We start from the raw sequence: 61155 nt of genomic DNA, 5'->3' as shown, positions 1-61155 counted from the left end.
AAGCAAGCCAACGCTCTCGTGAAGAAATTTACCTCATGACCTTGACTTTACTGAAATTAAGACTATCAGGCTAGAAGCGTGGCAACCAATTCATTCCACCTAAACAATTACTGAACTGACAGGAACTGCCTGAAGTAACTATTTTGGACTCTGAACTCTAGTAGAAAACTTGAGGCATCCGGTAGAGATCTCGATGGAGAGGCTGGTATATGTTGCTGATTTTCAACCTTCCCCGGCGGTAGTGGCTGCCATCCTCCATTCCCGACGCTGTGGCAGGTGGCAGTGAGGGTGGCAGAATGTCTCCTGGTGCAGCTTGCTGCAAACAGGGTGGAAAATACAGACCTTGTCCTCCAAATATCAGAGCTGGGTATTCTGGAAGACCCAATACTATAAGGGAAAAGCATCAGGCAAAATCTTTATGAGATTGGATTTGGGAATGATTTCTTTTTACATGACACCAGAGCACAGGCAATAAAAGAAAAAGCAGATAAGTTGGGCTTTACCAATGTCAAAAATTTTGTGCATCAAATTTCACTATCAAAAGAGTGAAAAGACAACCCACAGAATGGGAAAAGATATTTGTAGATCATATATATATTGTATTTGATTGAGGAATTACTATCCATCCTATATAATAAAAGGCTAATATGCAAATCAACCCAATAATGGTGGAATGACCAGTTGCTATGATGCGCACTGACCATCAGGGGGCAGACACTCAACGCAGGCACTTCCCCAGGATGGTCAGTGCATTCCCATAGGGGGAGCGCCACTCATCCAGAAGCCCTGAGCTGGGCTCTAGGCTGGCAAGCACAACGATGGTGGTGGGAGCCTCTCCCACCTCCACGGCAGTGCTAAAGATGTTTGACTGGTGGCTTAGGACTGCTCCCCATGGGTAACAGGCCTAAGCCATCATTCAGACATCCCCAGATGGCTCCTGGGCTGTGAGAGGGTGCAGGATGGGCTGAGGGACCATCTCCCTCCCTCCCCACAGTGTACCAGTGTATAGATTTCATGCACGGGGCCTCTAGTAATATATAAAGAAGTTCAATTCAACAGCAACAGCAACAACAAAGCAAAGCACTGCAACAAAGCAACCCTGGTGCATTGCTGGTAGGAATGTAAAATGGCATAGCTACTGTGAAAAGCAGTTTGGTGGCTCCACAGAAAGTTAAACATAGAATTGCCATATGATCCAGCAATTCCCCTTCTAGGTATATGCCCTAAAGGACTGAAAACAGAGACTCAAAGAGATATTTGTGCAACATTGTTCATAGCTGCACTTATTCACAGTAACCAAAAAATAGAAGAAACTCAAGTGTCCATCAGACCCATAAATGGATAAATAACCTGTATGTATGTATATTTAAATATTATCCTATATAATAAATAGGTAATATGAAAATTGACCATCATGGCCTTGCATAAGATGGCTGCCCCATGTGGCCATAAGATGGCCACCACAAGATGGCTGGCAAGGAAGAGCAGTTGTGGGATATCAGGCCAGCAGGGGAGGGCAGTTAGGGGTGACTAGGCCAGCAGTGGGGGGGGCGGCAGTTGTGGGTGACCAGGCCTAAACCGGCAGTTGGAAATCCCCCCAAGGAGTCTTATATTGGAGAGGGTGCAGGTCGGGCTGAGAGACACCCCTCACCCCCGTGCACAAATTTCGTGTACCAGGCCTCTAGTCTGTAACTAATAAAAGCATAACATGCTAATTAGACCAGATGTCCTTCTGGATATCCTTCCGGACATCCTTCCAGACAACCTTCCAGATGAAGCCAGGGCTTCGAGGGAAGCTAGTGCCAGCAGCCAGGGGGAAGGAAGGCCTACCCATGCATCAGGCCTCTAATTTAGCCATAACAAAGAATTCTGCTACCTTCTACAACTTGTACAAACTTGAAAACAGTATGCTAAGTGAAAGAAACCAGACACACAAAAACAAATATTCTATGATTCCATTTATATGATGTACGTAGAATGGGAAAATTCATAGACAGAAAGAATAGAGGTCACCAGGGACTAGCTGGGGGGAGAGGCAGAGAGAGTGAGCATTCTTATTTAAAGGGTACAGAACTTCCATTTGGGATAATAAAATATTCTGAAATAAGTAATGGTGATAGTTATACAACATCGTGAAAATACTTAAAGCTATTGAATTGTACGCGTAAAAATTGAAAGAATGGTAAGTTTTATGCTGTGCATATTTTACACAATAAAAATAAAATACAACTCTTAACCATTCTTTTTATATCCTTTTTCTATGTTTTGGTTCTGGCTTTTGCTCTTTTGCTTAGTTATTGATGATAATGGTTGTTTTTAGCTAGTATTTTCTTCAGGATAAAAAAGTTTTTTTTTATAAAATAAAGAAAATCATCTCTTTTTTAAAAAAATTCGCAAGACAATTACTGAACTATTTCATTTCCTCCTAGTCATTCTCTGATGCAAGCATCATGTACTCACACCCACTCAATTCCATATAAGATGAACTTAGAGAACCCTTTGTTTTGAAATAGTTCCAAGAAAATTAGCTCAACAAATTCTATCATTTTAACCAGTAAACTGGTGATGGATACACAAATTTGTTTAGTTCAAGGAAACCTACTTTTTAATGGACAAATTTGTACAAATGGTATCAAGATAATTTTGACTCACTCAGAAACAGAAGATATGAGGCAGAGGAGTGAAAATTTAAAAACTTAAAAGATAGAACACTTTTCTAAACTGAATTTATTGGAGTGAAATTGGTCAACAAAACCATACAAGTTTCAAGTGTACAACTCAATAAAACATCATCCACACACTGCATCTTGCGCCCAGCACCCGCAGACCAATCTCTTTCCACCACCATTTATTCTCCCTTTGCCCATTCCCACCTCCTCCCCGCTTCTTTCTGGTTATCAATAACCATACTGTTGTCCATGTCTATGTGTCATACGTGTGTGTGTGTGTGTGTGTACTTTTTTGCTTAATACATTCATTTTTTTCACCCAGTCCCCAACATCTCTCACTTCTAATAGCTGTCAGTCTGTTCTATATGTCTATGCTTATGTTTCTATTTTGTTAATTATTTTGTTGCCAAAACTGGTTTGGCTCAGTGGTAGAGCGTCGGTCTGCAGACTGAAAAGTCCCAGGTTCAATTCCGGTCAAGGGCATGTACATTGGTTGCCGGCACATCCCCGATAGGGGGTGTGCAAGAGGCAGCTGATCGATGTTTCTCTCTCTTCGACGTTTCTAGCTCTCTATCTCTCTCCCTTCCTCCTCTCTGTAAAATATCAATAAAATATATATATTTTTTAATTATTTTGTCGGTTAGGTTCCACATATAAGTGAAATCATATGCTATTTGTTTTTCTCTAACTAGCTTATTTCACTTAGCATAATAATTTCCAGGTCCATTCATGCTTTTGCAAAAGGTAAGATTTTCTTCTTATTTTATGGCTACATAGTATTCCATCCTGTAAATGTCCCACAGCTGTTTTATCTATTCATCAAATGACAGACGCTTGGACTCTTTCCAGATCTTAGCTATTGTAAATAATGCTGCTATGAACATAAGGGTGTGTCGGGGCCAGCCTGACGCTTGAACCGGGCTGAGGTAGGGAGGTGGGAATTGAGAAAAGAAAGAAAGACAGGAAAGCGGGATCAGGAGGGTTGCGAGCCATTGACTGCAGCAGCTTTATTAACTGTGCAATGCCTTTTATACACAAACAATGAATAGGAGGTCTGTCAAGAGGAATGTACTCTTTGTTCCTCTTAATCTCTAAGGGAGAGATAGAGCAGAAAGGCAAATTCTCAGTACAGCAAAATCTCAGTAAATAGTTACAGACTTCTTGGTAAGCCAGACTTCAAGGTTGCTCTTATTCTACAAAGGTTGCTCTCATTCTACTGATAGTTGCCATCCAAACAAGTCTGTGAAAGCTGTGGCTCTCGAGAGGTGTTTGCCAACCACTGCCCTAGGAGATGTATCGGTGAAAATTCTGCTACATGTGATGTCTGACATTTTACTGCCTATGTTTTCTTCAAGGATTTTTATAGTTTTGTAACTTATATTTAACTAGTGGCCCAGTGCACGAAATTCATGCACGATGGAGGGCAGGGGGCGGGGGGGGGGGGCGGGTTGCAGTTCTCTCAGCCCGGCCTGCATTGTCTCCAATCTGAGACTCTTGTGAGATAGGGCCTAAACTGGCAACCCACTCACAATCTGAGACTGCTGGCTCCTAACCACTCTTCTGCCTGCCTGCTTGATCACCCCCAACTGCCTTCCCCTCCTGGCCTGATCACCCCTAACAACCTCTGCCTCAGCCCCTGGCCTGCTTGGACCTTGATGACGGTCTGGACCCTGCAGGTGGCATCAGGCACTGCCCTCCTGGCCTACATATGCAAATTTACCCTCCATATTTGTTGGCTTAAATTGCATATCACTCTGATTGGCTGTGGGCATAGGGAAGGGAAGGTCAATTAGCATTTTTTTCTTTTATTAGTGTAGATTATTTTATCCATGTTGAGTTTATTTTTGTGTATGATATAAGTTGGTGGTGCAGTTTAATGTTTTTGTACATACCTGTCCAATTTTCACAATACCACTTATTGAAGAGATTGTCCTTTCTCTAATGCATGCTCTTGCCTCCTTTGTCAAATATTAATTGATCATAGTGGTGTGGGTAGATTTCTGGGGTTTCTGTTCATTTATCTCTATGCCAGTTCTTGGGCCAATTCCAGGAGGCTTTGATTACAACGGCTTTTCAGTATAGTTTGATATCTAGTATTGTGATCCCTCGAATTTTTTGTTCTTTCTTAAAATTTTTGAGGCTACTGGGGGTATTTTTTGGTTCCATATAAATTTTTGGAATATTGGTACTATACCGTATTTTCCGGCATACAAGACGACTTTTGAAACTGAAAAAGTCAACCGAAAATGGCCAGAGTCAGAGAGGCGGCCTATTAAAAAAAGAACTGGTGTTGCCTCGGAAGTGGGGGGTAGTCTTATACAGCGAATATAGGCCTAAACCTATGTTTTCACTGTAAAATTAGGGGGTCGTCTTATACGCTGGAAAATACGGTACTTGTGAAATATCTGATGGTATTTTAATAGGGTTGCACAGAATCTATAGATTACTTTGAGTAGTATGAACATTTTATTGATGTTAATTCTTCCAGTCCATAAATATTGTATATGCTTCCACTTGTTTGTATTTTCCTCTATTTCTTCCTTTCTTTTTTAATGTCCTATAATTTTCTGAGTATAGGCCTTCTGCTGCTTTGGTTTAATTTATTCCTAGGTATGTTGTTTTTTGTTGCAATGCTAAATAGGATTTTTTTTATTTTATTTTTAGTTTCTGTTTCTAAGAGTTCATTATAGGTGTTCAAAAATGCCATCTATTTCTGGATACTATTTTATATCCCATTCCTTTGCCAAAATCACTTATTAAACCTAGTAGTTTTTGGTGGTGTCTTTAGAGTTTTCTACGTACAATATTGTGTCATCTGTGAATAATGACAATTTTATTCTTCCTTTCCCATTTCTATGCCTTTTATTTTTCCTTCTTGTCTGATCACTGTGGCTAGGACTTCCAGTACTATGTTGAATTAAAGTGGTGAAAGTGGACATTCTGGCTATATTTCTGTGGTATAACCTCTTTCATTTCCGATTTTATTTATTTGGGTCCTCTCCCATTCTTGATGAATCTCTCTAAAAGTTCATCAACTTTGTCTTTTTAAGGAACCTACTCTTGGTTTCATTGACCTTTTATATTGTTTTTTGTTTCTATTTCATTTATTTCTGCTCTTCATATTTCCTTCCTCCTACTTACTCTGGGCTTTTCTATTGTTCTCTTTCTAATTCTTTGAATTGTAGGTTTAAGTTAGTTGGTGGTTTTTTTTTTAGATTTTTCTTGTTTTTTGAGACAGGCCTGTAGTGCTATAAACTTCCCTCTCAGGACTGCTTTTACTGTGTCCCATATATTTAGGGTTGTTGTCTGTTTATTTCAATTTGTTTCCAAGAAGTATTTTATTTCTCCTTGATCTCATGGTAACACATTCATTTTTAATAATATGCTATTTAACCTCCATGTCTTTATTTTTTTTTTAATTTTATTATTATACTTGATTTCTAGTTTCATATTGTTGTGATCTGAGAAGATGCTTGACATGATTTCAATCTCTTTGAACTTGTAGAGAGTTTGTTTCCTTATATGTGGCCTATCTTTGAGAATATTCCATGTGCACTTGAGAAGAATGTATATTCTGCAGATTTGGGGTGAAATGTTCTCTAGATGTCAATTAAATCCTTCTGATCCTGTGTATTGTTTATGGTCACTGTTTTCTTGTTGATTTCCTTTGTCTGAAATTTCTATCCAGTTATCAGTGGGGTGTCAAAGTGCCCTAATATGACTGAATTGCTATCTATCTCTCCCTTAAAGTTCTCCAAGAGCTTTCTTATATATTGTATTTAGGTGCTCTTATATTGGGTGCATATATGATTACCAAGATTATATTTTCTTGTTGGATTGATCCATTTAGTATTATGTAGTGACATTATTTATCTCTTTTATGGCTTTTTTTTAAGTTTATTTTGTCAGATACAAGTATTGCTACTCCCACTTTTTTGTTGTTTGTTTCCATTTGCATGGAAAATTTTTTCCATCCCTTCACTTTCATCCTGTATGATTCTTTTGTTCTGGGGTTGGTCTCTTGTAGACAGCATATACATGGTACATGTTTTCTTATTCATTCAGCTATCTTATGTCTTTTGATTGGAGCACTTAATTATTTACATTTAAGTTATTATTTATAGTTACTTTTATATTTCTATCTTTATTCTTTGTGCCAGGAATGGGTAATATTCAGCCCACAAACTGTATAAGGCCCAAGAAATCATTTTGTCTGGCCCTGTCAAGGCATTAGGGGTGTGTTAATTAAATGTTTGACCAAATATAGCCAGCTAAATTTTAAGTTGTTAATTTTGAATGGCCCATGAATAATGTTATAAATATACACGTGGCCCTTGACAGAAAAAAGGTTCCCCACACCTTTATGCCTATGTTCCTCCCTTTCTCTCTCTCTCTCTCTCTCTCTCTCTCTCTCTCTCTCTCTCTCTCTCTCTCTCTTTCATTCCTCCTCCTCCTCCTCCTCCTCCTCCTCCTCCTCCTCCTCCTCCTCCTCCTTCTTCTTCTTCTTCTTCTTCTTCTTCTTCTTCTTCTTCTTCTTCTTCTTCTTCTTCTTCAACAGTCCCTATAGCATTTCTTTCAATGTTGGTTTGGTGAAAATGAAGTCCTTTAGCCTTTTGTTGGTGGTGTTCTGGGAAATTCTTTAATTCACCTTTAATTTTGAATGATAGCCTTGTTGAATAGAGTAGTCTTTCAAATGCTGTTCCTTACTTTGAATATCCCATGCCATTTCTCGTGGCCTGTTGTGTTTCTATTGAGAAAACAGCTGACAGCCTTATGAAAACTCCCTTATAGGTTACTGACTTTCTCTTGTTAATCTTAAAATTCTGTCTTTGTCTTTAACATTCACCACTTTATTGATATGTCTTAGTTAGTGTGTGTTTCTTTGTATTCATCTTGACTGGGACTCTCTGTGCTTCCTAAACTTATGTGGCTTTTTCCTTTACCAGGCTAGGGAAGTTTTCTGTTATTATTTATTCTAAAAGGTTCTATATTCCTTGCTCACTTTCTTCTCCCTCTGGTATACTGATGATGCAGATGTTGTGCTGTTTGTTGTCCCAAAGTTTCCTTAAACTCTCCTCATACTTTTTAAGTGTTTTCCTTTTTGCTGCTCTAATTGAGTGTTTTTTATCCTTTTCTGCCATATTACTAATTTGATCTTCTGCTTCACCCAGCCTATTTAATTCCTTTTGGTGTATTCTTGATGTCAGATAAGGTATTCTCCATTTCTGACTGGCTGGCTCCTATTCATAGTTTCTTTGGCCTTTTCATGCTGATGTAATTCCCACAAAGTTTCTTAAAGTTCCCATTAAGTTCTTTGTAGTTTTCCCTAAGTTCCTTTAGCATCTTTATAACCATTACTCTCAACTCTGTCAGTTTGTCTCCCATCAGGGTGCATACCTAGGTTGCAGGCTTGATCCCCAGTAGGGAATGTGCAAGAGGCAACTGATCAGTGATTCTCTCTCATCATTGATGTTTCTATTCTCTCCCTCTCCCTTCCTCTCTGAAATCAATATATATATATATATATATGTATATATATATATATATATATATATATATATATATACACCCTACCTATAACACTTAATTTCTTTAATTTCTTTTTCCCATCCCTTGTGTCATGCTCTCATTCATTATATATATATATATTTATATTTATATACACACACACACATATATATATATGTGTGTGTGTGTGTGTGTGTGTGTGTGTGTGTGTGTGTGTGTATCATAAGCAAATTATAATAAGGTCAATTAAAATAAGAAAAAGAAAATTTAACTTTATCATCATATTGATTTTCTAATACTCTTCTTTCTCCATTTAGATCCCTAATACTGGAGGGAACCCTTGTGACTAAGTCCCTCTACAGCTTTTAACTAAGGTTTATCAACACAGAGCCTCCAGCACTGGGCCAGTTGCAGCTCAGGTTTTCCTACCTGGGTGCTGGTTCCATGGACATTTCAGCTGGTGAGTCTCTGAGCTGAGAAGCTGTGATTCCCTGAATTCACCTGCCTGTTGCTCCAATCTGGGAGGTAGCAGTTTTCCCTGTGTCCTCCCTTCTCTTATGAATCTGAGAAGAGTTAATATTTTTCAGTCTGTTTAGCTTTCTACTTGTTATTAGGACATAGTGGCAACTTCTGATCTCCTTATACACAAACTGAAACCATATGTAGCCTAACCTACATCTAAAGCAATTTTGTAAATTTTACCAAGACTTTTTTTGTGGCTTACTTAATTATAAAAACCATATAAAAGGTACTAAAATGTATTGAATGAATATTTTTTTAAAAACAGAAAAACATACAGGACTATATGTAAAAGCTCTTATAAACAATTGTTTATAAATGTCTAGTGTTACAAAAACTACCAAGCACAGGTGCTTTGGTTTCAGTTCCTCAGGGCCACTGCACAAGAATGTGGCAGTTGTGCACTGCTCAGCCTGAAGGAGTGCCCTTCCCATAGGCCCCGCAGTCCTAGGTGGCAGTTCTGGTTAACATCATGGAGCAGCATGATTTAGAGCTCATGAATTAATCTCCTCATGAGGCACTAAAATACCTTTCTAATGCAAGTGCTTTTGGTTTTAGATATTTCTGTGTGTGCAGGTGTGCATGTTTCTGTGTGCCTCTATTTTTTATCCTCTTGATTCTGCTACTTGTGTGTTTCAATCAGATTACTAAAGAATTGGGAAGATGGTTGAGAGACAGCCAACCAGGAACTGAAAATTGAGTAAACATATTCTCCCATAATGAAAAAGGCATCACAACAAAAGATATGCTTAAACATATAGTTTTTTAACATGAAAAAGTCACCCTTTTGTAAAATGAAATAGCTTCAGCTATATATATTTAATATATTTTTCATTTGTTATTTACTACATCCTTCTCTGTAAGTAGCTATTTTAAGTGCTATGGCTTCTAAGTAGTAGATTATTCTTTTTGTAAATTTAATTCAATATATTTATGAAGAAGAAACATTAACAATAGATTTACTAAGTCCTGCTCCAAGTTCCCCTGCACAAGATAATTATTTGTTAAGCCACAGCACAGTGCCCAGCACATAGTAATTATTCAACAAATGATTTCCTTTCTCATGACTACATATAATTGTCATTCAGTGAAATGGGGCTCTAATAAGAAAAGCAAGACTGTTAACATTCACCCTTAATTTTAAAATTGATTTTTAAAAGAAAAAGGCACTACTAAAGTTATTAGAATTTTATAACAACATTACTTTACAATACTTGTCTGATCACAGATGAACTAACTTCGGGAAGAAGGCAGGGGAGGGGGATTGATTAGAGATCAACCAAAGGTCTTGTATGCATGCATATTAGCTTGACCAATGGACACAGACACTGGTGTGGTGGGGGCTTGCTCTCAGGGGTGGGAGTGGCCACGGGGAGGGAGGTTACTCAGGTAAAAAAAGAAATATGTAATACTTTAAACAATAAAAGTTGTTGGATTTTGTTAAAAAAAAAAAAAAGATGAACTTTTTAAAGTGTATTTTTTCTACAACCAACATTTTTTGAGCCTGACATTAAATTAAGGCATACTTTCCAACTGGGCTCCACATTTTGCCTAGAATAAAGTACCAGATAGCCTACTACCTAACCTGCCTTTTTTTTTTTTTTTTTTTTTTTTTGCATGTATACTTTTAGATAGCAGAAAAGTAAGTTTTATAAAAGGACACAAAAGTGATATGGGCCTTGGAATCAATAACCATTAAAAGCTATATAATTTTAATAGCATATATAATTTTAATAGCATAACTTTTAATCACACATTGTAGAACTATGAATGTTTCACTAACATAATTTGCTACAATTTCTATTATGTACCACAGACTTGAATATTATAAACATGTATATACTCTTAAAATAAAATATTAAATTTTCTTCTGATGTGCAATTTTTTATATGTGCCTTCATTATTTGTATAAATTGTTGTAACTTCCCAAAATATCAGGCACATCCACATTCAAACATGAGATACAAAATGTGTTCTAAATTCAAGTGAGTAAAACTTTTCAGTATATTTGAGCATTGTTCACACTACATATCCAATATAAATATAAGTATACATTTATGCAATATATTTTCATATTTAGGAATATTACAAATCAACTTTTTGATTTCAAGTTCTTAATATAGAGTTATAATTTAAAAGAAATTATTTGTATTAAAATATTTTAGAGTTAAGTATTATACCGTATTTTTCGGACCATAAGACGCTCCGGACCATAAGACACACCAGTTTTTAGAGAAGGGAAATGAAGAAAAAAAGATTCTGAAACAAATAGTGTCCTAAAATATTTTATGTGCATTAAAACCCAACAACACAGTCATAAACACATGTAATCAACCCTGTAAAGTAAACAGCAGCATTTAGAGCCGGGCAAGCACACAGAGACCACACAGAGCCGGGCAAGTAAAAAAACTTTTTTTTTTTAAAGTATATGTGTAGGCTATATTTGGACCATAAGACTCAGGGACTTTTCCCCCCCACTTCTGGGGGGGAAAAAGTGCGTCTTATGGTTCGAAAAATACGGGTAAGCTCCTGTTGGATTGATAGATGAAATGAGAGACAAAGATGCATTGGTAAACAAGATTCCCTCAGGCCTTCCCTTAAGGAATTTAAAAATTAATGGTAGCTCAGAAAAGTGAAAATACAGTGAAAGTCTTAAAGTGCTATAACTGGATTCTATGAGAACTCATAGGAGATACTCAAGTGCCTAATAAATACTCACATCAACTTTAATCTGTCTATTCAGAACATTTCTCACTTTGGAACATAATATTACTTGATTAAAAAAAATTACTTAAGGTATATTTAAGATTTTACATATTATTGTTCATAAGTGCATGGTTTAAATTATTATTTTTGAGGGTAAGCAGAGACACAGAAAAGAATGCAAAAGGAAAATTCAAACAATGCATTTAGCTACCTGTCTCTCTTTTATTTGGTATAATTAAAATACTTAGCATTTATTGAGTTACTATTATTTGCCAGACAATGTGATGAAAACATTCCTTCCCTCATTTAATCCTCTAAACCCTATTAAAGTATCTTTTCAAAAAGTTTTTTTTTTTTCATTTTATCCCTTCTTTCCCTCTATCACCCACTCCCATCCCCCTCCACCTCTGTCATTGCTCATCTTTTGGGGTGGAACCTAGGGCTTACAGTGGTCAAAGAACTTGCCCAAAGTCAAAGCCAGAAGCTAAGCTTTGAACAGCGGCCAACAGACCTGACAGTTGTGAGGGGAAACCAGAAAGCACAGAGAGTTGGGGACATTGGTGGAGAGTAGGGGGAAGCAGGCAAGGTCAGTTGTACACTTTTAAGCTATTTGTTCCCAAAGATCATTGAAGAGACTGGCTCTGTAAAACATTCTGCACACATAAGACTCTGACAAATCCTTCTAGCATCTGAAAATTCATGCAGAATGAAGAGCCCCTACTATGAATATTCAAGAGTGTACCAACATAGTGAAGGCAAATTGCATAATTATGTATCTAATTGTTAACAACAACTTATGCATTTTATATAATAACCACATAAAACACTAACAAGTGCATTTGTAAGTTGAATTTCCAAGTTTAAACAGGGCTTTTGTGTGATTGTTTTTATGATGGTATCAAATTCCACAAAACATTATTTTGCTTTGATATCTACATCTCGAATTTATGGCTCCCTATTATAAAATTTCATCTATGTATTGCTGATGTACCTTGATTTTACTATATTAAACTATTTTATGTTAGTACTTCAGTACTAATGAAAAAGCTAAGCCTTAAATTGAGTCAAACATCTGTTAAACAGAATTGCTTTTTCTGCTGAAATCAATTAATTATAATTAATCACATAAAATTCACTTACCAAAGTGGGATGAAGAACATTATTCTATGTTTGAAGGAGACCCTAAAACTACAATTCAGATTTTTAAAAAGTATAACCTAAAAGTTATTCAATAACTCCAGGTATATTTTCTAGAAATTAATTTTAATTATTTAATTCCTATAATGATATTTAATATAATATGATTAATTTAATTAAGTAAGAAAAATCTTACTCTTGAATTTAGTGGGGAAACATGTTCTCATTTGTTTTACAGGCTTTATTAAAGAGCATTTTAAGAAAGTACACAAAAATAATGAAAATTAATTACTATTTTCTTGAGATGCAGGGGTCAACTTATAAGGACATAAATTTACTTAAATTTAGCACCATTTATACACATTTTAAAAAACTGATGGTACCATTTTTAAAAAAATAGCTTATTTTTTACAATCTAGTTTCATTTCTTTATATAATGCAAAAACATATACCACAGAAAAGAATAAGATTACAAATGTATACACATGCATTATAAAGAGGTTTAATTATATTACATTTTTCCTTTTAAAATGAAGACAATTCAAAGGAGGAGAAAATCCTGTATTTGGTTAAGTAATTGAAGTAAACGTAAGAGAGAGTCACCAGTACATTTTTACAAAGGCCCAATACGGGTGTGATAGTTCCCAGGTCAATGATTAAGCTAAATCTGACAAAAATAAAGGGTAAATCCTGGAGCAGGATGCCCAGGGAATTTAGAAGAGGGTTCTGGGGAGTGAATATAATTCGAAGGAGAGAAATGAAACTGAACAGGTAGACTGGGTAGACCCAGGCTGACTTGTACACAGCTTGGTGGCCGGCCACACGCACCATTTCGATGGTGTCAGACCACAACAGAAAGCTCCACAGGAAAATCTCCGCACGAGTGTCCCGCTGGGACATGGCTCTCAGGACTTTGGACTGAAATTCGGGCTCCTCGGGTCGGGCCTGCACAGGGGCGGGGCTCCATGTTGTGGCTGCTGATGCTGTGGTCCTTGGGGCTGGCTGGGGAGGCGCAGGGTTTCCTTCGTTTTGCCTCTCTTGATCCGTCACAGTTTTTATGCGTTGCAAAGTGGTGGCGGAGATGTGCGTATCTTCATTACCTGCAACATGTTTATATTACTTAGAAGAGGCCCGGTGCACAAAATTTGTTCATGGGGGTGTGTGTCCCTCAGCCCAGCCTGAACCCTCTCCAATCTGGGACCCTTCAGGGGATGTCCTACTGTGGTTTAGACCCAATCCCTCAGAAAATGGGTCTAAACTGGCAGTAAGACATCCCACTCACAATCCAGGACTTCTGGTTCCCAACTGCTCACCTGCCTGCCTGCCTGATTGCCCCTAACCATTTTTGCCTGCCAGCCTGATAACCCCCTAACCGCTCCCTTGCCGGCCTGATTAACATCTAACTGCTCCCCTGCTGACCTGATTGCCCCCAACTGCCCTCCCCTGCCACCTGATGGCCCCCAAATGCCCTCCTCTATAGGCCTGGTCCCCCCCAACTACCCTCCCCTACCAGCCTGGTTGCCCCAACTGCCTCTCCTGCTGGCCTGATCTCACGCCCAATTGCCCTCCCCTGCAGGTCTGGTCTTTCCCTCAATTGCCCTCCTCTGCCAGTCAATTTGGTTCTGATTGGTCAGTTTTTATGCCAGTCAGTGTCAAAAGCTCCACCTCCTATGCAGCAATTGGTTCCTCACAGTTGACCCAGATTTGGTTCTAATTGGTCAGTTTCTATGCCAGTTAGCATCAAAAGCTCTACCTCCTAGGCAGCCATTGGCTCCTCACACTTCACCCAGATTTGGTTCTTATTGGTTGGTTGGTTTCTATGCCAGTCAACATCTCTGGGCCTATCAACAGGGTCTGATCAGAAAGGTGGCACTGATCAGCAGCCCAGATGGAGGCCTGGAGAGAAACGGAGGCATAGCTGCTTGCCCGGCGGAGAGAAAGAGGCAAGTGCTGATCAACAGCTGCTGTAGAGGCTATGGATCAGACCATGCTTCTCTCTACAGGTCTCTCTCTGGGCCTGATTTGCATCCATCTCCACAGTCAGTCAGTACCTGCTGCCACAGCAATCAGCAACCCAGCACTGACTGCAGGACTGACTTCCAGTTGGTCGAGCCTCTAGTCATGGCAGACTAAGGGTTTTTATATATTAGGACTAGAGTCCCAGTGCATGAAATTTGTACATGGGGGGGAGAGGGGTCCCTCAGCCCAGCCTGCACTCTCTTCAATCTGTGACCCCCTCAGGGGATGTCTAGCTGCCTATTCAGACAGGGATTGGGCCTAAACCAGCAGCTGGACATCCCTCTCACAATTAGGGATGGCTGGCTCCTAACTGCTCACCTGCCTGCCTGCCTGATTGGCCCTCACCCCTCTGTCTGCTTGACTAATTGCCCCTAATTTGTCCCCCTGTTGGCCTGATCACCCCCACCTTGCCCCCCTGCCAGCCTGATTGACCCTAACTTGTTCCTCTGCCAGCCTGATCAACCGTAACTGCCTCTGCATTGGCCTTCCCAGCCTAAGCTGCAGTCTAGCCTCTCTGGGGGAGGCAATCTGGTGGATCAGGGGAAGATGCTGCTCCAATTACCCCACTGCTTCTGCCACTGCTGCCCTGAAACTGGGCCCTTCTCAACTGCCCACGGCTGCCTGAGCCTGGGTCTGGCCCTTGCAGTGGCTTTGTTCAGAAGGATGTCCAGATGGTCATCCAGAAGATATCCACTCTAATTAGCATATTACCCTTTTATTAGTATAGATTTTAAATTTTAAAGTTCATATAACTTGAAACATTTTTATTTTTAAAATTGAAAATAAAATGGTAAGTATTCTCTTATTTCAGGTCTGTTTTACACATCGAATGTCAAGATAGCACTGGGTCGCATATGGAAAAAACAGGCAAAATCCGTGTCCTTGGATCCTGGCTGTGGATCCTAAGTCATGTTTACCATTTCACAGTAAGAGCCATTATTGATTCCTAAGCTAAGCATTTTCACATATTCTCTCATTAAATCCTCAGAGAAATTGAGAGACAGAGGTCACTATCCCATTTTATAAACATGGAAGGGTGTGGGGGCAAAAGGTAGAATAACACTTAAATTCAATTACACAGTTAGTACTGAATGAGCAGAGCTGGAATCCACACCCAGACTTGTCTTACTCCAATCTAGAAACTCTTAACTTTATGGCTGCTATTATCTACCTACAGGCAACATATCACGTGCTAACTATAAACACAAATATATCATAAAAGCAGGTGAATCTAGCTAACTGGTCCAATCAAAGTACAATGGTCCAATCTTGTCATTTTATAAGAGGCCCACAGAATTCTCCTCAACCAAGATCTTTGGGTTTGGAGTTTGGTGCTATTTAACCATGAGAAAGTGCTAGTGATGGGTGACATTCTCAATCCAAGATTTTTAAACCGATATTCTCTGTGCTGTACTTTACATCCCCGTAAATATTTTAAAACTAATACAAAATGATATTGAATGCAAACTGCAATTACCAAATAAACTTTTGATTTTAAACCTGTTTTTCCCCAAAGTTTTTGAACATTGGTTACAAACATCTTATTTGTGGCCATGGACTATGCCTGATCAACATACCAGTCATCTAAATGAGTAGGGTACTTTCTCATCAACCTTACGTTGTGTGTGTGCGCGCGTGCGCACCCGAGTTCCTGCACACCTCTCTGTGTTCACGTGGGTGTTGAGGTTAGGGGATTATGAAGAGATCCTCGAATCTCAAGACTTACTAACAATGTTGATGGTATGGGTTTTATGCATGAAAAAGCTATAGCACGTTACTTTTTTAAACATTTAACCACTTAAGCATCATTTTTGCTGCTAAGAATTTATCAGGCCTTAGCAGTTTACTTTGAATATGCTGAGCTTCTATATTACTTGGTAAGATAAAATTTAAAGGGAGTCATTAGATTGAATATCTATAAAAATTAAACAAAATCAATAAAAATTTGTTGAAATATATTGAGATAAAGTAAAAACATTTTGCATTATTGTGATTAAAGATTAATAAAATGTTTGATTACTATAAATAGGTATTTTTTAATGACAAATCTGTTTTCTTTTTATACTATTAACTAAAATTTTTAACTGTGAGTGAGTATATTTGTAAACTGAAAAGATAATCTAAATTATTGATGAAATATTACTTACTTTGGTATGAATCATTCATAAATTAAAAGGCAGGATCCATGACCCTTAGAAACTTCTTTACCAACCTTCAATGTCACCATAGCATGAATGAGTATCATTTTAATAAACAATACTCAATTAAGGGAGAAAATTATATACTAACTAGAGGCCCAGTGCACAAAATCTGTGCACTGGCAGGCAGGGGGGTGGTCCCTCAGCCTGGCCTGCATCCTCTCGAAGTCTGAATGCCTGCCTGCCAGCTTAGGCCCAGTACCTCCTAGGCCTAAGCCAGCATCAGACATCACTCTCATAGTCCGGGGTTCTTACAGTCTGAGACCCCTTGCTCCTTACCGCTAGCCTGCAGCAGAGGTGGAAGAGGCTCCCGCCACTGCTGCTGGGCTATCCAGCGGTGAGCAACACTGCCCCAAATAGAGTGCACTGACCACTAGGGGGCATCTTCTGAATTGAGCATCTGCCCCCTGGTAGTCAGTGCAAGTCATAGCACCGATCCTTCTGTCATTTGGTCAGTTTGCATATTAGGGTTTTATTATATAGGATTACTATTATTATTTTAATGTTCATAAAGTCATCCCTTTTTAAATGCAGATGCCCACTGGCATAAAGCTCTCATTTTACAAAAAAATATATATGTGAATATAAAAAATGTTTTTTAGTGGATGTCATGTCCTAGAGAACTCTCCTTTAGCTCTCTTAGAAGATAACATTGTTTAAGGAAGATCCAAATTCCTTTTTCAACATGTGGAACACTGTGTATAATTTGGGCTTTGGAAGATGATTGCCAGTTCAGCATTGTTTCAACACCAGGAAGTGGCAATCTAAGAAGTGACACATTAACACTTTTAAACAGTCTGTAAGAATGTTAAGATCTGTAGTTGTGAGCTGTTGGATGTACAATGAATTCTTAGCCAGAGTTAATTTTTCATGAAATGCTAAAGCCCCGATCCACCTATATTTGGTTAAAGCTGAGCCTGGAGCTTCCTATCGCTCCACAGCTCAATAGAGGCCAGTTTAGGTTTGGGGTTACAGGGACTCTGCTGTCCTCTTTCCAAGTGAGAAGCACTAGACTTATTAGCTGGAGAGCTTTCCTGGCCTAAGAGGCTATGATAAAGTTGAACAAATCAAGAAAGCATTTGGTCGTTAGAATGGACCAGCAAATTTATCCGCAGGCAATGTAAACTTCCTGTATTTAATACGATCCCCCTTGGCTCCATGATTAGTTTCCCTCTGAATTACTTTTTTCTTTAAATTTCCACTTACAGCTGAAATTAATTGTGCTATTATTGCTAGCTGTTAGTGTTCTGTTTGGGTAGGGCAAGGTTGCTTTGTGCAAAAATCCATAGAAGATATCAGCATGAAGGAAGAGATCCACTTGGTGGTTCACATTGCCCAATAAAAACTAAAAATAGCGGCCATTCTGTACAGTTCCCCACATCAGATGCCAGTCGCCAAAACAACTTTTTTGCCTTCACTGTGCAAGCTAAATAATTAAGGAAATGTAATTTTGATACAACAGATAAATATTTAAGTAGGAAACTCATACCTATTTTACTCTATTACTTCTTAAAATGATGTATTTCTCTCTAACTTGTTTCCCAGAAGTTTTAGATGGCTTACAAGGAAAACACAAGCACAACTTAACAAGTAAGTAGTGAGGAATTTTCTAGGGTATGTATTCCCTTTTTAAAAATAAAATAGGAGCCCGAGCTAGTTTCGCTCAGTGGTTAGAGCATCAGCCTGCAGACTGAAGGTTCAATTCCAGTCAAGGGCACACGCCTCGGTTGCAGGCTTGATCCCTAGCCCCAGTAGGGGCATGTGTAGGAATACAGGAAGCAACCAATCATGTGTCTCTCTCACATAGCTGTTTCTCTCTCAGTCTCTCTCACTCCCTTCCACTCTCTCTAAAAATCAATGGAAGGAATATTAACACACACACACACACACACACACACACACACAGGAATAAAAGTTATTTAAATAAAAAGAGAAGAATCACAAGGAAAAGTGCCTAAAATCAAGGCAGAAATGAAGCTAATACTAAAACAGCGGTAATTAGGCTCGCACCTGATATGAGCAGGCAGATTGCAGAGAGCTGTCCGGAGCTTAGGCTGGGCATAGATAATGATGCAGCAAGCAATACGGAAACAGCCCTGCCTCCACCACCTGTCTCCGGTGGTCACGCCGATGAACTCAGAATAAATTGTGGCAGGACTTTAAAGGAAGGTCAGTTCTGTGATGTGAACACTATCACATCGGGTCTGAATTAGGGTGAAAGAAGGCTCACCTGAGAAGTGACAGTCAAGCAGAGACATGAAGAGTAAGTAGGAATGAAATAGGTGAAGAATGGAGAAAGGAACTTCCAGGTAATAGGAAGAGCTTGTGTAAAATCTTTCACGTGGAATGATTGAGTGAGAGGAGCTGGAGCAGCACAGAGGAGCTAATATTTATTTAAGTTTTCTATATACCAACACTGCTCTAAGCCCTGTCTAGGCATTAATTCTCTTAATCTTTATGAGAACTCTATGATATAGATACGATGTTTTCCCATCTTAAAGATCAGTAAACTGAGGCACAAAGAGATGAACAATTGTTTTCAAGGACATACAACTGGCAAGGAGAGAGACCAGACTGTGAACCTCAAACATTTAACTACTAGACCACTCTGGCCGTGTCCGAGTCGGATTTTGTAGATCCTTACAGGCTCTGATAAAGTGTCTGTATTTTATTCTAAACTTCATGGAGAACGGATGAGGAGAACAGAAGTCAGAGGAGCCAGGGAAGTCATGGTGATCTCGGCAAAGAGGCTCCTGAGGCTGCAGAGGGAGCTGATAAGAAATTGTTACTCAGTTCATAACAACTAGAAGGTCAGATTATAGAATCACTCAGAAAAAACTCTGGCAAGTTTTTATTAAGACTGCCCAAAATCAATTTTTTTTAAAGGAAAATGTTCCAGAGAAAGTTAAATGCTAATGATTTAGACATAACCTTCTAGGGGGAAAAAATCTGGAAAAGTAGAAAATTAATAGTCTTATTAAATTTTTTTTTAAAACATGAAAGATCCAAAGTACTTTTAGTCGCAATACTCTTAGAGAATAAGAGAGAAAGTAATAAATTAAAATAGACACCAGGACAGATGATAAGCATTGTTATTTTGTCACTGTCCATTGATTGACGTCACTGCACCGCGGATAGCCTGTTCCCTCTGGCAGCACATCTGAGGCCTGAAGAACAAGAGACATCAGTGCCGAGGAACCCTGCAGAGCCCGGCACCCCCCTCTCAGGTGGCCATGACGAAGGAGACAGTCAGCATTTGGAAAGCATTTAAAATAGTGCCTGACAGAGACATGGCCATGTGTATGGTAAATAAATAACAAGTGGCAATCGCTAAACCATGTACAGCTCTAACTAAATTAGAATAGAATAGAAAATATAAGGATGCGATAAATAGCGAGAGTAATTACAGTTTGGTTATAGCTACACTGTTACCCAGGATCTCATATATCCGAGAGAACAAAAAGCTTGAGAAATAGTGTCCCACTATAGAGCCTAACCAAGGCCAGAGTTTAATTCTCCTATTTGCCTGTTCACATCGCAAAGAAAAGTGCTGTCCCACAGACGCACCCTGTGCAGGCAGAGACAGCTCACAGAAGTTGCCAAGAGCCTACTGAGGGCATCTCTGTCCAATTCCATGGTCTGTATCAGCACCATGAATAGCTTGAAATTGACCATGCTGAGACGACTCACACCAGAAAAAGGGGAAAACTCTACAAACCAGAGCTTTCTTTCTGTCTAGAGAGACAGTTGTTTAAATATTGACCAAACATTGCTGCTTGTGTGCAAAATTAGAGGCAAGTGTTCACCAAGTGTCCCACCATTCGACCGTTCAACCAGTCACTATGATGCACACTGCCCACCAGGAGGCAGACTCTCCCTCCGGAAGGTTAGCTTGCTGCTGGGATCTGGCCAATAAGGATGGGGCATGACAGGCCGGACACACCCTGGATATTAGGTATTCACAATATTGTAAAATTGATATTTACAATATCGGTCTCTCCCCTGATAGTGCACCAGTGGTGTCCCTTGGCCTGGCCTGTGACCTCTCACAACCCCTCAGGGGGATGTTATAGAGCCAGTTTTGTCCTGATCCTCACAGTCCAGGCTAAGGGACCCCATTGGTGCTTGAATCTATGCACTGGGCCTCTAGTGAATAATCCAATATAATAAACCCTAAGATGCAAATCAACTGAATGGCTGAACGACTGGTTGCTATGATGCACACTGACCAGCAGGGGGCAGACATTCAATGCAGGAGCTGCCCCCTGGTGGTCAGTGTGCTCCCATGGGAGCACCGCTCAACCAGAAGCCAGGCTGGCACGGTGGCAGGAGCCTCTCCCGCCTATCAGGCAGCGCTAAGGAGCAGCAAGCCCGGCTTCTGGCTGGTGAGCTCAGGGACCCCTCGGGGGTGTCTGCCTGCTGGCTTAGGCCCACTCCCACAGACACCTAAGCCTGAGACATCCCCCGAGGGTCCCAGACTGCAAGAGGGTGCAGGCCAGGCTGAGGGACACACACACACACACACACACACACACACACACACACACACACCCCGTCCCCCGTGCACAAATGTGCACTGGGCCTCTAGTAAATAATAATAATGATGAGTTCAAGACAAGTATTCAACCCATCATCCATCCTGGAAGAGCCCATAGGCATACATAGAGTTGTGGCAACTTTAAGGAAGGCATTCCATTGTTATCCAGTGAATTCACAAGGCCTAAGACCCACTTTCAGTTCCCTGTCCGGCACTTGCATCAATCTGACAATGAATAAACATATCATTTCTAGAGTCTAGGCAATGTGAAATTGTAGGCTCATCCAACCAGGGACAAGAATTGCTAAAAACTGATAGTGCTGTAGATTTTAAAATATTCCATTTTTGAAGATTGCCTGAGAAAATTTTCTAAACTAGAATTTTTAATCTTCAATTTTTCATGTGGGATATTCTGACATTCTCCTTAGTTGATATGTGTTTAGACTAGAGAATATGATTTGATTTACAATCTATAAATACAAAAAATTAGTTTTATATATAATATATAAAATTATTTTATATATTTTGTATTTTTATATATTCATATTAATATGTTGTAATAGATACCATAACTTATCATTGTGTTAATTATGCTAATTGAGATAATAATCATTAATTTGAAATATAATATGTATTTATATAAATATTTAGATGAAACATATACAGGTCAAGTGTTGAAAAGCATATATTTCCAAATATAAATAACTCTTGACTTTGAAATGGTTTGCAATGCCTCTGCTAGTTAAGTACTTAGATCAGGCATGTCAAATTCACAGCCCACAACGAATATTTTTGTGGCCCAGTCAATATAATGGGATGTAAGAAATTTTTTTAAAAAATTGTGTAACTTAATTTTTACAATATCCTGTTAACATAATTATTAATAATGAACTACAATGTTTGCTAATGACTGATTACTATAGTCATATCGTATTCATTTCCCTTACGCACCTACCTTATGCGCAGGCGCACATTTCTCTCCACTAATACTAGCAGTGAATCTGTTAGCAGCTGATTGCTATGTCCTGACTTGTTTGTTGTGCGCAATAGGAAATATTTCACTTTTGGAGAACAAGAAAAATAGGTTTATTTGCATTACGATTATTAATTTATGCAGGGGCCATGAACTTTTCTGGGTGAATAGTGATACAAAGAACACGGCTTGATGTTACAAAGTATGCATTCTACATTCCTGTTTCCCTGTTTCTATCAATCTCCCTTAAATATTTACTTTGCAACTCTCAAGAATCTGATACTATATACTAAAATTGTTCAGTTTTTTCCAAATGCCAAGTAGTTAAAAATCATGTAAAGCTGCCCCAATCAGAGGAAGCCCTAGTTCCTGATTTGACAACCCTGGATGTTCCATGTCTTTAGGGATCATTGTAATATAGTTTCTGGCCCAATCCACACTGACCTATCCTGACAGCTTATTTCACTGAAATGTGTAAATCAGAAGTTCTCCCTTGTATCACTCCATTCTGGGAAGTGGCTACTTATTCCTGAGAAGGGGATGAAAATCTAGAGCTGATACAGGTTCCTGAAACTTCCCTCTTCTGAAGAGCTAAGAGAGGGTAGGAAAGGAAATACCCCCCTCCGAGGCATGGCGCTGGACACAGTGTTCCTCATATGTGCTCTCTAAACACATTGCAAAACACATTATTGAAACCCAGCTCACACACTGGGCTCATATTGTATAATAAGCTTTTTTTTAAAAAGAAGCAAAGGGGAACTCAAAATGCTATTCATTTTCTCCAGAGAAAACCAGCATCCTTTTTTCTCCCCTCCACCCACCTCTTTTTTTCTTTTACTGTCTCTGGAATCTCTCACATTCTATTTTAAGGTGTGATGTGTTCCATTTCAAGGAAATCTGGAAAGGAGGTTCCTTTAAAAATGTAGACGTGTTCTTTCAGCTTTTAACTTGCTATTCATCCCAATTCCTCCTACTTCCTATAATCAAGGTCTCTCACTCAGGATGGACATCAGAATTGCTTGTGGAACTTTTATTTTATTTTATTTTATTTTTCTTTATTGATTAAGGTGTTACATATGTGTCCTTATCCCCTTGGCCCCCCATCCCCCACTTAAGCTCTCACCCCCACCCCCCAGTGTCTGTGTCCATTGGTTAGGCTCATATGCAAGCATACAAGTCCTTTGGTTGATCTCTCCCCCTTACCCGCACCCTCCCCTACCTTCCCTCTGAGGTTTGAGGGTCTGATTGATGCTTCTCTGTCTCTAGATCTGCTTTTGTTCATCAGTTTATGTTGTTCATTATATTCCACAAATGAGCAAGATTATGTGATATTTATCTTTCTCTGACTGCCTTATTTCACTTAGCATAATGCTCTCCAGTTCCATCCATGCTGCTGCAAATGGTAAGAATTCCTTCTTTTTTACCACAACGTAGTATTCCATTTTATAGATGTACTCTTGTGGAACTTTTAAAAAGTTACAGATGCCAGGCCTTGAAACCTTGCACGTTTTTGAGCCAGAAATTGCTCATCTAGGAATGCCAGTCATCTATGCTGAGGTCCAACAGCTGTCCCCTGATGTGCTGCTGATCAATAGGCAGAGCTCTGCCAATGTGTTTTGAAAAGACCCCTCTGGCCCTAGCCAGTTTGGCTCAGTGGATAGAGTGTCGGCCTGTGGACTGAAGGGTCCCAGGTCCAATTCCCGCCAAGGGCACATGCCCAGATTCCTGGCTCAATCCCCAGTAGGGGGCATGCAGGAGGCAGCCAATTAATGATTCTCTCTCGTCATTGATGTTTCTAGCTCTCTCTCCCTCTCCCTTCCTCTCTGAAATCAATAAAAAATATAAAATAAAATATTTTAAAAAATAAAAAAAGACTCCTCTGGTGATTATGGTGGGTACATTGTGGGTAAGAGCCTCTTGCATATATTTTAACAGGTGGTGATTCACTGGAAATAGCTTAGAAATTCAATAAAAATCATCATTGCCATTCATTTAAGAAATTATGTGGGGTGGTTTATTTTTTTTTGGGGGGGGGGAGGTAAAATAACTCAGAAACAGATCTTTCTTCTATTCCTGCTCTAAGAATTCCCAACTGGGATCAGTCCTACAGTCAATGCCCAGATTTCTGAGTATCATTGAAGAAAAATCACATAATCTTGATTGGACTCAGGACAAAATCCTGCTTCCCACCCTTCTCTATACTCTAATCAGTGTTCATCTATGCATCTCACTAACCCTGACCTACTCTGTTTCCCTTCCCCACAGCAGCTACTCCAAACCTTGCCCATCCGATTGCAGATTCTCTCCTGTTCATGCATCACCATTGTTTTCAGCAGATAACCTGTCTTCTATTTCACAAAGATATTGTTGGTATCAGGTGTAAATCGCCCCTGTTTCTTTTTACTCCTCCACTCTGCACACTAGAAATCACCTAGTTCCTGGTTCTCACACACTTTCCCAAATCATGATTTAATTATCTGGGGAGCCATCTAGAAATAAAAAGAATTTAAAGCCCTTTAGGTGACTATGATCTGCAGTTCAAAGTGAGAACAACTGCTTTCTTAAAAACATTTTTAAAAATTTATTTCAATGAGAAAGGGAGAGAGAAAGAGAGATAGAAATATCAATGACAAGAGAATCATCCAATCACCTGCCTCCTGCAGGACTCCTACTGGAGACTGAGACTGCAGTCTGGGCATGTGCCCTGACCAGGAGTGGAACCATGACCTCCTGATTCATGACATTCAACTACTGGCCAGATCTTAATGTGAGATATGGCAGAACTCAATGAGGTTTTCTTTTTAAAGTCTACATTATTCTAAGTCCCATCACCAGAGATTCTAATTCAATTCATCTGTTGTGACTATGATTGGCATTGATATATATTTGTTGTTGTTAATCCTCACCCAAGGATATATATATATTTTTTTTTTTAGAGAGAGTGAAAGGGAAAGGAAAAGACACAGAGAGAGAAACATTGATTGGTTGCCTGAGACCAAGGTATATGCCCTTAACCAGAATCAAACCCAGGACCCTTTAATCCCTGGACCAACACTCTATCCACTGAGCCAAACCAGCTAGGGTGGCAGTAATATTTTTAAAGCACTCTATTACCGTATTTTTCGGACCATAAGACGCACTTTTTTCCCCCAGAAGTGGGGGGGAAAAGTCCCTGCGTCTTATGGTCCAAATATAGCCTACACATATACTTTAAAAAAAAAGTTTTTTTACTTGCCCGGCTCTGTGTGGTCTCTGTGTGCTTGCCCGGCTCTAAAATGGTTCTAAATGCTGCTGTTTACTTTACAGGGTTGATTACATGTGTTTATGACTGTGATGTTGGGTTTTAATGCACATAAAATATTTTAGGACACTATTTGTTTCAGAATCTTTTTTTCTTCATTTCCCTTCTCTAAAAACTGGTGCGTCTTATGGTCCGGTGCGTCTTATGGTCCGAAAAATACGGTAAGTGCTTTTTATAGAAATTATCAGGTGAAATGGACAGAAATACAATAAAGCCAGGGATTTAAAAGCTTTGCCAGATCAAATAAATAAATATACTGATGATCATGTCTAATTTATTCGTTGCCTATAAATTAATGAGTTCCTACCCTACAGAGACTCCAACCTCTTCATTAAATATTTAAATATGAAATAATTTTTGAGAAACAACTATCCTTCTTAAACTATTTCAAAAAATTCAAAAGGAGGGAAGACTTTCAACCTCATTTTAGAAGACCAGTATTATTCCAAAACCAAATCAGGTTACCACAAAGAAAGAAAATTATAGGACAACATTCCTAATGAATATAGATGGCTAAGATCTTCAATAAAATATTAGCAAACTGGATCCAGCAATACATTAAAAATATTATACACCATTACCAAGTGGGATTAGTTCTGGGGTACAAGGTTAGTATAATAACCACAAGTCAATAAATGTGACACAAAACATGAACAAAAGAAAGGATTAAAACCACATGATCATATCAACAGATGCAGAAAAGCATTTTATAAAATCCAGCACCCATTTATTATTTTTTTAAAAAACAAAACACAAAATTCTCAGCAAAGTAAGAGTAGAGTGAACATACCTCAACATAATAAAAGCTTTATATGACAAATCCACAGCCAACATTGTACTCAACAGGCAAAAAACTATAAGTATTTTCCTTAAAATCAGGAGCAAGACAGAGTTGGCCACTTTCACCACTTTTCTCAACATAATACTAGCCACAGTTATTAGTCAAGAAGAAAAAATAAAAGGTATACAAAGAAAGATGTAAAAATATCCTTATTTGCATTTGATAAGAGGCTGTATGTAGAAAACACTAATGATTCCACCAATAAGCCACTAAGAACTGGTCAATAAATTCAGTAAAGTAGGAGGATATATTGTAAAATAAATATCTAAAATTAGTTGCATTTTTACTCACCAATAATGAACCACCAGGAAGGGAAAATAAGAAAACAATCTTATTTACAATTGCATTAAAAAAATACCTAGGAATAAATTTAACCAAGGATGTAGAAGATCTGTATTAGGAAAATTTCAAGACACTGAAGAAAGAAACTGAAGAAGATACAAATAAGTAAAAGTATAGACTGTGTTCGTGGATAGGAATAATTAACACCATTAAAATATCCATATGCCCAGTCAGAGTAGTTCAGTTGGCTGAGCATCATCCTGTGCACGGAAATGTTGCTGGTTCAATTCCCAGTCAGGCCATGTACCTGGGTTGAGGGTTTGATCCCAGCCTGGGAGTGTGCAAAAGGTGTTCTCTCTCTCTCTCTCTCTCTCTCTCTCTCTCTCTCTCTCTCTCTCTCTCTCTCTCTCTCTCTCTCTCTCTCTCTCTCTCTCTCTCTCTCTCTCCCTCTCTCTCTCTTTCTCTCAGCATGTCCTTGAGTGGGGATTATGAAATATCCATACTACCCAAAGCAATATGTAGATTCAACAATTCCTATCAAGATAGCAATGGTATATTTCACAGAATTAGAAAAAGTATTCCAAAAATTTATATGGAACTATAAAAGATCCTGAATATAAACAGCAATCTTGAAAAAGAAGAATAAAATTGGAGGAATCATACTACCTGATATCAGACTATACTAAAAGGCCATAGTAGTCAAAACAGCATGGTACTGGCATAAAAACAGACATACATCAATGGAACAGAATAGAAAACCCAGAAATAAACCCATGCCTTTATGGTCAATTAATATTTGACAAAGGAGGCAAAATCATACAATGAGGTAAATATAGTCTATAGGTGTTGAGAAAATTGGACAGATACATGCCAAAAAAAATGAAACTAGACCACCTTCTCACATTGCACAAGAATAAACTCAAAATGGATTAAAGTCTTAATGTTAGACTCGAAATCATAAATGTCCTAGAAGAAAAATAGGCAGTAAAATCTGAGACATTTCTCATAGTAATATTTTTTCTGATATATTTCCTCAGGCAAGGAAAAAAAAAATAAAAAATAAACTAAGGGAGCTACATCAAACTACAAAATCTTTTTTTCACAGCAAAGAAAACATCAACAAAATGAAAAGACAACCCACTGAATAGGAGAACATATTCACCAATAATACATCTAATGAGGGATTGATATCTGTAATTTATAAAGAAGCCATAAAACAACACCAAAAACAATCTAATTTAAAATTGAGCAAAAAAAAAAAACAACAAACAAACCTGAAAAGACACTTTTTCAAAGAGGATGCACAAATGGCCAATGGGCATATGAAAAGATATTCAATGTCATTAATCATCAAAGAGATGCAAATTAAAACCACATTGAAGTACCACCTCACACCTGTCAGAATGGCTACCATCAACAAATCAACAAACAACAAGTGCTGGTGAGGATGTGGAGAAAAGGGAATCGTGGTACACTGTTGGTGGGAATGCAGACTGGTACAGCCACTGTAGAGGACAGTATGGAGTTTCCTCAAAAAATTAAAAGTGGTTAAACAGAGAGGAGACAAGATGGCGACCGAACAGACGGACTTGTTCTGACCCTGGTCCCAGAACAGATAAAAGCAGCATCTGAGTCACTCAGGGAATATTGATTGGCAGCTAAGGGCAGCAGAACTCTAAAGGAAGGTAAGGATTTCCTGACCAAGCAGCCAGCACTGCGGAGGCGGAGACCTCTCCCAGAGCTACAGGCTCTGAGGGAAGGCTGCGCCATCTTACCAGGAAAGGAGGATCTTTTCTGAGACCTGGAAAACCCACAGCAGAGGAGACCATCGAGTAGCTGTGATGCCCCAATCGGCGCAAACACGTGGATTCAAAGGAGTTCTTAGGTCACCCACGGAAAGGAGAAGGAACACCACATAACCAGACATCCTGAAAAGAGAGACCATGGGGAGACAAAGAAATAGCCCGCACATGAAAGAAAAGCAGGCATCACCAGAAAAGGAAGTAAACAAGTTAGAGGCAAGCAACCTACCAGAGCAAGAATTCAGAGTAATGATCATAGGATGGCTAAAAAGAATGGGAGAGAAATTTGATGATATGAATAAGAAACAAGAGGAAATGAAGAAGAACCAAACGGAATTGAAGAAGAACCAAGAGGAATTGAAGAAGAACCAGGAGGAAATGAAGATGAACCAAGAAGAAATGAAAAATGACATCGCTACTATGAAGAACTCAATAGAAAGCATCAAGAGAAAACTAGAAGAAGCAGAGGACCGCATCAGTGAGCTAGAAGACAAGATGGAAAAAAAAATACCCAATTAGAGCAGCTTCTGGGGAAAAAAAAAAAATTAAAAAGCAGGAGGAGAGCCTAAGGGACAATACAAAACAAAAGTGGAACTGCCTTATAACCCCAGTGATTCCAAATCCAGAAATATAGTCAAAGAAATCCAAACACTAATACAAAAAGATATATGCACCCTTATGTTTATTGCAGTATTATTTACTATAGTCAAGATTTGAAACCGCCCCAATGTCCATCAGTAGATGAGTGGATAAAAAAAGCTGGGGTACATTAACACAATGGAATGCTACTCAGTCTTAAAAAGTAGGCAATCTTACCCTTTGTGGCAGCAAGGATGGACCTGGAAAGCATTATGCTAAGCAAAATATTAGTAAGCCAATCAGAGAAAGATAAGTGCCAACGATTTCACTCACAGGTAGAATGTAGTGAACAAAATTAACTAACAAACAAAATAGAAACAGACTCACAGATAGAGAACAGACTGGCAGCTGTCAGAGGGGAGGGGATTGGGGTGCTAGGTGAAAAAGGTGAAGAGATTAAGAAAAAAGAAAAACCAAACCCTCATAGACACAGACAACACTGTGGTGGTTCCCAGAGGAAAAGAGGGCGGAGGGAAATAGAAGAGGGTACAGGGAGGATAAATGGTGATGGAAGGAAACGACTTTGGAAGTGAACACAGAATCCTCTATACAGATGATGTATTATAGAATTATCCCCTGAAACTCTATAATTTTATTAAACACCAAAACCGGTTTGGCTCAGTGGATAGAGCGTCAGACTGTGGACTGAAAGGTCCCAGGTTCAATTCTGGTCAAGGGCATGTACCTTGGTTGCGGGCACATCCCCTGTAGCGGGTGTGCAAGAGGTAGCTGATCGATGATTCTCTATCTTAGATGTTTCTAACTCTCTATCCCTCTTCTATCCCTCTCTCTTCCTCTCTGTAAAAAATCAATAAAATATATATTTTTAAAAAACAATGTCACCCTGTGTTCACCAATAAATTCAATTAAAAAGCTAGAAAATATTTTGATAAAATAATTGGTAAATATTTATATCACCTTGAAGTGAAAAAAACAACAACAACAACACTTTTTAAGCATAACATGAAAGAGTCCATAAAGAACATATTAATAGACTGGATTGTATCAAAATTAAACCTTTCCTGTAGCAAAACACCATAATGAAATTAAGAGGCCTATATGCCTGAAATATATGGTAAGTTAGGACATACAAAGCTTAAAATTCTTACTATTTAAGAACTCATGAATCAGTACTCAAAAAAAAAAAAAAAAGAATGGATGTGTCAACAGAAAAACAGATCAAGGATATAAACATATGATTTCTTTAAATCACAAATAGCCAATAAATCTATGAGAAGTATGCAACACAGAACTACTTTAAGCAAATTAGGAAAACATTAAGACACTATTTTGCCTATGAAATTAGCAAAGATGAAAAGGAATAAATCATCTAATGTTACAAGGCTGAGGAGAAACAGGTGTTTTCTGACACTGCTATTTATAGGGTAAAGTAGGGCACTCTTTAGAAGAAGCCATTGATTGATTGACACATCAAAAAACCTTAAAGCCTTGCATGTACTTGAAGCCAGAAATCGTACATCTAGGCATTTTCCCTAAGATGTAAGCATTATGCTTTGAGGTTCTGCCGTACTTGGCCCACATCTCTGGGTATTAAAGAAACTGCACAGAAGGAACTGGACTAGAGCCACTGTGAGCAGATTTATTTGTAAACCTTACACTGCCAACACTGTGTATCTGGCACCTCTTACTGATGTGATAGTGGAAACCAACTCCTCTGAGAAGCTCTGATGTTTTCTACTCAAATAGCCTGTTGATCTCACCTCTAGCAAGTCGTTTCTGACAGTACTGATATCCCTTACGTAGCCAAACTATCTTGCCACCCTGTTTGTACAATCCCCCACGACCTCCTGTGTATTTATTTGCCTGCATGTGCAGCCAGTCCACAATAGTCCCTTTCTTCTGGAAAGCATTGTTGCCAAGGAGTGCGGACATGTGCAAATGCTCAGGGTCTTCTGAGGACACTGCAGTCAACATGCTGATATCACTCAGCTGTCGTCCAGAGGCATAACTGCTGTGAACATAACTCTCTCTGTCCTCAGCCTCTGCTTGGCTAGTCACCTCGCCGAGTGGCTTCTCACTCCCATACCCAGCACAGGGTCCCCCTTACACACAGACTCCCTGACTATCCACATCCCAACTCCAGTATCACTTAATAAGTCATGGTTCATTAATATAATGGAATATTATTCACCCAATAACAATGACACAACAGAAACAGATGTAATAACAAGAATGATGCCACAACATATTGTTAAGAAAAAAAGGAAATTACAAAATAGATTTTCTTAAGTGAAGAATGCCAATCAAGATGCTATTAATTATAAATCTCTAGTGTGTAGGAGTATGGTTATTTTCTATTTTCTTCTTTTTTGACATTTTAAATGAATTTGTACTATTTTGGAAAAACAGAAAATGTTAGAAATAAGACAATTCAAAATGAAATGTTAAAAAAAAGCTATCTGGGTTTTGTATGTGTTGGGATACAAACCTGTGTGTGAATACTCTACTGGCATGGGCTTGCTCTATCTGTAAAGCAATTGTGTGTTTGTTGTGTTGTGTTGTGTTGGTGTGTTGTGTTGGTGTGTGGTGTGGTGTTACATTGTGTTGCATTGTATTGTAACCCAGAGCAGCAGCAGCCAAAAGTCTTTGGATGTGGACACACTTTATCCCTACGGGGTGCTGTGTTATGATTCCCAGAGAGCCAGAGACTAGAGAGAGAATCGGTCCCCCAAGTTATAGTATCACCCTAGAAATAGATACAGCCTCTGACTCTAAACGGAGGCCTACATTAATGGCTTTCAATCATTAGCAGAAGTCCACTTTTCAAATGAAATCTTACATAAAACATTAACTTCTGAAAAGCAAAAATTGTGTTGATCTGGTTTCAGTAGGACTTGGGGCATCCAGAAGTTTTCCGAGTAACTCTGGAAGGAGCTTTCTAGATTTCCAAATTGACCATTGGAAACAAACAGTAGTTGATGGTAAGAAGGCAACTTCCTTTCAGCAATGTCTGTCGATTCAGGGTTTGAAATCCAACTGAAGTTATTTTTACTGCTAAAGCATGTACATCTAAACCCTTGAACAAGATAAAGCTTTCCTTCATCTGTGACCCCAAAGTATTTGAACTATTACTCTGTTATACCGCTGACAGCATGGTGTGCAAGCAGGGCTCATGCTGTCCAAATGAGTCCTGCAGGTGAGACTAAAAATGTGCCCCCTATCCATGGACTTCTTTGTGAGTCTGTTTGCATTAGCTGGTTTATATAGGAGGCAGGAAAGAATATCTAAAGGTGAGCCTAATTTGGGGGTCAGACAATATAGGCAAGTTTGGTGTCAAGAGAATCCATGAGATCCCGTGGGGGGGGGGGGGGGGGGGGAAGAAGCCACAAGCTTTAGTGATAGGAGGAGAAATGGTGGTTTCGGGTGAGTCACGTGGCCATTACTTGAACTCATTGACGCTCAGCCAACCCTAGTCTATAAGCACACTGGGGCTAAGAGGCTTATGTTTCCTAGGGAAAATAGCTATTCCATTCCGCTGATCAGCCTCTCTAGGAAAGTAGAACTCTGTGGAAGAATGTCAGGATCCAACTTGCAGAGGAAAGGTTATCAGCAGAACATCAGGCAACATCCCAGAGGCGAGCTGCAGCAGCACTGAGTGTTTAGAGCAGAGAGTGATAGGAAAATAACACACCAAGCTGTCTGTGCATGAGGAGGGTGAGCGGGAGGAAAGCAGGACCCATGGGATAGCCAATAGTCTAGACAACATTTGAGAGCTCAGGAGACTCGCTTTGGGTCTGGTTTTAAAGCAAGAGGGAACAATAGGAAAGGAAGAGAGATGGAGATCTGGACAATAATAGGTTGGGAGTGAACCAGCAAAATTCTGATAGAAATGTTTAGTATGCTCATTTGTGCACAGATACTACTAAAAGCTGGGGGCAAAGAAAAAATAATAAAAGCTGGGGACATTCAGTCTATATATTATATTCTTTTTTTTTTTTCCTTTTTTTCTTTTTTTTTCTTTTTTCACAAGATTGGGGCTTGACATTGTGGTAAGTTCTCATTTGTTGTCATTGTTCTGTGACTTTAAGCAAAAGGATATATAGCAAAAACAATTTTATAGCATTAAATGAAATGTTATTAGATGACTATGTACATGTGTGGCTCTGCCATGTCTTAGAGCTCAAAAACATTCCTATGGGAGACGTTATGGCACAGTAATCACTTGATACTGAAACACTGCAACTGGAAGTGAGCCCAAAGGATGCGTGGTCCAGGAAAACTACTTTAAGCATAAGCATATTTCCTATTAAGAATAACTTTTATTTTTATTACTAATTGCCTGGTGCATAAAATTTGTGCACATTAAAAGAGAATTAATTAGAGGAAATATTTTAATATTGCTATTTGCCTTTTCTCTATAATAGAAGTGTCAGAGATGAAAGAAAATTAGTAAAATGTATATAAAAATCTCCCTCTTGCCAAAGTCTGGGGTGCACTGTGGGACCTAGAGTCAAGTCCCCGCCCACCACCTGCACACACCTCAAAAATGCAGGAGACCCAGACCTAGCCGGCTCCATCCCCATTGGGTGAGACCCATACCAGGCCAGCCCCATCCCCGTCAAGTCCTTCCAAGCAGAGGGCACAGCCTCAGGGCCCCCAGCCCAGTGCCGGGGTGGAGGGCATGGCCTGAGGTCCCCAGTAAAGCCCTGCCAAGCAGGGGGTGCAGCCTGAGGTGCCCTGGCCCGGCACGGGGGTATGAGGTCTCCCAGCCTGGCACTGGAGCAGGGGGTGCAGCCTGAGGTGCCCTGGCCAGGTGCCATGCAGCCTCAGGTCCCTGCTTTTGGTCTTGATGTTATGCTGTCCGAGCTAATTTGTATATTCCTCTATTATATACATAGATATATTTTTTTTAATCCTCACCTGAGGATACTTTTTTTCATTGACTTTAGAAAGAGAAAGAGAACCATTGATGTGAGAAATATCAATCCATTGCCTACATGCTTGCCCAGAATCGAACCCACAACCTAGGTATGTCTCTCACTGGAATTGAATCAGTCAGGGATGATTCTCCAACCAACTGAGCAAGAATAACTTTTCTTTTTTTAATTCAGAAAAGAAAAAGCTACATGACGGTCAGACTTGGAACTGAGGTGGCTGGGTTAGTGCAAGAGCATGTAGGCACTGGAAATGACCTTAGCTTCATCAGCAGAAGGTCAAAGCTGCTGCAAGCCTGAAGGGAGCCAAACCTGCTTGCCACCCACCCTCCCGTACTTCTTTTGACTCTGAAGTACCACATGCAGTGAAACCATCTTTATAGCACACTTGCTTACTTTAAGATTTATGCAGTACAATTTATATGTCAATGAATTTGTGTATTACTTTAAGTCCCAGAGGATAATCAGATTTCCTGGATTCAAAATTAATAATCATGGATTCAAAATTCACATAATTTATTATATTAATATGCATGTTAAAATAAGTATTGGAGACTATTTGAGTTCAAAGTTTCCATAAAAATTAGATGTACGTATATATAATTAATATTTACAAAGGCATTTTGAGTGAATGTTAGTTTTTCTTAAAGTGTGACTTAAATGGTGGAGCTATTAAAACAGATATTAACCCTCTTAAATCTGGACAGAGAGGAACTCCTGAAGGAGAAGCAGTTATGTAAGATGCCCTGGTGTCTTCTCCCTGAGACTGACTTTTTCTTTGGAGTGTGCTTCCTTATTTCCATTCTCAGTGTCATCAGGACTTCTGACACAGGCAAATTTCCCCTTTAAACATCCAACTCATCACTTAAAATATAAAATTCCAACAACTTCTTCCCAAAAATATAAATGTGCATTTTCAAGAAAAATTGCCCTAAAAAGTAGGAACAGAAAAATTCACATTCACATGGAATACAGTCATTAAATACAGTGCAGACCCTGGCGTAACTCAGTTGGTTTGAGCATAATTCCAACACACCAAAGTTGCAGGTTTGACCTCAGTCAGGGAACAAGCAAAAAAGCAACCAATGAATGCATAAATAAGTGGAATTACAAATTTCTCTCTCTCTCTCTCTCTCTCTCTCTCTCTCTCTCTCTCTCTCTCTCTCTCTCTCTCTTCCTCTCTCACATCTTCTTTGTCTCTAAAATCAATAAAAATAAAAAAGTGCAATTTCAAAATACACTGATGCAACTAAGGAGCCTAGAGAAGTAGCAGAGGGTTGACAATTCCCAAGTCTCCTCAGTTAAAAAAAATACACTTGACAGTGAAGGGCAGATGTAACTTGGGAGCACCTTTTCCTCAACAGATGGCCACTGGCTGCCATCTTATCTGACCTGTCACTTGTGTGTGTTAAACATAATAGTTCATCACTTCTCACCAAAGGACAAAGTACGACATATGAGCTCAGAGTGCCAGATTTCCTCAGTTTTGCTTTTCACTTTGACTGGAAGGGTGGTGGCTCATAACCCATAAAATGAGTCTCTGGGTCTTCCCTTCCTGGCTGTAGTAGTCATGCCTATTATTCCAAGCATTCTCCTATGATTCATTCACTTTACCCCATCCAGCCCATCAGGAAGTGATGAGTCAACACCCACTCATTTCAAATATAAAGTCTTAACCATGCAATAACTGTATCACACAAATACTGTGAATTAAACACAGACACTATCACATGAAATGCAATGAAAGTTGAAGGAATTTAGTACTAACCAAACAAAATACTCAATTCATAAAATAGTTTAAAAAAAAACAACTAAATATTATTTAGTTTTGACTGATCCCTTTAGAGAAATGTGGCATATCTTGGTTTTTGTGTGATCTTTAGCTTTTTAGCAATCTACTATAAAAAATAATTATACAGGACATAACTGCAATAGTCATATTGATTCCTGTGTCAAAAGTATCTATAGTAAACTATATATTCATCTAAACTTAACATTTTTGTATTTTTAAATAATTGTTATTGATTTTTTTTTTTTTTAGAAGGGAGGAGAGATTGAGCCTGGGATTGAGCCTGCAACCTGGGCATGTGCCCTAACCTGGAATCAAACCAGCAATCTTTCGGTGCATGGGATGATGCCCAGCCAACTGAGCCACATTAGCCAGGAATAAAGTTTTAAGAGTTCATAAAAACAAAAAGCTATAATAACTTACTTAGATACTTTTCTTGCTAAACATTAAAATTTGGTATTAAATATTTGGTACCTTTATTCATTTATTAGTATTATCAAAATGAAAATTAGAAACAAAAATAATTGTATAGCTATCAAAGTAAATTTAAAATAATTATATTTAGATATCTTCATTTGTAATCTTCTATCTGTAATTTTAGCTTTACGGAGTTATCATTAAACATGTCAATAGATAACAGGGTGGCAGGAAAGTGAACAATAGGTCAAACTTATTTAAAAAAATTATCCTTATAAAAGAATACTTACTTTTTTGCCTCCCTCTAAGAGGATATATCCTGAGTTTTTCAATAATGTCAACCACGATCAAGGAAGTCAGAACCAGAGAGACTGGTAGGTCAGGCAAGGTGTCAGGCAAGTTATTAGCAGAACCATTAATATTCTTTTGAATCTGTTGTCATAAAACAATTGAGAAGCATTATATTTATATGCTTTCTTTAAAAAATATTTTTTAATTATCTGAAAGCAGTGCTATACATTAATTAAAATACTAAAAGCTTGGTTTTCAGCTTCTCAGATATCCCCACAAGATTTTGAACCATTTCTAAAGATGTAATAAGTATTTATATCAATGGGTGAGCCTTCAGTTCAAGGTAATATATGTGAAAATATAACAGTAGGCTTCTGGTAGTGGTAAAATGGATAATTCCTTTCAGCCTACTAGTAAGCACAGCCTCTGAAAGTCCGATATCAAAGCCTTCAGAGGAAAAGAATTGGAGTTTAGGATCTTCCAAGAAGGGAGAGCCTAGGTAAACCCAGGTAGGCTTTGTGGCTTTCTTCATCTGATTGAGGCATCTATTAAAATAATAAATAATAAATAAATAAATAAATAAATAAATAACTATGGCAAACATCATATTAATGGTGATGTGTTAAGAGTTTTCCCTCTGAGAGCAGGAACAAAACAAAGGTGCCACCATGACCATTTCTGTTCAACAGTGCACTTGAGGTTCCAGCCAGTGTAATAAGACAGGATAAAGAAATAAAAAGTATAAACTTTGAAAAAGAAAGTAAGAAAAACAAACTATTCATAGACTATATGAGTGCATATAAAAAAAAATCCTCACAAAATGGATTAATTATTTTTACATACCAATAGCAAAGAGTAAGTAAGATTTTTAAAAAGATACCATTTAGCCGAAACCGGTTTGGCTCAATGGATAGAGCGTCGGCTTGGGGACTGAGAGGTCCCGGGTTCGATTCCGGTCAAGGGCATGTACCTTGGTTGCGGGCATATCCCCGGTAGGGGGTGTGCAAGAAGCAGCTGATCGATGACTCTCTCTCATCGATGTTTCTAGCTCTCTATCTCTCTCCCTTCCTCTCTGTACAAAATCAATAAAAATATATTAAAAAGATACCATTTAAAGCAACTTCAATCAAAATTCCAAGTTTCTGTGGAAAAAATAAATAGAAATTGCCTCCCTACTGTACAATATGTACAGAAATTAGCTTCAGATGGATTTTTAATCTAAGAGAGAATGGCAAAACAATACAGGACCCAAAATATAATATAGGAGATCTTCAGAGTCATAATATGACAAAATCTTCTCAAATCAAAGCACTATCCATAAAGGAAAGAAATTAATAAATTGAGCTATTTTAAAAATTAAGAACCTCTCTTAATCAAAAAGATACCATTAATAGTATTAAGTCATTGAATGTGAAGATATTTGCAATACATATAATCAACAAAGGGCTTGAGCTCTGAATACATAAAAACACAGATGAATTTATCTGAGGTATTAAAAGTTACAGGAAAGCTATCAATAGGGAGGATGTAGTCATTACAAAGAACATATGGTGGCCTTCGGCAGCTGGCAAAGCTTTATTTCTTTTACTTAAGTGTTTACACAGCAGTTTGCTTTGGGGTATCAAATTAATATTATATATTGATGTTTTGTGCACTTTTCTGTTTGTGTGTTAAGGTGGAGTAGAAAATTACCTGGGTACTCACCACACCCTTACTTAATCTCATTGTCTATTTTTCTCTCTATTACCAGTAAATTACTAAAGATCAGAGTCTGCCAAATTTCCTGAGGGGTCTATTTCCAGTAACTAATACAGCACCTGGCATGGAACATGCATTTAATGATATCTGGTCAACATATAATTGAAATATCACAAAATTATTTAAGTTGTGCACCTTGGAGAAGCGAAAACTTTTTCACAGCACCTTACAAATTAATAAGATTAGCAAGGCAATCTTTTTTTAACTTCTTGGATAATAAATTCTATATCCAGAAAGTTCTGCCTATAATATTCTTGTTCTGCAGGCCTCCATCCATTAAAGCAGCATGTAGTCAAAAATATAAAGTTATTTTTAATTATGTATCATGCACAAATTATTTGTCAATGGGTATATTATCAAAGGTCCTAGAGTGTGAGTGGCTGTTCACAGGAATAATGTCCTTTTCCTTTATAATTGAATATGATCATGAGAAACATCAGGTTAAAAGAAACAAATGTAAATCTATTTTCAAATTCCAATTCCTTGCTTTTAAAAATTACTTTAAAATAATATTCCTGCTTCTCACACACAAACACAGAAGTAATCTCTTTTAAATTGGCTTCTAGACTTTCCTCCTTAATTATGGAAGTCACAATGGCAAATGCATATATTGCGTTTGGGAAGAAGAATGGATAAAATACACCTTAAGAAATTTGTTGGGCACAACACTCTATCAACTCCCAATAATAGGAAATTTTAAAATCTTGCACCAGAAGAAATAAAAATTCCATACCTCAGTCACTGCTATAGAAAAGCTGAAACTGGGGAGTGTGGTGAGTACTACACACATCATCAGAACAGGTCTCCTAGCAAAAGAGAAAAAAAAATAAGCAAGAGCAATAATGTACAAGATCAACAGTTCCTGTTACTTTTTGCTAGTTTTGCAGTTCCTGTTCCATTCATCTATAATTTTTCTAAGAAGCTACTGCTTCCCTATTTCCATTTCCCAAATGCTTGAAGATGACAAAGGAGAACACACGCAAAAAAACAGAATGATTTTCTAGAACAAAGGGTGAGAGATTTCCAAATAATTAACAAATCATAAACTAAAATCCTCACAAGGCAAGACACATGACATGCACTGTTTTCATAATTCATTAGTTAGAATCTTGCCCCAAAATTCAGGCTCTGGTGACCAACTGGAAAAAAGAACATCATGACCTTGTTGTAAAATGTATTTTTCAAAAAATAAATTTAAGATGATAATTAGATATTTAGGGCAACAGAAATTGAAATAAAAATGGGTGTTATTTACTTGAACCCAAAAGAAATCATGTATACATAAAAATCACATAATTTTTCAAACTTGTTTTTGGACCACTTATTAAACTTTTCAAGACCAATCAATCAAATAATTATGAGATATAGTACATATTTTATATTCTACCTTACAATAGAGACAGCTTAAATATACGTTTAGCACCATTAATGTTGGGGAAAACAAAATATATTCAAAACGTTTTCTATAATGAAATATTTACCTTCTTTTTTTCTTAGTTAAATTATTAATTACATTTTTAGCATATTGTGTATCTAATAACAAAAAGAGTTGAAATGAGTAAACTATGAGAGCATTATACTAAGTGAAATAAATCAGTCACAAAAAGACAAACCTATGAAATACCTAGAATAATCAATTTCATAGAGACCGTAATGGTGGGTGCAAGGGATGCAGAAGAGGAGAATGGGGAGCTGCTTAGTGGACATAGAGTTTTGGTTTTCCAAGATGAAAAGAATTCTGGAGATTGGCTGCACAACAATGGGAATGTACTTAATGTTATGTTTAAAAGTGGTAGGATAATAAATTTTATGTTATGTACATTTTATCATAATTAAAACTAATCAAATAAGTAAGTAGATTAAAAAAGTGTTGGGGTCTTTCAAATGACTAGGAATTTCTCAGTACTGACAGGCATCCCTCTAAGCCCATCCCTCTCTCAGATGTTCTGGTTTAGACCTAAATTATGGGGTGGGGTATCCCCTTCCTCACAACTTGATCCAGTGCAACCTGTAAGATCCGGAGTCTGGTCATATTTTACATACACAGCTTTGCCTCCTGTGTGAGTGCAGATCCAGCTTTCTGCAGTACTCAGCTCTCTAAGACCGAGGAGCACATCCATAGAATCCCCTTCCCAACTTCACTCCGGGAACTATTCCCGCACCTCTTCTTTAACTGTATTATCTGCCTTGATTACCTCAGCCAATCCCATTGCTTTAAATACCACACAATTGCCAATGACTTCCAAATATGTTATCATATACAGATACTGGCTTCTATCCTTAGTTTTGGACTGTATGCCCAACTATTTGACACTCCATCTAGATGTTTAAAAGGCAACTGACAATTAACACTCCTGAGGAAGAGCCTATATCCTTTTTCCATAACTGTTGTTACCATCCTCAAATCCATCTGATTTACTGGCAAACTGCATTTTGAATCCATCCTCTGCTAACACAGTAGTTCATATACTATCATCTCTTATCCGCAATATTTTCTAACCAGTTTCCTGTTAGTAACTCTATTCTTATATAACAGTATTTTCTTCATAGAGCCAACAGTCATATTTTTAGATGTAAAAATACATGTTCTCACTGCCCAGCTCAAAAATCTTTAATGCTGGTGTATGAGAGTAATGGAAAGTTATTGTTTATTGAGTACAGTGTTTCTGTTTGGCAAAATGAAAAGAATTCTGTGGATGGATGGTAGTGAAAGCAGCCTGACGATCAAATAGAATAAAATTAAAGCCTATAATCCTGGCCTACATACTCTATATGATGAGGTTTCTCTCATTTCTCCTTCTCTCACCTTTACTTAGAATGACTTACATCTCTAGCACCTCTTTAACTCTGTCCATTCGGGCCACCTGGTTATTTCACACAAAGGTTGCCCCACCTCCTAGTCACATGCTGTCTATTCCTTTTGCCAGGGGCTCTCTATCCATGGATCTTCCATGTCTGGCTTCTTGTTATCATTTAAAAATATATATATATATATATATATATATAACTACCTGAAAGTCTGCTGATTAGTTCTTTATTTGCTTATTGTTTGTCATATTGTTCTTTGTCCATATCCAAGAGAAGTTCCTTGTGAGCAGGGGCCTTATCTAATTGTTCACTACTTATTTTTCACCATCACTGTTTTTCAGCCATTTTTGTGCAATAAAACCTCTAGGACTCTGGAATGTCCTATCGAGGCTTCTAAGAATGTAACTTTTAGATGAACAAAATATTTAAAAATGAAGCAACTAGGTTGACAAAGTAATCCAAAACCTTAAAAAATTGATATATTAGTAAATGTTCCTATCTATAAACACAGTGTCTTCTTATTTTCTTTGGAGTGAAAACTGTAATCACTAGTGGTAACTATAATCACTCATAAGTTCAGGGTAGTGAAGATCATAAACCATATCTTGAATTACGTGCTTGTTTGTAGGGGACCCAAGATGGTGGCAGAATAAATAGAAGTGACACTCAATTCCAACCAGGACCAAACTGCAACTACAGCTAAAATACAGAACAATCAACCTGAATAACCAACTGAAGACTCGCTGAACAGAAGTCTTATAACCAAGGATTTACAAGACTGGAGGGAAGGGCAGAGACACAAAAAGGGTTAGCTCTGCGCCCACGGGTGATGGCTAAGAATCTGGAGAAATATCTCAGCTGCAAAGGCTCCCCCGGAGGAGCATGGAGTCTCATTCTCACACTGGGATCCACAGCCCAGAGCACCAGAGCCAGGAAGAGGTGCCCACATAACGCCTGGCTGTGAAAATGAGTGGAGACTGTCTCCAGAGAGAAACTGAAATAAGATAGAGACACAGATGCCATCATAAAGGGCCAAGACAAAAACCTTGTTTGCAGTCATTCATCCTGAGCTCCAGCAAGGAAAGGGCAGAGTGGAGTCTGGTGAGAGAGATGGGGCTTTGTGGCTCTGGGGAGAGAGTTGAAGGCTCAGACACCAGGATTCCTGTGCTGAGTCCCTCTCCCATATCACAGATGACATCTCTTGGTGGAGCACTTCCCTCCATATGGCATCAGCCTCGGGGAATGCAATAGCACCACCCTCTGGGCTTCCTGTCACACCACACTACCCTGATGAGGAGTCAGCTGCCTGAGCCAGGATGTGGAGGTCTGGGAAGACTCAGGGGTGTCAGTGACGGAGTCATGTGGCTTTGGTGCAGAAAACTATGACCCCCGCTTTCTGATTAACCTGTCCAATGCTTCCCCTACATGAAAGATCCACTAGTCCCATGCTCCCAATTCCAAGCGGCCCTACCTTACTATGCTTGGTCTACTAGCAGAATCTGGGACAGACTGAGTTGTATGGCTCTAGATGGGGCCATTCTTCCCTCTCATGCCTAACTGGAGTAGAGCCTTACATTCAAAAAGGCCAAAACCTTGGTTAGTTTGGGCCTCACTCAGATGACTCTGAGACCCTACCCCATGACAAAGGTATGTGGGCAACTGTTGAGGGGCAGTTAGACTTGACACATTCTGGGGCTTTTTCTCAGACCCCACACTGGCACTGAATTTGAACCTGTATCAATCTGGTGAATATCACTGGTGTTTACCTGATGACTCACTGAGAATTTACCTCATGCAACTTAAATACTGCCAGAGGATGTTTCAGTAACTAAATCTAACAGGCAGCCAGCAAATGGGGGCAGGATTGGGGAGCCTTGGCCCTTTGCTGATGAGCCTCTGGGCTCAGTGCTAATGGAAGCCAGCCTTAGTGAGCAGTATGGTCCTGCCCACACACACCAAGGCCCAACAGAGACAGCCACAAATGGTAGATTGCATTGTAGCATTAAACAGATTGCCCTGGGCTAGTCACAAGCAATGTCTGACATTGACCTGCACCACAGTCTCTCCCAAGAGGCCTCCGAGCAGACACATCCGCTAGCCAGCTCCTGACAATATCAGAGCAGGATCCAATGAGCTTCATAAGAGGCATATGCTGAGTGAGATCTCAGGAAGCACCAGATCCTGCTGAGGCAAATTTCACTTCATGCGGTAAGTACCTGTGCAACAACTTGTACACTGCAGTCAGGGTCCATCTTCACAGTCAGCAAGCCTGAGGGTCAACCCCATATACAAATGGGGCAATAGCAATCAAGACTCAATTACAGGTTATCATTTAAAATAGAAGGAGAAATAAAGAGCTTTCCATACAAGAAAAAGTTAAAGGAGTTTATTAATACCAAACCAATATTATAAGAAATGTTAAAGGATCTTCTTTAAGAAGAAAAATTTTTTTAAGATAAAAAAAAACAGAGGGAGATAGTTATAAAGAATAAAATAGTAATAAATACATATTTACTTATAATCACTTTAAATGTAAATGACTTAAATGCTCCAATAAAGGATATAGGGTAGCTAAGTAGATAAGAAAGCAAGATCCATTTACTATTATATGCTGTCTACAAGAGACCCACTTCAGAATGAAAGATATACACAGACTACAACTGATAAGATGGAAAAAGATATTTCATGCAAATGGAAATTTAAAAATAGCTGGGGTAGCGATACCATACCAAACAAAATAGACTTTAAAACAAAGTTTACAAAAGGAGATAAAGAAGGACAGTACATAATGTTATAGGGAGCAATCCAACAAGCAGATAAAATCCTTGTAAACATAGGGGAACCTAAATATATAAAACTAATCTTGATAAGTAAAGGAGAGATCAACAGTAATATAGTCATAGTAGGGATTTTAACACCCCATTGTCATCAATGTATGGATACTCCAGTCAGAAAATCGAAAAGGAAATACCAGTGTAAAGTGATATATTAGATCCAATTAATTTAATTGACATCTTCAGAGCATTTCACCCAAAAGTAGCAGAATATACATTCTTTTCAAGTGCACATAGAACATTTTCTAGGTTAGACCACATACTAGTATTCAAAACAAGTATAAATAAATTTAAGAAGATTGAAATAATATCAAGCATCTTCTCTGACAATAATAGTATAAACCTATCAATAAATTACAAGGGAAAAACACAAAAATGCATGGAGGCTAACTAATATTACTAAACAGTGAATGGGTTAACAATGAGATCAAGGAAGAAAACAAAAAATACCTTGAAACAAATAAAAACAAGAACACAACAACCCAGAATCTATGGGAAACAGTGAAAGCAGTTTTAAGAGGAAAATTCAGAGTATTATAGGCCTACCTCAAAAAAAAAAAAAAAAAAAAAAAAAAAAAGAGAGAGAGAGAGAGAGAGAGAGAAAGAAAAAAGAAAGAAAAGAAAAATCTTAAGTAAACAACCTAACTTTCAACTTCAAGGAACTGAAAAAATAACAACAAACAGAGCCCAAACTGAGCAGAAGGAAGGAAGTAATAATAAACAGAGCAGAAAGAAATGAAATAGAGTCTAAAAATTCCAAAAAATCAATGAAACCAAGAGATAGCCCTTTAACAAAATGAACAAGACTGATGACCCTTTAACCAAACTCATCAAGAAAAAAAGAGGACCCAAATAGCTAAAATTAAAAATGAATGGCACTGACACAAACAAAAATTCTAAGAAAATAATACAAACAACTATATGCCCAAAATTGGATAACCTAAATGACATGAACAAATTCCTAGAAATGTATAATCTTCTAAACTGAATCAGAAAGAATCAGAAAACCTGAATAGATCAATTACAACTAATGAAATTGAAGCAGTAATTTAAAAATAAACACATACACACACAAAAGGGGGGGGGGGAAGACTGAAAAAAAAAAAACCTCCAAACAAATAAAAGTTGTGGATCAAATAGCTTCACAGGCAAATTTTACCGAATTGTCAAAGAAGCACTAACACCTATCCTACTCAGACTTTTCCCAAAAATTCTAGAGGAGGAAAGACATTTAAGCACGTTTTTATAAGGTCAGTATTATTCTAATCCCAAAACCAGATAAAAAGACTGCAAAGAAAGAAAATTATATGCCAATACCCCTGATAAACATAGATATAGATACTAATATCCTCAACAAAATATTAGCAAACCAGATCTGGCAACACATTAGAAAGATCATACATTAATGGTGAAGGAGTAGGTGGATTTTTCTCACACCTCGTCCCAGAACCAAACTGCAATTAAAACTAAATTGGGGAATATTCACCCTGAATTAGCAACTGAAGACTAGCTGAAGAGTAGACTTTCAATAAGGAAGGGCAGAACACTTCGAGACTGGCAGGAAGGGCAGGGTCACAAGAGGAGCTGGCCCAGGTCACAGGAGTAGAAAGCTAAGGGTGAGGAGGGCTATGCTGCCTGTTGGGTGTTGCCCCTGAAAGGAGAGAGGCCTGGACCTCAGGTTGGGCTTTCCAGCCCAGACAGCCAGAGATGGAAAGAGCCACCCACTTGCCATCCAGCTGCAGGGCTTCCATCAACCAGGGAGAATCTGAGCCTCCTGGAGACAAAGCCGCTTTATTTTAAAAAGGCTGTTGCACAGAATTTCCACTCCCAAAACACTCACCCCAGGTATTGGCAGAGGGAGGGTGGTGTGTACTGAAGTCACCTGAGGAGAGACTGGGGTAGAAGGAATCTGGGGACAGTGGTAGAGGATACCTGTGCTGGGTCATCACCCCTGATATCACAGCAGCCATTTTTCCTGAGAGGTGCAAAACCCTCCCAGCAGCAGAAGCTTGGGGAAAGGCAAATGCCATGCCCCCTGGTATACAGCTCACACCTCTTACCCCCAAGGAATCCGGCTTATCCCACTCTTTGGAATCCAGTGTACACTAGCCTGCATTTCAAACCCTGCTGAGGAGGCAGCAGTCTCAGGTAGTGTCAGTGTCTGGCTTTGGGTTGGGGACATGCCCCCCACATTCCCAGGAATCTAGTTGGCACTTCCCTCTCATGAGAGAACTGATAGAAACTCCTGATTTCCATTAGACCCCACTGGCCTGCTGAAATCAGGGAAATATTCTGGGACAGACTTACACATGTGGCTCTGGGATGGGGAACACACCAACCATTTTCCCTGAAGTCTGGACATTTTGTGACTTGCCCCAGGTCCCTGTGCTGCTAAAGTCAGCCTAAGAGCTCAACTTGGCCCCTCCCATGGGAAACCAAGCCCAGTGGAAGCAGCTACAAGGTGTAGATTGCTTAAAGCTTCAAACAGGGTGCAAGCTTTTAATACTGGCTAGCACAAAAACACTTTCCAGGAGGAACAAAACTGGCATATAAGAAAGTTAGCCTCAAAGAAAGAAGAAAGAAAGAAAGAAAGAAAGAAAGAAAGAAAGAAAGAAAGAAAGAAAGAAAGAAAGAGAAAGAAAGCAAGCCTCAGACAACATAAGAGCAGGTTCCAAAGGGAAACCATAGTAGGCACTAAAATCTGCTGTGAAGAGCTTGACTCCCCACCCCTACCCCCATTAGTTTCTTTATTTTTTTCTTTTTTTATTACTTTGGTAATATTTCTTTTACTCTTTTCTCTCTTGTTCCTTTCATAACTCTAATTTTTTCTTTCCTTTTCTTACTCTAATTTTTCTTTTCTTTCAATTAATATTTCTCCTTTTTATCTTTTCATACTTTTTTTTCTCTTCCTTCTTTTCTTTTTTACTTTTTTGCATTTTCATATTCTTTTTCATATAGTTTTTTCCTCTCCCGTATTTTCTTTCATAATTTCCACCCATAACTTATATGGATCATTTAGATTATGAGTTTGGGGACTCTGAGTTCATGATGTTTAGATGAGATTTTTGACTTAGAGTTGATGCTGTAATGATTAAAAATTTGGAGATATTGGGATGGAGTGAGTCTATTTTGCACAGGGGAAGAATGTAAATTGGTGGGGGAGGGAAGGGAGGGACAAAAAGGCAGACTGTTATAAGTTGAATTGTCTCCAAAAGGAGACATATTGAGGTCTCAACCCCAAACACCTCAGAATATGACTCTATTTGGGAAAAGGATCATTCTGAGGTAATAAGTTAAAATTAGAGTGGGCCCTTATCCAACATGATTAATGTCCTTATAAACAGGAAAGATTGGGAGATAGACATGCAAAAAGGGAAGACTAAGGGATGAGGCACAGGGAGTGTGATGAGGTGAAGACAGAGATCAATCAGGTGATGCGTCTACAAGACAAGGAATGCAATGGAGCACCAGCAAAACAACAGAAGGGGAGGTGGGGGGGGGGGGGGTTTGGGACAGATTCTACCTCACCTACCCTCTACATCAGTGTTTCCCAAACTTTTGACATATGTGTACCCCTTCTATAATTTTCGTAACGCTGAGTACCCCTCATACTCATGAGAATGTAGAATTAGGCACAGCTAAGCACAGTGCAGTGCATATCCCCACCAAACTCTGGTGCAACGCGTACCCCCACCAAACACTTCCCGTATCCCTGGGGGTACGCATACCACACTTTGGGAAACATTGCTCTAAAGGAACCAATTTCACCAACACTTTGACCTCAGATTTCTAGGCTGCAGAAGTGGGAGACAATACATTTCTGTTGTTGAAGCCACCAAGTTTGTGGTATGTCGTAACAGCCATCCGAGGAAACAAATACAATGAGTAATAGAATTTATGTTAGAAATATAGACACTTCTTTAAAGGTGTACTCAGGCTGAAACTAATGCAAGACTGAAACCAGAGGACAGATTGGCTGAGGAGAAAAACTTGTGGACTTGGTGTAATTAACAAATGAAAGGCTGCATCAGGCGCTGCCTGCAGAGCGCTGCGTGCATATATAGTAAATTGTCAAAAAGAAGGACTCTCCCAGGCCCGGAGCAGCAGCAGCCAGGCTGGGAGCGGCCGGGCCCGGAGCAGCCAGGCCCGAAGCGGCAGCAACCATACCCAGAGCAGCTGATTGTGGAGCAGACCAGAGCAGCAGAGGCCAGGCCCAAAGCAGCCAGGCCTGGAACAGCTCACTCCTCGCCTGCCCATTCCCCAGGGCTGCTTCTCAGACATGGCTGGAAACTTTTGGGGGAACTTGAGGGTCTGCTGAATCAAGTGATGAAAGCTTAGATCTGGATGTGTTGAGTTATTATAGCGCTGGGGTGTTGATCTGTGAGTGCCTTGTGTGGGGCCTGGATGAGGTTGGTGGATCTATTTGGAAGTGTCTTTTGTGTGAAGTGTATCCTTGGGCATGTGGAGGTATTATTGATTTGAGAAAATACTAAGTAATTGATTTACTACCTGAAAAATTTAAGGTTCTGAAAGTTTGGGGTCTCTTGCCAAAAAGAGGTTTTAAGGCTAACACCTTGGTTTCAATGGAGAAAGGGGAGGACAAGCCCTTCCCACCCAGAACAGGTAATCCAATTCCAGCCAGCAGCTATCTTTAAACTATGTGTCCATTTACATTTGAATGGCTATGCCTTTTGATAGCCTAAGGGCAAGTTTACATGTAAATAAGTTTGCTTCTCAGTTCCCAGGGCAGAAAAAACAAGGTTTAAAATTATTAGATTTTAAAATTTATTCTTAAAAATATAAAAGTTTATTAATTAAAAAAAAAACAAGGAAATTAAAAAACCTGATGAACAATATTAACTGTTGATTATAATAGAGTCAGAGATACGGGAGGGGACTAGACTGACAGTTCTCTGGGAAAGGGGGAGTGGTGGATGCGGGAAGAGACTGAACATAAACTGTGCACCTATGGATGAGGACAATGGGGGGTGGGGAAAGGGCAGAGGGTGGGGTGGAACCTGATGGAGGGGGGAAGAAATGAGGAATCTTTGTAATAATATGAACAATAAAGATTGATTTAAGAAGAAAAAAAAAAGGCCAACCAGTGGACAAATTAAAATTATAGAAATTAAAAAAAAAAAAAAAAGGACTCTCCCAGGAGCAGGCCTGTGAAGAAAGACCTGGGCCAAGCCACGTGAGTTATAGATTCCTGTTCGTGCAGCAAGAATTCTGACCTTGAGATCTCTCACAGAGGAAGCATGGTAAATAGAAAAAAGGCCAGATAATAACTTGGGAAACCACTCTGCTCAGAAACTCACTGGGTTCCCTTTTACTTAAATCTATGTTTGGAATGTCTTCCTGCCCCAGCTTCACTCAAATCTAGCTTCCTTGTGAGAATTTCCCTGACTACTCCAAACCTGGATCCACACACATGTATTGAACACCTATGAGTGCCGGGCATTCTGTAGTGACCTGATGGGATGAAAGTGGAAGGCGGGGAAGGGGGGAGGGGGGGTAGTTAACAAAAGGGTACCTTCCTCACTATGAGTACAAAGTTGTGATGACTCTCTTCTCTGGGCTCATCAAGAACTTGAGGCAGTCACATACTACTTAGTGATTTAGTGTATACTGTTTTACATTACTTTCCAATATTTTAATGTGTAACTGTGCAGTCTCCACAGTAGACTACAAACTCCCTGAGGAAGGAGACAATACCTAATGTTTATTCAGGTATTCCCCAACAGTACTCTCCAGATGAAGAATCTTTGTAGGGTCGTAGTTTGGAAAAACAGATAGAAGTTAAAGAATGGTTGATCATAAATGCCAGGCAGTCAACAGCTATTCAGTAAATGTTTATTAATCGAAGGACTGAGTGAGTGAGAAATGGGAACTGGAAGGAAGTTCAGTTACATAAATTCACAGCTATTCCAACAAACCCTGAGAATGGACTAGTGGATCCCTGTTAACCTGGAGATGTCTACTAAAACTGTGCCATCTAATACTTTTCTTAAAAATGTATTTTATTGAATTTTTTACAGAGAGGAAGTGAGAGGGAGAGAGAGTTAGAAACATTGATGAGAAAGAATCATTGATCAGCTGCCTTTTGAACATCCCCTACTGGGGATGTGCCCGCAACCAAGGTACATGCCCTTGACCGGAATTGAACCTGGGACCTTTCAGTCAGCAGGCTGACACTCTATCTACTGAGCCAAACTGGTTTTGGCCGATCTAGTACTTTTACTGGTAGCTCTGGGAGATGAGGAAGATATGTGTCCTATTATAGGCAGAGGACATAAAACTAAGTGGGACAGCTAGCATTTTGAATGACATAATCAGGATCCAGAAGACTGCAATTGATTAAAAACATGACTAAAATCAGTTACAATGGTATTTCATAAGGATAAGAGTATATCCTTGAATTCAGGTTTAAAAAGTATTTCAAGTATTTACCCCTTGACCTATTCATCTAAATGTTCTCCTGCACTTGTTCTAAAGCTAGAAATACACGAAAGACACACTCTGGCTTTAAGGTACTAACAGGCTTATGGGTGTTGCCAAGGCGTGAGATGAGGAAACTGTGTTGACAGCAAGTTTTTCAAGGAATTTTAATCAGTCACACCCTCAGTCATGAAACAAGTGACACAGTTGGCATGGAAGTCAATACATCACATCAAAATGTAGTGGATTCCCTTTCAAATCAAAGGTAGACTGTCTACCTGTATTGTGAGAAATATTGGAGCAGACAAATTCTTAGGTGTGGTCCAGCCTTAGGATTCTGTAGTATAATGTCAACCCTGCATTATACAAGTGAGGGAAGTGTAGATTTTTAAGTGGTGGAACTGACATGCAGAAAACATTTTCTGTCAACAAGGACTGCAAGGAAACAGGGGAGTAGAGAGAAGCAAAGGACAAGGACACCTGCTGGTGAAGGTTGCCCAATCCCAGTTTGGGATAATACAATGTTCCTCATGCTTCCTTGAACAAAACAACTGAGAACAACGATCTGACAATGAATTGGAATTTATGGAAATTGGGGTAACCATGACAGTGTAAGGTGTCTCTGGAAATGAAGGTCTTGCTGGATTGTGGAAAACAATCATGGAGAACGAGAAGCTGATGCAAGAGAAACGAAAGAGGAAGAATTAGAATCTGGTGACTTACTGCATGTGCTGGGAAAGAAATGCAAAAGTAAATATACTCTTGCTGATTTATTGGTTTATGGAGAGAGTGGACAAAGAAGAGAAAGCCTGTAGTCAGGTATCACATAATTATTACTACTGAGGAATTCAAGATGACAGACCCACAAAGAGATGTGCTCTGAGAAGAAATAACCATTAAGCACCATTGTTTCTTTAGTTCATGGTAATTTATGATGACATTCTCAGAGGTGCTGAAAAGATAAGCTGGAGCCCTAACCTGTTTGCCTCAGTGAATAGAGCATCGGCCTATGGACTGAAGGGTCTCAGGTTCGATTCCAGTCAAGGGCATGTACCTAGGTTGCAGGCACATCTCCAGTAGGGGGTGTGCACGAGGCAGCTGATCAATGTTTCTCATCAATGTTTCTAACTCTCTAACCCTCTCCCATCTTCTCTGTAAAAAATCAATAAAATATATCTAAAAATAATAAATAAGTTTGATTTCCTTGAGGTTGGCCAGTCTGCCCATCAGTGCCCAGATGTTTTTGGTGGTGTGCACATCACGTATGTGTGCTGCTATGAAACGGTAAGGTGCTCAGGAGACCAGCCAACTAGGGTCAATGTTGACTCTAGTACTCATTGGTTAGGTGGTCTTTTAATTTCTGTGCCCCAATTTTCTCATTTGTCAAGTGGACACTTTAAGTATTCTTACATATAAAGGTTAGAGAATTAATTATAATAGTAGAGGTAATGTGTTTACAGCTATGTTTGGCACATAGTAACTCTTCAATAAAATTTGCTGTTGCCCTAACTGGTTTGGCTCAGTGGATAGAGCATCGGCCTGTGGACTCAAGGGTCCCAGGTTTGATTCCGGTCAAGGGCATGTACCTTGGTTGCAGGCACATACCCAGTAGGGAGTGTGCAGGAGGCAGCTGATTGATATTTCTCTCTCATCGATGTTTCTTTCTATCCATTCCCTTCCTCTCTGTAAAAATTCAATAAAACATATATCTTTTTTAAATTTGCTCTTATTTTACAACTACTATTACTACCACTACCTTAAAGAAATTAACAGCAAAATCTCATTCGTTACCTTAAAGAAATCAACAGCAAAATGCTCAAAGAACTTCAGCAAGGTAAAATGTAGTCTAAAATGTTGGAATCTTTTAAACTTGGCACTGCCCAGGATTCCTGACATATCATGTCTAAAGCAATTAAACTCTGAAAGACTTGAGAGAATTCCTGAAATATATAGCCCTTTGTCCCAAGGCAGGGCGGGAATCCCTATGAATCCTCCAGTATTATTCTGCCCTGAGGTACCCTCTCTTTGGAGGTCTGCTCCAGTTTCCAGCTAGCCTTGCTCAATGGTTTCACACATTCACTGTTATTACAGGAAAGGATTTCTTATTTATTGGTATATACAATCTGATCTATATACAAATAGCTTTGTTTCATTCTTCAAATCATCTGCCTAGTCTGTTATGGATTATGACAGGCATCCCTAAAAAGGAACAATCATTCTAAAAGAATGAGGAAGTGTTTAACAAGAGTAAAGGAAGGAGCACTGTTGATTTAGTGTGTATGTCTTCAGCTCTCTGACACTGTTTCCTTCCTTAAAAAATGGGAATTACATCCACTTGGTCAGCTTCACAACATTGGCAGGCAGGTCGATGAGTCAGGTCTGCACCTCTCAGATGCATTGCCAGGACACACCTTTCAGTAGCTGGATGACTCACTCTCTTCTGAAAGCCAGCCTCCTGGGCTCATATACATGCAGGGAGGTTCTCAAATAGGCCCCTCAACAATATAGAAATGCTATAGATCTATGAAATTTCACATACAGCTATTTATCTTCAAAAAATAATTCATAATTTTAATGCCTACTTTCTATAGTAGCAATTATTTTTGCTTATCTTCAGTTAGCAATTAAGATACATGATACACTCTATAATATATTACCACATATGTTAAAATATCCAAATTCACACATTTGGGAAATATACTCATATATAATATCCCAATATCCATCTTTAGGGGAAATGTATCCTAATGACACTAAAAGGGTTGAATTTTTCTTGAAGACTTGACATTCAAAGTCAGAAAGAAGAAAGAAAAAGTTGAATGACATAGAGAAAATAGCACAGAATCAGGCAGATCTGGACTCACAAATCCCAGCTCCACCACTTACGAACTTTGTCACCTGAAAAAGTTAATCATTTCTTTGAGTTTCTATTCTTCATCTATGAAATTAAAACACTAGCTCATATCTCCCTGAGTTGTCGCAAAGTTCAAATTTAATAGTACAGAATGTATGAAACTCCTAGAATACTGCTCAGCAGCTATTTCTTCTTTTCTATGCCAGAAAGAGATAATAATATGATAGTGCTCAAGCATGAGGCCATGAGGAAATAGTTTTACAGTCTCACTGAAATTATAGATAGCCTGTCACATATTTAGGGCTTTTTAAAACACTTGTAGCCAGCCACACCCACAAACAGGAAGAAAAGAGTATTTTCCAAAAGAAATTCCTGAAAGATATCATTGTTGTGACAGCCCAATACACCTTAACAGAGGAGGATGGCCTAAAGCAGACGTACAAAAGAAACATGTTCACTGGGGAGTAGGAATGAAACCTACTCTCTTCCTCACACTCACTGCCTCAGGAAACCGGGAACTTAAAAAGGTAGTTCGGGGTAGAGGTTAGGAGTGCCAATCATGGAATCAGAAGGACCCAGGTCCAAAGTCTGGCCCTTCCATTCACTAGCTGACTGGGAAAGTTGCATACCTCTCTAATCATAAATTTCTTCTTGCATGAGGTGTTACAGAATGAAATTAAATTCATATATAAGACTCTTAGCACATAAGAGAGCACTAAAGAAGAAATTACAGCTTAATGATGATGGCGATGATGATGATGATGATATGTGATACGGGAAGCTTTGCTGCCTAAATTATATAAAGACCTTGGGGCCCTAGGAATTTGAGCCATGTAAAACAAACAAACAAACAAACAAACAAACAAACATCAAATGAAAGAGCCTCTTCCTGGGCTGCCACGGGGCAGCTCCCCATTGATTTACTCCCGCGGTCACTTGGACCTTCCTCCATGCCCTCAAATCATCCTGGCCCAGCCAGAGTCTTAGACAGTCACAGCAACTCCCAGGGGTATGAGGAATGGAGGGCCCAGCTCAACTCAAATCCACTCCTCAGATGATCTAGGCTTTGGGTCAAGGTTTGCATCACCTTCAGCTAGCAAATAAGGTACACGACACACTCTATATTGCCATATATATTAAAATAGCCAAATTCACATTTGAGAGTCTAGATCTGCCTGATTCTGTGCTATTTCCTCTACCTCATGCAACTTTTCCCTTATTCTTTCTGACCTTGAATGCCACTGATAAAAGCAGTCAACCAAATGTTTTATTTCCTGTCTTGGGAGCTCTGCCCATGGGGAACGAAAGCCCCTGATAAGTGTGATTCTCAAGGCCACATAAGTATCATATCTAAAGAGCACTTCACTAACCACACTCAGCTCTCCCATTCTGCACCCTCCACAGCATGTCTAGGCATATTTGTATTTATTATTTTTACATTTCTACCTCTGGTTATCTTAAAATTCAAATGTACTTTATGCTGTTTAACTTTAAAATAAAAGGTCTGAATGAAAGAAAATTTAAGTTATCAAAGAAAACAAAGATAATCCAGATGAGAAAGAATCAGATCTAAATATCATATATATATATATATATATATATATATATATATATATATATGAACAATCTCTGATACATATATATATATGTATCAGAGATTGTTCTCAATACCTTCACATGGATCAGTTGGTACAGCCATTCATATATATATATATATATATATATATATATATATATATGAGAACAATCTCTGATACATATATATATATATATGTATCAGAGATAGTTCTCAATACCTTCACATGGATCAGTTGGTACAGCCATTCCCTAAACTGTCAGTTAATCAATATTAAATCTTAATTTACTTAAACTATTTTGTATTATTATTTAAATACTTCTCCCAACCAAGGTAATAGAATTTATGAGCACAGTGAAGTATTATTTTTGAAAGGCTAATTAAAGAAGCCAGTTGCTTAAAAATTTCAATTGGTTAGTGGTCAAAGGATGCCTTAGACCTGCAAACAAGGCATTAAAAACATTTAAAAATACACATTACTTTCAGTTTTGTTTTGTTTTTTGTTTTGTTTTTTTGTTTTTTTTTAAATATATTTTATTGATTTTGTACGGAGAGGAAGGGAGAGAGATACAGAGTTAGAAACATCGATGAGAGAGTCATCGATCAGCTGCCTCTTGCACACCCCCTACTGGGGATATGCCCACAACCAAGGTACATGCCCTTCACCGGAATCGAACCCGGGACCCTTAGTCCCCAAGCCGACGCTCTATCCACTGAGCCAAACCATTTTCAGCTACTTTCAGTTTTATACAAAAGTGGAATTCTGGGGAGGGAACCAAGGTGGTAGCATAGATAGACACATGAACTTGCTGTCTCGCACAACCACATCAAAACTACAACTAAGAGAAAAAACAGATATCATTCAGTACCACAGGAAGGCTGGCTGAGAGGAAGTTCTACAACTAGAAGGAAAGAGAAAAGTACATCTAGACTGGTAGGAGGTGCAGAGGTACAAAAGAGCCAAGGTACAGAGGTATGTGCTTGAGAAAACTGGCTGGCAACTGGGTACGCTGTGGTCTTTTTCAATCCAGAGGGAGATACAAACTCCTGACTGCTCTGAACTCCAGTTCCAGGTGAGACTCTGGGGACCAAAACTTATACAGGGAGAAACTGGACTGTTTGGCATCAGGCCGGAACACAAGGGTGGCTTTCTCTCAGAGGTGGTCACAGCGTTCATTGTTCCTGCAAAGGGCCTCAGAACACAGACACCAGGGACCTATCTTGGGCAGAGTAGACTGGCAGCCATTGCAATCTGCTTTACCCAGTGATTCCCAGAGAACATGCCCAACCCAATTTACATCCCCACCCAAGCTATGCACAGAAGCATTTGCATGTGAATTGCCTGGTCTTTTGCAACCTAACCTTACAAACTGAAGCTGGGTCAAAGAACCCTAAAGCTTCCAAGAGACAAGCTACGGCTCATCAACAGCCTGCCTTGCTTCACAGCTGTGCTTCATCTGGGCACCTCCAAATCCCAAACTAAGAGGAGGAAATTGCAGGTCTCTCTGTAGCTTCTGCTGGGTGACCTCAGATAGGGATTGACTTACCACCTCCTTGGAGATCCAAGAACCAGTGCAATCCAGTGGTCAAAGTGAGACCACACCATATTACAACTCTTCAGATCCATAAGAGACACACTCAGGGGGCAGACTCAGTGAGCGCCAAAGCCCCACTGAAGCAAGTCCTTCCCCATAAGGGTGTCTCCAACACAGCAGTTCTCCCATGGTAGACACAACTGGTCCTCAAAGCCAATTGGTCTGGAGGTCAATTCCTTCCAGTGATACCAACAGCAATCAAGGCTTAACTACAACAAGACTGTGCATACAGCCCACAAAGAGGTGTACCAAGAACATCCACCTCAGATGACTGGGGAGGCTGAGCCACTAGGCCCTATAGGACACCTAGCACACAAAACCACCATATCAACACAGGGAAGCAGCCAAAATGTGAAGACAAAGAAACATGTCACAAATGAAAGAAATGGAGGAAAGCAAACTATAGGATATAGAGTTCAAAACCACAGTTATAAGGTTACTCAAGAATCTTCTAGAAACCTTCAATAAATTTAGTGAGATCTTCCAGGATATAAAAATGGACCAATTAGAAATTAAGCATACACTGACTGAAATAAAGAATAATAAATAAAGATCCAACAACAGACTAGAGGATCTCAAGAATCATATCAAAGATTTGAAATACAAAGAAGCAAAAAACACCCAACTGGAAAAGCAAAAAAAATCCAAAAATATGAAGATAGTATAAGGAGCCTCTGGGACAACTTCAAACATATCAACATTCAAATTATAGGGGAATCAGAAGAAGAGAGAGAGCAAGATATTAAAAACCTATTTGAAGAAATAATGACAGAAAACTTCCCCAACCTGGTGAAAGAAATAGACTTACAAGTCCAGGAAGGAATCCAAAGAGAACCACACCAAGACACATCATAATTAAAATGCTAAGAATAAAAGACAAAGAGAGAATATTAAAAGCAGCAAGAGAAAAACAGTTATCTACAAGAGTGTACCCATACAACTGTCAGCTGATTTCTCAACAGAATCTATGCAGGTCTGAAGGGAATGGCAAGAAATATTCAAAGCGATGAATACCAAGAACCTACAGCCAAGATTACTCTACCTAGCAAAGTTATCATTTAGAATTGAAGGTCAGATTAAGAGCTTCACAGATAAGAGCAAGCAAAATGAGTTCATCACTGCCAAACCAGTATTATATGAAATGCTGAAGGGTATTTTTTAAAAAGAGGAAGAAGAAGAAAAGGTAAAGATAAAAATTATGAACAACTAAGTGACAATAAATACATATCTATTAACAAGTAAATCTAAAAATCAAGTGAAAAAAATCTGACAAACAGAATAAACTGGTGCATATAATAGAATCAGGGGCATAGAAAGAGAGTGGACTGACAATTCTCAGGGAGAAGGGGGTCTGGAGAGTGTGGGAAGAGACTGGACAAAAATTGAACACCTATGGATGAGTACAATGAGGAGTGAGGGGGAAGGGCATAGGTTGGGGTGGGAACCAGGTGGAGGGAAGCTATAGGGAGAAAAAAAGAGGAACAACTGTAATAATCTGAAAAATAAAGACTTATTTTTTAAAAAGTAGAATTCTATACTCTAATCTGTGGTTACTGTTTCTATAAATTAGCTGTCATAACTTTTTCCAGTTGGTGTACAAAGGAATTAAGTGTTACATTTACTCACAGTTTCATGCAGTCAAGTTAACGCCTATCTTATGAACACATGGAATTAATTATTACCAATCAGTAAAAAGAACCCCACACGAAATATGGAAGATTCTATAAGATTATTACATTTATAGAGACAGTGATTGTTACTTCTCCTTCATCTTACACTATGCACATTTCTGCTACGCTAACGTCCTTACACAGAGTCCATGAGAAGATATCTTTGAAAGCACCCGAGGGATTCCCTGCTAAAGAATTCTTTTACTTACCATCCTTTAATTTTTTTTGAAAGATGATGTTTCTTGTACAAGAGAACTTTTATGGGAACCCAAATCAATAGACTCACTGAAGCCACATAGGCAATGGAACAGGACACGATCAGCCAATAGTGAGTTTTCTCTCCCGTGTTCCTTGAGCTTTGGTAGGCAGTGGCGAACTGCTCCACAATCACGAGCGTGGGGATGGAGAAGGCAGCAAACTCCAGAAGCTCAAACACCACGAGCTTGATGAGTCTTCCCGAAGCCATCGCCGGTTAGTGCGAGCAGCCGCGGCCCGGCACTCCCCCTCTGACTGTGAGCAGCATATGGACACTCAGATATGAACTACGATCAAGTTCCTTGTACTTGAATCACTAACCAGTGACTTTATTCTTTTATTGACCCTCCTATGGTTCAGTGATCTTCCAACTGAACAACCGAGGTCTCTTAAAGAAACAGAGCAGTTGTGGAAGCGATCACCTCGAGTGTTTGCACATCTGTTATTAGAAGTCAGATGGACTTCAGAACATGCTGTGAAGCCCTGTGAAAAAAAGAGGCATCTTCATGGAGCATTTATTGCTCCTTTGAGCACAAAAATGGTTGTGGAACAACACTTGTGAAGTAGAATCATCAGAAGAATATAACTTTAAAGTTAAAAGGGAATCCTATCCCCTATTTTTATATCTAAGCAAATACAGGCAGGCAAAGCAAACTATCCAAAACCCGAGTCTTCATTTTGGAAAATGACACCTCATTTTTCTTCAGTGTGCTTGCAAAGGGCGCTTGGATTTATTCTGCTTTCTAACCAGACTTCTTCCTGGTACTTCAATTGTTTACTTGTTCTTACACACAAATTGCTATGTATTTATTTTTATACTTTATTTTTATTTTGTTGGCCAGGAAAATAACATGGCAATACAAACCTATTATCGGGATTGACACTAAGTTTAAGAGCTATTTACATCTAGCCCAAAAGTGTATCATATGCTTAACATACAATTGTTTCCCTGACTATCCTTCCATAGCACCTGTGGTGAGCACTTTGTGAGGCGATGGGGTGTGAGGATGAATGAGTGACAGAGGTACCTGCCCTGAAAATGCTCACAGTCCACAGGAGAAAACAAACCCCCGGGCAACAAAAAGTAGCTGAGGTCAGAATCATAACGTAAATGCTATGGTAACCCAGAAGAGAACTTCCTCTTTGGGCTGTGGGAAGGGGAGGGAACGAGCAGGACAAGGAGGATGGGTGGCAGGTGTTGGGTGGCAGTGACATTTCAGGCAGTAAAAAGGAGCAAAGTGGCTGGAATGGGTTACAGAGTCCAGTGTGGCCGCAGGAAATGGGAAGGTGATGTCAGAAAAGTCAGCTGGAGTCAGACGTAAATGTCCCATAAAGGATTTGGGGTGTGTGTGTGTGTGTGTGTGTGTGTGTGTGTGTGTGTGTAGGCAATGTTTTTCTGAAGAGGAGTCACTTAATCATCTGGAAAGGGGAGGAGTGCAGGTGTGGAGGAAGGGCAGGAGCAACACTAATCTGGAGGCAGGAAGCCAGCTGGGAGCAATGGAGGAGCCTGGTGAGAGATGAGAGCGTCCTCAAACACATGGCGCGGGAGTGCTGAGAGCACTGCACCCAGACAAGCTCTCCAGTCCTCCCACATGTTTGCTCTTCAGATGGCTCTGTGTACCTGCTGTCAGCCTGGTGCAAGCCAATATTCCTCTCGGCTCCTCCGTCCCAAGGCCCTTCGCAGGTGGGGCCCTGCACTGTCTGGCTCTCAGATGGACCCGGGTTCTGGTGGTGGCTCTGAGAGGTCGCACCTGCTGCCCTCCCACTGCAGGATGAGTCAGCCAGGACCTCAACCTATCTGAAGGGTTGCAGGTCCATCACTGGCCCCAGTCCAGGAGCGTGTGGAAGGCAACCAATTGATGTGTCTTTCTCACATCATTTTTCTTCTTCTTCTTCTTCTTCTTCTTCTTCTTCTTCTTCTTCTTCTTCTTCTTCTTCTTCTTCCTCTTCTTCTTCTTCTTCCTCTTCTTCTTCCTCTTCCTCTTCTTCTTCTTCTTCTTCTTCTTCTTCTTCTTCTTCTTCTTCTTCTTCTTCTTTTTCTCTTCTTCTTCTTCTTCTTCTTCTTCTTCTTCTTCTTCTTCTTCTTCTCTCTCTCTCTCTCTCTCTCTCTCTCTCTCTCTCTCTCTCTCTCTCTCTCTCTCTTTTTCTCTCTCTCTCTCTCCTTCCCTTCCACTCTCTCTGAAAATCAATGGGAAAAAAAATATCTTCAGGTGACCAAAATCAATTTGGCTCAATGAATAGAGCGTCCCAAGTTCTATTCCTGTCAAGGGCATGTATCTTGGTTGTGGGCACATCCCCAGTAGGGGGTGTGCAGGAGGCAGCTGATCGATGTTTCTCTCTCATTGATGTTTCTAACTCTCTATCTCTCTCCCTTCCTCTCTGTAAAAAATCAATAAAATATATTAAAATATATATATCCTCAGGTGAGGATTAACATAAAAATAAATTATACTAGCACAAATTAGGTTAACCCTCTGTTAACTTAACCCTCGGTCTTGAATCATCAATGCTATATTGTATTACAATTTCTTATACACACTTTGTGTATTAATAGGAATTATCACCTGGTCATTTGAAGACAGTAGTTGAATGAAAATATCATGGCTCCAGGGAAAAGAAACTGCCCAGGTCTGTAATTACATATTAATGCTTACATTTTATTTCCATGTATGGGAATTAACATTGACACTCACTTTATATTTTTTAACTATAAATCCTCCTCTAGTTCCCGATCGCTCTCCATGTTTACTTTCAAAAACCACCCAAGAGTGTGAACATGCCTGTGATGAGATCTGCTGCTCTCTGCCATGCGAGGTGCTGTGAAAATTAGCTGTGCTTTCCTGA

The 61155-nt window shown here is 39.1% G+C and overlaps 1 protein-coding gene across 1 annotated transcript; it reads right to left on the bottom strand.

Moving 5' to 3' along the window:
• Positions 1 to 11519: 11519 nt before the first annotated feature.
• TMEM236 (transmembrane protein 236) lies at positions 11520 to 58657 on the bottom strand. The gene is made up of 4 exons (XM_036459375.2): positions 58266 to 58657; positions 39015 to 39087; positions 36523 to 36664; positions 11520 to 13639 (listed from the first exon to the last, which is right to left on the bottom strand). The coding sequence occupies exons 1-4, from the start codon at positions 58520 to 58522 to the stop codon at positions 13065 to 13067; spliced, it is 1047 nt and encodes a 348-aa protein (XP_036315268.1). The 5' UTR covers positions 58523 to 58657; the 3' UTR covers positions 11520 to 13064.
• Between the last annotated feature and the right edge of the window lie 2498 nt (positions 58658 to 61155).

This window comes from Pipistrellus kuhlii, unplaced genomic scaffold (genome assembly GCF_014108245.1).
Source record: "Pipistrellus kuhlii isolate mPipKuh1 unplaced genomic scaffold, mPipKuh1.p scaffold_m20_p_1, whole genome shotgun sequence".
Taxonomy (NCBI): Eukaryota; Metazoa; Chordata; class Mammalia; order Chiroptera; family Vespertilionidae; genus Pipistrellus; species Pipistrellus kuhlii.
The sequence above is the reverse complement of the archived record's forward strand: the minus strand, read 5'-3'. Positions and strand labels throughout refer to the sequence as shown.

Excerpts from the sequence above, each read along its gene's own strand:
- TMEM236 (XM_036459375.2), bottom strand. The coding sequence starts at position 58,522 with ATGGCTTCGGGAAGACTCATCAAGCTCGTGGTGTTTGAGCTTCTGGAG. Across the intron at positions 39,088-58,265 it reads TCAAAAAAAATTAAAGGATG|GAGACCTGTTCTGATGATGT; the intron begins GTAAGTAAAAGA and ends CTCTTTTGCTAG. Across the intron at positions 36,665-39,014 it reads TTTCTATAGCAGTGACTGAG|ATTCAAAAGAATATTAATGG; the intron begins GTATGGAATTTT and ends TTATGACAACAG.